At 38.7% G+C, this 72,089-nt stretch overlaps 2 protein-coding genes across 2 annotated transcripts; both read right to left on the reverse strand.

Annotated features, from left to right (window-relative positions):
• Positions 1–20,126: 20,126 nt before the first annotated feature.
• On the reverse strand, positions 20,127–51,435 carry WDR49 (WD repeat domain 49; the record flags this gene model as incomplete). The annotated part of the gene is given in 15 exon segments (XM_009585990.1): positions 20,127–20,225; positions 23,460–23,467; positions 24,176–24,314; positions 28,941–29,081; positions 30,704–30,801; positions 35,718–35,826; positions 38,505–38,509; positions 38,930–39,000; positions 39,002–39,097; positions 46,310–46,476; positions 46,479–46,542; positions 47,148–47,287; positions 47,924–48,021; positions 48,139–48,237; positions 51,323–51,435. Coding segments are annotated over 15 exon segments (1,447 nt in total), but the record flags the coding sequence as incomplete, so codon positions are not given.
• A 14,190-nt stretch (positions 51,436–65,625) lies between these two features.
• Positions 65,626–71,821, reverse strand: PDCD10 (programmed cell death 10). Its single transcript, XM_009585989.1, has 7 exons — positions 71,599–71,821; positions 70,899–70,952; positions 69,426–69,543; positions 68,662–68,788; positions 68,203–68,281; positions 67,804–67,886; positions 65,626–66,106 (listed from the first exon to the last, which is right to left on the reverse strand). The coding sequence occupies exons 1-7, from the start codon at positions 71,692–71,694 to the stop codon at positions 66,025–66,027; spliced, it is 639 nt and encodes a 212-aa protein (XP_009584284.1). The 5' UTR covers positions 71,695–71,821; the 3' UTR covers positions 65,626–66,024.
• Between the last annotated feature and the right edge of the window lie 268 nt (positions 71,822–72,089).

The following is a 72,089-nucleotide window of genomic DNA, read 5'->3' on the forward strand; positions in this document are numbered from 1 at the left end:
CAAGTTATCCCATTATCCACTGCTAACACTAACCTTTGGTTAGTGCTCGGGACCCAGAGACCTACAGGACTTCCTTGTGACATTTAATTTTTCAGAAAAGCTCTATCTATGCCCACCCTGTAGATATGTGCAGTTGTAGATGTGTGCATCGCTTCCTGGCTATTCCAGGTGTTTATGTGTCTGCCAATAAGCAATAACTCCACCAGGTATTTATGTGTCTGCCAATAAGCAATAACTCCCATGCTATTCCCTCAAAGGATACCTAGAGTACATGGCAAGATAATAATTTTTTAATCAATCATATTTTTTCAGTATATTTGCTTCAAGTCTAGCCCTTCCAATTTTGGTGGCTAGACCATTATTTATAATTGATGCTCCTTTAGGGGAAAAAACTGTCCTTACAGAAAGCTGGCACTTCAGGAAGAAGCACTCTGTTTATGATCCAAACCAAGCTTTAATAAGTGCAAACTATTATCTGTTTGAAATTTATGCACTCTAAGCGGTATTTCATTTGGAAAATTTGCATTTGTCCCATATGTATTCAACCTAGGAGGCACAAAATAACTTCCGCAGTTTTTTTCTTGACTATATAATCTGTCTGGCAGTAATTTTCCTTCATCATCCTGGTTACAGTACAGTTTTCAAGATTTTACCCTGACAGGCAATTTGTGTTGGGAGCCTGTGGAAACACATATGGATTTTTTGATCCTGAGAAGGAACCATAGTTTGCATAATGTGTATCAGTCTAAAAATATGTCCTAATACTCTCTTCTTTGAAACAAATTTGGATTTGTTTTCTGTTTGACCAAACATATTTTGGTGAAAAAGTAGAAATAAATTATTACCTGTTTTAACAAAATAATTCCAAAGACCATAATATTTTGGTGAAAAAGTAGAAATAAATTGTTATCTGTTTTAACAAAATAATTCCAAAGACCATGCAAACTGGAGCCAGCTTAGGCTTTCTTACCTGGCAGTAAACGAGCACTTCAGAATAAAAAGTGACATCAGCATCAGGAAAAAAATACTATTTTTAGAAGACGTTTACACAAACCTTACCTTTAAAAACAACCAGTAGCTAGTTAGCTACTACGGAGGAGGCTATATCATCCTAAACCCCGGTGTCTGCATCCTTCTGTCCTGTCTTTGTTGTGACAGAGCAGAGCAGTGTCCAAAGTGTAGCTGTGCCATTAGCAATAGTCGATGTGTATTCTGGACCTTATTTGAAGCATCGTTTTGTAGCATTTAAACATGTTCTTTCCTGCAGGGAAACCATGTTGTTAGTAGCCAGGTAAATACGGTTCTTCGTCTCACATATTCTATGATAATCCGTTACTGAAAGGCATTGTACATGGGATACTTACGTGTTATCTTTAAAGAATGTAAAAGTAATACATTATTCTAGATAATGTCCCAATCATTGTTACAAGACTCAAGACTACTTTTAATTACAAAGTTTCCGCTAGGAAAAATGGAGGACTTTCCTTTTAGTTTATATGTAAGATAATTTTCTGCAGAAAAATTGGCATTCAACTTCCAAAACTTAAATGATTCATACTGACTTTGTGAGCTTTGGATCAAGTACTTAAGCTGGAAAAGTATCAAGAGCCTGTTTTGTATGAGGTATGGACCATTAGAATTACATACATGGGAGATGAAGTAATGCAGAATTTGATGCTGGCATTCTACACATCACCATATTTATAATTAGATTATTTAAGTTTCAGCCATTTTGTGTGTCTTCTCTGGTGTTCAGTTCTATTTTTTGTTTCATTTACTTAGTTCTGATTTTCATAATCAAACGTAATTTCGTATTTTTGCAATCAACGTTCACAAATGTAGATCACACAAAATAAAGGAGTGCATGCCTAATTTCTCCCAGAGTCACTTTTCGTGAAAGTAAATGTAAAGTTTATAAGGAAAAACCAACTGAAATTCAACTAAAATCCATCTGGTGGAGTTGTGCTATAAGTTATAAACCTTCTGTGTTTCTTAAGGCTATTCCTAATGTTGCCATTATCTACCTTTGTTCTCATATTGCTCTTGACAACAAGGGAAACCAGATTTGTTAACTTTGTGGGTTTTGTCTGTTCAGTCCATATTAAAATATTTTTAAACTGTTTTTGAAACTCTGTATTTAAAGCTACAGTTAGAAAGAACACCTGAGCACAGAGGCAAGAACCTTACCAAGACTGACTTTTAGGGTTTTGTACCAACCCACGTTCCTACTTTGATTTGCAATTCCTTAAATTTGTTTCAAGCTTCAGTTTCAAACAAAATAAAAGGCTGTTTATTCCTGTTGTGGAATAATTGGAAGCAGCTTTTACTGCATCAGGACTGAGGAACTCCGAAACTCTTAAGATGTTTTTAAACAGATTTCCTCTTCAGCGTTAGGTAAGGTGCATAGGACTTAGCCCGCTCATTGGGGAGACAAAAGATGCAAAGCTGAATGATGCATGGGAAAGTAAGAAGGTCTGTTGGGTTCAGTACTGGGCAGTTTACAGATAGATGCATTTGGGCATTCCTAGTCAACTCCCTGCATCGCGTTCCCTGATCACATTTCCATACCGTAAGGCTCAGCCCTTGACATAAATGACTGTTACACAGTTTGTGGCCCTCAAGCTTGATTTGGCCAATTTTATTTCCATCCAGCCTCCTGCCATTCCCAGAGGAGATGAGTCGCTGAGTGCAGCTGCATGCCAGTCCGGAGAGGTGGGCTGTAGGGGAAAGCTGCCAACGGAGGAAAGAAGGCTTCTCTTCAGAAAAGTCAGTCTCCCCGTCCTTCCTGCGTCTGTGGTGGGCTGAGCACAACTGTGCCTACAGCAGAGACTGATAGATAGGGAGACACCGCCTCCTGTGAAGGTGAGGTTTCAGACCCAAGGTTGGAGAGCTGTGAGCTACGTTAATACTGAAAATGAAGAAGGAACAGAAAAATTTCATTCTGTTTTTTCTCAAGCTCCCTTTATTCACTTTCCACAAACATTCATGCAGTTCAAATTCCACTTTCATGAACATTTACCAGAAGGCAGTTTTAAAATCTCATAAACCAGTATTTGCAGGAAATGAACTTCAAATTTGCTCTGGAACAGCTTGTTCTTATGACCAGGCAAGAAATGGAAATAATATCATTTTACTTACCTGACCATGCACTACTAATACACTTTCAATAAAAGCAGGGTATTTTCAGTCTTCAAGAGGAGATCGCATTAGTTATTAGTTGTGAACTCTTTGCTCCATTTTGTCATACAGCAAGAACCTTGTTTTCCCTCTTCCTCCACCATTTTTGGTTGCAGATACATATATGGAATGAAAGCTACCAATCAATCAGCTGTGAAGCATGTTATACTTTTAGTCACATCAGATCCCATTTAAGATGGTCTGGAGTATTAAAGCTATTTAAATGCAGGCCAACCCCTGAACAGCATAATCCCCTTTGCTTGATAGGAGAGGGCTGGTTAAGTCTGCCCGGAGGAGAAACCTAAGCAGGGTGCACGTTCAAGGAAGACGATGGTGGAAACACACCAGTTATCCAAGGAGCTTACTTGACCCTTGTGGTCAATGAGCTGACGCTCATGCTCCGTGTTGTAAAATACTCCAGCTTTTCAGCCTGTCATTCAGTAAAAACCCTGAGATCAAAGTCTCTATTACGTGTTTGTTTTACTGTCTTAACTGTCCTTCACACTTCCCAGAACTCCAGGGCTACATTGTCATGTTCAATAATTTTTTAGCATTCTTCTTGAATAGGGATTTCCTTGCTCAGCCAGAGCTCCTTGTTTGATTAAAAACTTTGGGCTCAACCAAGCACATGCAGAAATGAACCCAAAACTGCATGGAGGAACACACATCGAAGTATCAGAGTTTACCTGACAAAAAGAGATATCGTTCACCTTGAGGAGTGCTGTGAAGAGTAGTTAATTGGTGCTTACAAATGCCTTGAAGAAAAACCACTAGTGCCTTTATTGGCCCTGCTTCACCCCAAATTCAATCAAAAGTATCAAAAAGTGGAGCCAAGTTTCAGGTTTGTTGTGAGACCAGATGAGTTTCAGGTTTCATTACCAAGTTTCAGGCAGCTCTATAATCTGCAGCCTACACATCTGAAGGTAAAGCAGGCTGATACCTACAAAGAAAAGCACTTTGCAGTAATAAATGGAAGGGATTATCTTCAGTGCTTCCAGTGAATACAGCTGCTGGATAGTGTTTTATTTGTTCACTTTGTAAGGATAAAAAAAATGAACTTGTCTTAAGCCATTCAGGTTTAAGACAGGCTTTATCTCCCTGGTTGGAGGAAAAGATTAGCACTTATTAGAGCCCAATCTTAATCATATCCATTTATAAATAGGGCTTCAAATTGTCTAAAATATTTAAACATGATGAAATGGAAAGACTTAAGACAGCTGAAGTCTTTAGAAAAAAAAAAAAAACAAAAAAAAACCAAACAAAAAACCCCCCAAAAACCTGAGGATTTATCTATGAAGATTAAAGTAGCTTTCATGGCAAAGCCCTAAAAAAATAAAAGAAAGTAAAAGACCAGATGAAGGAAAACAGCAGCCTTTCCTAGTGTCTGTACAAGGCAAATTAAGTTATAGATATATTAAAATGGCTTAAGAAATTATGAAGACTTAACCGCTTAGTTGCTGTTTCATAGCCAAAGACAACACAACCGTTCTCCTTTGTCTAATCATTTGTTTGTCTGGGTGTTTAGACAGTCTTCGCTTTTCACATAAAAGAGTGTTAAAGCATTCAGGCATATTCAAGTATTAAAAATAGATATGGCACTTTTTCCCAATCTGTAGGAAAGAGAACACATAACTTCTTGTTCATATGCGGGTATTATAGTGAAGAAGCAAGAGATTTACTCGCTGATCACAGGGTGAGGCCGGGTGGCAAGCATTGCCTTGAAGACATTCCACATTTTAGCCCCCTGAAATTTCCACCTCTGCCTAGGATCATCCTTCCCTTTTGCTCAAAAGCTTCACCATCATAAGAGAAAATGGTCTTTTATGCCCAAAACTCTGAGGAGCTTGGATATGAAAGGCCTTTTCTTGAAGGCTTTTCAGTAGAGAATTGGTGTGAAGGGCAGGATGGCAAGATAAGCGCAGTGATATCCATTGTTGAGAGGGGTCTGCGAGCATGTTTAGTACCAACAATGGCTTTTTCCAAGTGTGTGCATCGTGAGATGTAGCCATCAAGCCTGAAGATTACCATGTCAGTACTGTATTCAAACAGATGGACAGTAATTTTTTTCTGGGTAGACAGGGAATTGGCAGTTGGGTTTTTACAGAAGGATAGGCTGAATTTGGTTTACTCCTTCTCCTTCCCGGTTACTGATCTATGACAACACATTTTTAAATGCCCAAGGTTATACAGATGTGAGCCTAAACTCACCTTGCATCCATTCCTCTCTTCCTCAGACTCACAGCACTACTTTTCTTACCTGATATCCCAAGTCTCTCAATGCTGCTTTTCATGCAGCCATTTGTAAGACTGTTGCTGCTTTTCCATGACTTGCCGTTAATATAGGTCTCATAAAGGTCTTAGCTGGTTTAGCGCAGCATTTACCTAAACTGAACTGGCAGTTCTGGTGTTTGCAGTGGTTAATAACTTTTCCTTCAAATTTCACAACTGCAGCATCTCAGTTTCTCTCCGTTCTGGAATGAGAAAAAACAGGAATCAGGAGACAGTATGTCTAAGATTATTTTTGTTTACAATAACATGCACGAACTTCTTAGAAAGACTGAAACTAAGAAATCCTCAACTGAACTTTATATATTGACATTTGCTTGACATGGTTAGTGAGTGCACCTCAGTTTTGCAATTTATTTCTGTAATAGCTTTGTGGAGATTCTTCAAAGCCTTGCCAAGGTATTTCTATGTCATCATCAATATTTTCTTCAAAAATTGGATATGAAAAACAGTAAATGGGCAGTTTATACACGAATAATGATTGGCTTTAACAGCAATACCAAATTATTTCCCATAGCCCTAGTAGAAATATTTCAACTATTTCACATACATAAAAAAGTGAAAGAATAAGACACAAAAAGGAATGCAGATCACAGTCAGGTTTTACAGCCAGAATGCCAACATATCATCTTTTAAAGAACTTTCACTGGAATTGCTTACAAATATGAGGAAATATTGCTTATTTAGCATGTCTGTAGGGAAGAGAGAGAGATGCTTCTCTAGAGAAGAAGGTTTTTAATGTAATCATTAAAATAATTCCATCTAGCAAAAGTTTGCAGTTTTGCTTTTGCTAGGCTCTGCAAGACTGCAGTCTTGCCAACTTTTGCTAGACTTTTACTGTTCATTTGTTCCAGTTCCTATATATTTAGTAGACTATGTGCCAAATGTGATAAAGATGGTTTGGTCTGCTTGTATTAAAATCCCTTTGTTGCTAAACCACTGCAATGGCATATTGACACAAGAAAAATCAAAAGCTCAGATCCTGTTTTTCTGGGCTTGTAGGGATATCAGCTCTTAGAAGCATGTGTCATATTGCTATCATTTCTAACTCACTGAATAACTTTTAACAAGCTGTGCAGAAAGCACTGTGATCAACAGACAAATGTTGCTGGAGTCATTGACATTGAAATCGGTGCTAGGTGAGTCAGAAAAGGTGATGGAGCAAAACTGATTTGCGCATTGTCAGTCTTTGTCATGTTAAGAAAAAGAACTTGCCTGATTCCTGTGTTTAAGTTGCTGGGAAACTTTCCATTATAAAAGATCTTTGCAACTTTTCCAGTCCTGTAATTAATTCTTGAATTGTTTGCAGCAGCCCTTCAGAATTCAGAAAGTCGAGAGAAACGCACAAGTTTGCAAGATGTAAACTTTGAAAAGATTTCTCTCCTCCAACAATTTAATAACAGCTCCCTTTAGGCACATAGCTCCTCGGGCGGTATCTGTATCTCTGGATAAGCTATCTACCTGCAGTGCACAATGGATGGGAGAGGAAGGCACCTCAGGAAGCTGATCTAAAGCAATGATTGTGCAAATTCTTTCTTTCTATGCGAGAATTTCTTTCTTGTTCTCATTTTAAGAACTACAAGTGTAAATATATCCACCTCTAAAATACTCTGCTCCATGTCCCTCCAAAAAAGGGGGAAACTTTGTCCCCTGGTATCTCAATCAAAGAGGTCTCAAATGAACATTTTTGACCTCCCAGCACACCCTCCTTTCCATAATTAGCAATTTAGGTAAAAACATCCTTGGCTTTCCTATTAGCGAGTGGTTTTTCCCCAGTCTCCTTCAGGCTCTGTTTCTGTGCTTTGTTCCGAACTGTCATTGTTGGCTTCTTTTTAAGTGACCACCTTTATTTTTTTTCTAATTGTGCCTGCTTTGATAATGAATAAGAGATTAAGCCTATGAACTTCAAAAAGAGATGGTTTTTAGATCCCAGTTATGTTAGGCAATTGTGAACAGCAAGCTAATCAGACTGGGACACCTCTGAGCAGAAACTGAACTGTGATGCTTAGGGAACTTTAGTATCAATATCAGTGATCTATTTTCTGTGATCATATTTTACATTATGATTTTGGACTTGGGTATCTCAGTTCTGCCTGAATACTGCTAGCGATGCCAAAGGTCTTTACTAGAGAGATTTCTTGCTGTGTTTTTCACAGAAAACTATTTACAAAATACCATAATTGAATGTAATCATTGTAAACACTGGTACCCTACAAATGAGCCCTCTCTCCAAGTAAAATCCTAGTAAAGCCCACAAAAAAGTATTTACTATCTCATAACTGCATAAGGGGGTGGCTGCTATAATATAGGGGGTGGCTGCTAGCTACATCTGTGTTAAAATTACAACCTTGGTCATGGCCTCACCAGAATTTTAGACAAAGTAATTAGCATATGTTAGATATTTGGCTATAAACAAAGATGTCTTTATAGTGTAAATTTTGTAGTCTAGTTATTGGATCATTACCAAGAAAAGACAAGACGGAATATCTATCAGGAAATAGCTGACAATTCGACAAATAAAGAATAAAAAGATTCAAGTTGTGTCTAAAAAAATTCAACAAATAAACAAGCAAGCACAAAACAGCTGTTGTATTAAGAAAAAAAGAAGAAAAAAAGGGGAAAAAAAAAAGCTTCACTGTAGAAGAGCTTCACTGGAGTCCTTTTTTGTCCCAAAAAGCAATAGAAATTAATCATCTCTGCTGACATGCCAGAGTTACGGACTAAAACATTAGTCCTGGAAGTAAATACAAGTGAAGATCTGGCTGTTAGAAAATTCATGTAAAAATGATTCTAGGAGAGGAGTGAGATCAGACATTTTCTTCCAATTCCAGCAAGCTGACAAAAGAAAGAATTAGGTATCAAGTCACAGTGTGCATGAATTAATCAATATGGATTTCAAATACATCTTCGTGATAGTTGTATTAAGATGAACAGACAATTACTGCATGGGCAAAGAACAAGCTGCTAGAGAAACAGAACTTTTATTCTGAAATTCAAGTTTTCTCATCTTTTTAACACTTAATGAATAAAACCAGTACTTAACTATTAATAATTAGATTGTAATTTCAGAAAATTACATCTTTCTATCTTTATATGATTATTCCATATCTCTTCTACTATGTAATCTAACAGGCTTTTTCAGCATTCCCCAAAAAAGCATGAAACCTACATGTTCAAAGGAAAGGAAAAATTACTTAATGCTAATCATTGCTGTGAACTTTGGGTTTTCATCAACTAGGAAATGTCCTTGGCATTAGAAAATACCACAGTGAAATGTAATGTCACAGAACATTAACAATTCTATTTTCCTTACCAATTAAGCGGACCTTACCTGCCTTTATTATTTATTTCAACAAGAAAAATCTAAACATATAATGTGTATTATAGTTAAACTACTATTGCACATCTCCCAAGCTGATGTAAAGTTTACTGCTTTTCTGCAACGTGTTGGGGCTTATTCAGCTTTTGTTCGGTAGCGAACTACTACTTAAGGTACAATTACTGATACTACATTCTTCATATAGTTCCTGGCTTTCATGGAGACCCACACAGTTCTCTAAATGCCTATCGTTATGTGAGACTCTCCATAATTCATTTCTGAAGACACTCCAATAAAAATACCGATTGTGTAATCATTAAAATCAGGAATTTCTCTTCTTTTTACAGCATCCATTCGCATCTCCTACAAATGATCTGTCTTTGATTCGAACCCATAATTTAAGAAGTATCTTAGTTTTCACATTTTAAATCCAACACAGGTCATAAAACAGCAGATTTTTTTTTTCATTAAAGTTATATTGTTAAAAATGGTAATGTGAAAGAATGCGGGGAGTTTCCTGTCTCCCCCTCAGCACCCATTTGCTGATTGCCATCATATGGTGCTGTAATAAAGTTGCAATAATGCTGCCTTATAGTAGTGAAATAAAGAAATGAAATGTGATTACTATTCCCCAGTTCAGCAGCACCAAACACTACTACAGTAGTACTAAGGGACTTGGACTGACTCTGGATGAAGAACAAGGAAAGCTGGGATGAGGAATTAGGATTCTTTCTGAAAAATATTCCAATATAAGTACTTGTTTGTTTTAATGCTTAATTTTATTCAGAGACAGTGAAAAATCTTAGCAGAAGGACTGCTGTGAGAAGGAAGAGTAGCTGAAGATCAGTTAAATCTGATATAATAAAGAAAAAAAACCTAATAGACTTCTGCTATATTCTAATACGGGAGCCTATGATTTGTTCTTGTATAAGAATAAGTCATTTCTCCACTGAATGAAGAAATAACTTTTATTTTTCCCTTTTTTAAATCAGCCACCCAAGATACATCTTTGGGTCATGAAGATCAGTCTGCATTTCTCCCTTGTAAGTTGGAAGTATGGTCGAGTCAGAATCTGCCACCACAGGCTGCTGTCCCATCGCTCTTGTTGTGTAGTTCATTGTGCAGCGAAGAATAGTGACACAGCTTAGTAAAATACTTTGTTACATCACAAGTTAAAGGCAACTGAACAATTACAAGGAAGAAAATCTGCCTCAGTCTTTATACGGATGCTGTGTAATATGCATTTTCTTTAAGGACTTAGGACAAATAATCATTGATAGTAATTGGCTTGAAATAGCAGGTGGTTTTAACTTCTTCCACTCAAGACATGGCATTTCATTTTAAAACTTATGCACAGGGCATATTGTAACTATATTCTGTTTTAACTGTAGTTATTACTTCCCCTGCAAGCATTTGGCAAATGGAAGACTTAAAATGGCCCATTTAAGCCACGATGGATATGGTCAAGAACAGTGGTTTACAACTGAAAATGTGCTAGTTAAGAATTAAAATGTGATACTGGCAAACTCCATCATAAAAATAAAGTCAAGTTATCTCCACTTCCCTATTAGCATCCTTGCTAGATGTAGTAAATCACTTTTTCTGTGTTAAAACAAGTTCACCAGCAGCTTAAGGACCAGAAAACTGGAGCAGAAATTAATTTAAACGCAAAATTAACATTCCCGAAGTGTAACACAAAAGCAGTGCCAACTGCCAGGGCCCGGCAGTCCGGGCTTTACTGGTGCTGTGCAGTGAAGGACTAGTCACGGTCTTTGCTCCCAGTCTGCAATATTCAGAAGTCCAGCAAGCAGGGTTCTCGGTATGCACAGAGCAGGGGTTCTTGTCTTCACTGGCATGGGTGGCAATGAGTCCAGGAGGAACTGGATCTTCTGCTTACCAAAACCCATGGAAAAATTCCCATTAAATTCTGAGAAGCAAGATGAGAGCTTGATACCATGGACATTCTCATAATTTCTTTATGTTAAGCCTTTGATTTTTATATAGTGAAAAACAACAAAAGATAATGGAAAGAAATACAATACCAAAAATATATTACTTAACTGAAGACTTATTTCTACCTCTTCCTCCTGAATTTCAGTAAGCCAGTCTCAAATCAGCTGAGACTGTAATACCTTTTTTCTACCATTTCTACAGCTATACATTATGCAGAAGTGTTAAGAGTAAACTGAACTCTTTCTCTTTTGTGGCTGTTGCAAAATCTGATAGTTCTCATGATTGTCAGAAAAGTGGCTAGAATAAAGGCAAAAGGTTATGTCTAGTAATTGGTAAGTGATTAAAGCAATAATTAGTATTTGATATATGTGGAGAATGCCGCTTATATTAAAATACAGTTCTCATTCTCAGGGAAAAATGCCGCATTGATACCTCAGTCACAGAGAACTCTTTCTTACTCAAGCTGCTTATGAGCAGCCTCTGTGCTGACACTGTTTCACTCTCCTGGGCAGTGGAACTCACCAGAACAAGCCTTACCAGACCAAAGTTTGCACTCAGAATGATTTTTTTTTTTTTTAATTATTTGCCCAGACAAAGAGTTGTAAAAAAATTTGCAAACATTTCCTATGAAAAAATCACAACGGTATCAGCCATTATCTTTTAAATAAAAACAGGTACCATGTGGAGTCTGTCTACAGAAGTCTGTCGCTCCTATCAGAAGAAAAGATTTCTTTGCTTCTGTGAGCAGAAGCATTGATACATGTGAATATAATTTGTGTTCATGGCAAGAATTTGTGATACATGGCAGTACGTATCCTTTTAAAGTAGATTATTGTTTTTGCGTTAGTAACACACCATCCTTCAGAGTTTAAAACCCTTTAGAATCAAAATTTCCCTGCTAAGAGTCAAATTTCAGGTTGCAGTAATGGCCAGGTCTGTCTTTAGAAGTCATTTACAAGACAGGGACTTTTTGCTTGGTGAGTTCCCAATATCACAACTCTTTAAGCTTTAGAAAATATCGTTCTGTAGAACAGTATTAAGAAATGCTTCTGACGGCCGAGAATCTAAAGAAGATCACCGATGTTTTAAGAGCAGCTTAGCAGCTTTCCTGTCCTTTAAAGATTAGCCGTTCATGTGAACAGGCTACGGTGGTGCTGACTTCCAGTTCTACTGAGCAAAGTCTTGAATCTGTCACGGATCACAAATTCATTGTAAAACAAACATTTAGGACATAGGGGAAAGTGGACAATAACTGGCAAAAAATGATTCTGCAAAAGCTGTAGAGAATTTACCATCTGTTTTGTTTTCTATCCAGGTACTTCTGGGCTCTGAACAAGCTTTTGTGCCTTGGAAATTCACCAGTTTTATAGCCGTCTGAAAAAATTCCTCGTTGCTATGGCAATACCATTCTTTCACGATGAATCCTTCTTGAAGGTAGAAGACATTGGCAAGATTAAATGTAAATCTTTTTTTTTTTTTTTTGGTGGTGTGACAGACAAAAGTGGCTGGAACCGGGAGAATTCCTCACCCCCAAAACAAACGTTCCTAATATCATCTTCATTTGAACAACATAAAGCAGCTGTGTAATAGCGTTGTTAGCCCTCCACAAAACGCATCCATAATGCCCTGAAACTCGTGGTACGGTACCGCCGATGCCGCTTTGTGAATGAGGTGCAATATTCTCAATGTTGCCTTTATGCCTGGAGGTCTGTTTTAATGAAACAGAGCGTTGAGAGAGATCAATAACGATCTCCCCTTCCAAACAGCCCATTAGTGCGATCTTTGTAAAGGTGATAGGTAAGGAAATTAGATGTCTGTGAAAACTGGCAACATCCTTGTCAGGTTCACACAAAAGAGGATGCCTTGTCATTTTATGGCAAACCACAGCAGGTGGAAGCTACCCGCAGATACAGGCAAAGTAATGAAAGCTGAAGAGTCTGTGAAAAGAATTTGATAGCAAAGCTCTCTTCTTTTTTTCTCTCTTTTTTTTCTCTCTTTTTTCCTCTTTTTTTCCCCCTTTTTTCCCCTTTTTTTCTCCCTCTTTTTTTCTCCCTCTTTTTTCCTCCCTCTTTTTTTCTCCCTCTTCTAAAAATCTCCCTCTTTTTTTAATCTCCCTCTTTTTTTTTCTCCCTCTTTTTTTTATCTCCCTCTTTTTTTTTTTCTTTTTTATGCGCTGTCTGCCTGCATACCAACACACCTCCAGCTAAAAGTACCCCAAATCTGATGCTCAAGATGAGCAGCACAACAGAAAGACAGACATGGTAACACTTCATATCCTGCCCCTGACTCAGAGCCCTCCTATAAATACAGTCTGATGGCTACTGAAGCTGCTATCGACCCTGCTTGTGTAGAGTGGAAAATAAAATGAAGCCACCCCTTCAGCATTAAGACCTAATCTGTCCTTCTGCAACTCAGACATGTGCAGTGATTTACGACCAAATTCATTCCGCCCCTAAAATGCACTTAACATCACAAACAGGCTCAGGGACTACTCAAAAAAATTAAAACACAGCTCAGCATAAGCATAGCAAATCTGTCTGTTAACCTTATGAGTTTCTTCAAAAGGTAATACCGAATAAAATTAATTTCAAAACCAAAACATGAAAAAAAGCAATTTAAAGATAGCGTACCAATGAGATCTTTTGGTTCTCTAATAAATTGATGCCAGGAGCTGAAAATATAAAGTGTTTGATTGCTTTTCGGTGTGGGTAGCATGTTAGAGATGCAGGTGATTTTTTTAAGTCACTTGTGTGCTTTGACTGTCGGTATTGAGCGAACTCATATTTTGAAATCTTCAACTTATTGATTACATATTTGATTCTAATTTTTATTTTTGAAGCCTGAATCAACGGCAGTTCCAAAGCGTCTCCACTGATGTCACTAGCATTACAGCTAAACTGCTTTATGCCAGTCAATCAGGAGTTCAGTTTATTACAGCCTATTTTTTCCCCTCTTAAGTTCCATACTCATCTTACTCTATTCTTCTGATGTTGTCATTTTTACAGCCTTTGCAGGATATGACATTCATTTAGTGTTGCGGCTACCTACTGTCAGTGCTCTGTTCGTACCATGTTGTATCAACAGGCAGCCTGAAAAGAGACCTTTCTGCCAGTGACTGACTGCAGGACACTTGGCAGCAGTCAGAGAGATGGTGTTTAATGCAACTTGTCTGTTTAAGTATTTCTAATGGTGGGGGGAACAAATTGTAATAGCTAGTAATCACCCGCCTGAATGAATAGACTTGCATCGTAGACCTTTGGTCTATGAATACATGATAAAAGCCAGGTTATCCCTTGGTAAGTTAATATTTGTGAGAGTCTAGAAAAGGCTCTGGTAGGAAACTGTTTCAAAGCAGCGTTAAATATGCTGCAGACTTTTATTCTAAGCGCAAATCAGTACTGTACTTATTAAGATTGTATTAGAATGATAAAAAGTAATTAAAATAGACTTATTGCCTTTCTAAGTTTCGAGATGCAAATACTCCTGCTTTTAAAAACAGGAATTCATCTTTTCCATACAGGTTGCACACATTTAAAAAGTATTATCAAAAACTGTAGAATTGCCTTTTGAAGTATTTTTTTAATCTTTCAGCGTCTGTCTTACTTTTCTGAAACAAGACAGTTGAAAATGCTCATTAGGGAACGTTAAGAAGAGAATGGAGCTACAGCCAATTTCTGACAAAGGAGCAGAGTTTGACACCAGAAATCTCTTGAGATAGTACTGAATGTTTCATTCCCCCAGTAATTTTAGCGAGGAGCTCATGGGTAAAGTTTGTACACACCGTAACCCTGGATGTCAGATAATAACTGCACATGTAGCCATAACCCCTTCATCGGGACCGAGTCCTTTGTTTGAGATGTTCTGGGTAGCTACGGCTTCCCTGTGCAAGCTGGAGCTGAACAAATGCAGCACAGCGGTCAAGGACTAAGGTCTCCAGCCATCACCTGCCCGGTCCCACCGTCAGCAAGGCTGTAGCTGAAGGGTGCCTGCAGAGCACCAAACACATTTGTACTATGCGTCAGGAAAACCTCACCTAAGGATTTGATTTTGCCTGTATTGAAGCCAATGGCAAAAATTCTGACTTCCAAGACGTAGGATCAAGCTTTAGACGACGTGTATTTGATTCCAGGTGCTTTTTCATTTGTTTAACAGTGCATTCAGCAGAAGTGTCTCTGAAGTCAAGGATGATTGTTTTGACTGCTTTTAAATGAATCCATTTCTTTTAGAGTTATTTGCTACATTGATTTGTGGTTGTTACCATGTGAAAAATAGTTTAAAAACCCAATTTACTCCAATTTACACCAGTAGCAGGAAATCTATACCTTTGTTACACAGTACAGACAACAGGAGATCAGGAGATACTCACCATCATCTCATAGCTTGTTTTAAGTGCTTATCCCTCTAAGCCCCACTGCCCCATTTCAGGAACCAGCGTGGAACCAAGAAGGGCGAAGAGCTTGATGAAGATCCACCGCCAGCTGCACAGCGCTCGGCATCGCAGGGAAGGAGTTGGTCTCCGAGCCAGGGACATCGCAATAACAGTGAAAGCAGAGCTTTGCAATTAAGCCCTTGTCATTATAGCACAGTTTACTGCACTTTTTCCCCTCCGAATGATTGAAACCAATTCAATTATTGAAATCAGGAAAGTGGCTTATCTTCAGAGTAGTACACTTGTCTGAGAAAATTAGATAAAACAGTACTGACTTTTCTGACGTTTTATTGCTCAGTGTCTTTAGCTCACGTGTAAGGAACTTGTCTACATCTTTCTGGAGCGTTCTCTCTGACCTGTAACAGGACTTCGTGTATATCAGCCCCTAAAGTAAACTTCTGCGTCTGAATGGATGTCAGATCTAACCATGCAAAAATCCATATAAGTGAAAGTTACAATTCCTATTTATGGCTTTCTTACAAGTATCACTTGGCTTAAGGTGACATATTTCTTTAAATGCCCCACTCACGGACACAATGAAAATTGTTTCACAACTTATAAGAGAGGGTTTCTTCCCTCCTGAGAAACAAGTTCAATGATTGACTTGTTTGCCCAATTTCAGCAGCAAATGCTACATACACAAATGTTGTATCACTCTTACACACAATACCAAGTCCGTACATTATTTTAATTATTGTGGAAATAGTTGCAAGTAGAGAGTGGTTCTCGTGGCAAATATGAACCTGGAATTTCAATTGTTTCATGCCTTCCTCCAGAATTAAGTTGACTAAAGGTACTGGTATAAATCTGACCTTAAGTAACACTTAAATACTAAGAATTTTTTCACTGAAGCTTGGAAGCCCAAGTCAAACTTTCCTTTAGAAACGCTAGTTTCAGATGTTGACTCAGAAGTACACTTCAAAAGGATCACCAACACCCACACACCCTTTTCCTCCATTCAAAGAACCGCCACAACATATTAATTTTCTTTTATGGGAATCTTACTTATTACTGGACAGGTGCTATATAAAGAAATAGGATCTCTCTAATGTGTTAACTTAGAGTATAAACTTCAATCACATTAAGGAGCTAAAGGCAGGGATTTTAAAAGCATCTCACTTCAGCTCTTTTGAGAATCCTGCACCAAACCCATAATTCTGTTTCTCACCTGCACTGTCCTAAAGGCATCATCTGAAAAGGAATAAAACCAATGGGAGTCTTCCCATTTACTTTAATGGACTTTGGATCAGTGCCCAAACATGTTACGTTTCAGAGATAAATATATATTTAATTCAGTCAAGTTTTCCAAAACAGCTTCTGTTGCGATCGATAGCGAACTTACTGGTCTTCTGGGAAAAGAGATGATGCCCACGCTTACCGCTCTGCTGTATTGCTGAAAGCTAAGCAAAAGTAACCTGGATTTAGGCAGTGGTAATACCAAATACAATTTAAAATATTTAGCTTTCTTATGTTAATAGCTGTCACTAGCTGTTCATGCAACACTGCCTCATGTGAATAACCATCACTAATACATTAACTGTTCCCAAAAGCCATTTAAAGGATTAACGTGTACAACTACCTGGAAAACAGTATCACACCTCCCCACCATTCGATTTTAAAGTAGGTTTCCCTTGAAAAATAAAGACCAAAACAAGGACACAGCTAAGGTTATCACGAAAACCAATGTGATAAAAGCACCAAGGCCAACCACAGGCGTGCGCCAGCTTTGCACCGAGAGGCTGCCGCCCTGAACCCAGCAGTGTTAGCTGGGCTGCCGGGTCTGCCTCCGGTGAGAAATTAATGGAGGGAACAACATTTCGGTTTAATGGGATGACGAGATCTTAAGAAATACTCACTTCTATCCCAATTTACCTGACATTTGTGTTTACCTTGCAACCACTTCTGAAGCAGAGTTCAGAGCTTTGTATTTGAAACCAATATATTACACAGGGTTCGTGATGATCTTGTCCTGCGTGGCTCCACGAGGAATTGCTCTGTCCCGTGTCCCTTTCCTTTATTCCTATAGGAAAGGAAATCACAAGGAACTTCTGTGATCCTCCTTAGTCAGCACAGGGGCTGCAGCTCAGCCCAGCCTTTACCCGGGGCACACTGTGCAAATGCAAAAAATTCCTCAATCTATCACCAGCTGAACAGGCGTACCTGAACAAAACGGCTTTAGCCTAAAAGCAATCTAGTCTAAACCAGAGAAATATTGTGACATTAAAAGCGCTGGAAATATATGATAGAACATCTAGAAAGCTTTTAATCTGGATGAGTCTGAGATAAGGCTATTGTCACTTATGGGAGTCATCACAAGTGCGTTTCAACTCAGTAATGTATTATCCAGTCTGTGTCTGCTGTATCTATACCAAAAACATTATTTGTGGCCGTTTTACAAACATTCATTGTCCGACTGTGTATTTCAAATTCGAGCTAGCTCAAGCTTTAAAGGAAGAGAATGCCATAAATAATGTTTTAGAAACTTCTGAGATTGACCAAAAAAGCTTTTCTGTAGATAAAGGTGACGCAAGTTTAAAGTCCAATATATTGCCATCTCCTAGGACTAGAAGCAGGTGTTGTGGGAGGGCAGGAATCTTCTTTGTTCAAGAGTATACAGATTTAATTTCAAGAAATAATCAAGCCTAAGTCACTGGTACAGCAAAGCTGTCGCCCAACTGCACCTCAGACCTGCCTAGCTCTGATCTGGGGCAGATGCGCAACAATTGCTTTCCATTTCGGGGAGGCAAGGAAGGGCATCGCTACAGCAGATCAATTCTTAAAAATTGGCCTCTGCTTGAAACTCCTCAGGTTTGAAATTAAGTTTAACTGATATGAAGAAGAAAACATTTCGTGTGAGCATCAAGCAGTCAAAAGGGAAAGTACCCTCTGCTCCCGCTGTGCTGGCAGATACATCTTTCTGTCACCCTTCATAATAATCATCTCTCTGCCTTTTCACACCCTCTAACCGTACAGTGGCCAGCCAAAGCTTATCTGCTTCTACCCCCCAGTTAAGACCCTCCTGTTGATCTTTGCCATACTGTTTACAAACCTGCCTGCACACTCGTGTAAGAACTGCTTGTTTCATTTCACTATGCCATTTGATTATTTTAATTATCTAACTTAGGATTAGAGTTTCTCAGAGCAAGGATAATTTTTCACCGCTTAGAAAGCATCAAGCATCTAGTATGCCTGTAATTGAGGTCCTGAAGTCATTAAGGCAATAATACAGGAGACCTGTAAAAAATTGTCAGAGAAAACACAGATAGAAGGTATGAGATACAGTTCTGGTAAAAAAAAATACAACAAAAATTTAAAGTTCTATTCTTCAAGTCTTTGGCTTAATTACTTAACCCTCCTCAGCTTGCTTTACTTTGTGACCTTGTCCACTGATTCTTATATCCGTGCGACTAGGTACTAAAATGGCTCTGAATTAATTAACACATATTTGATATTACCCATTATCGTGTTACTATGCAACTATACTCTTGTAGGAGGAGATTTTTTTTTACTTTAAAATTTACATGATACTGGAAAAAACAAGTTTTGACCTTGTAAATGACTATGCACTTGAGACTTATTTTTTTAAAAGCATATGTAAACCTGAATAGTCCTACTGAATTCAGTGTGACTAACGTCTCAAATCTTTGCAGGATTTGGTCTGGCAAATTACACATGCAAATTATTCCACAACAGGATATTTTGCAGATTGACTTAAACTTGAGGATGAGCCAAAATACTAACATTATTTTAGTAAGATATGTAAATTGGTTTGAATGAAGTCCACTTAATAGTGAGAAAATATTTTTCCAATAGAAATTATAAGACAAACACTCAACCATATACTGCACAGAGCAGTATTTCCTGAGCAGATGCTGCATCTGAGTTTGGAAACCAGCTCGTTGTTTTCTTCCTATAATCTGACCTTGCTCCTTAATGAATAGCAAAACTCCCGGTGGAGAATGAATTAGGGCTTGAGTTTTTAGAAAAAGTACCTCTTAAAACATTTCCGTCAGTTTAGGCAAGCAATTGAATAGTCAATTACTTTCCCCAAATTTATCCAGAACAGGTGTTAAGCTAGAAAATGTAGGAAATTAGGTTGTCTATAGAGGTTTCTTGCCCTTCAGATTCGAAAAGGAGATTAGAGTAAAACAACGTCAGAATATTGGGGGGTTTTTTCATATCCAAAGAAACACGAAATATTTTTTTCATTTTTAAGTCCAAGGGAAAAAGAGCCATGATTGTCATGATTAATGTTTTGGCACCACCTAATCCAATCAAGCATCCAGCTCAGCTGCTAATTGTCATTTGCATATGGCTTCACAGATACAAAGGGATGTCTGGTAGAAGTGTGAGATCAAGTTCGGGGTCAGTACTTACTTAATCTGAATTAATGAGTATCAGACCTTGGGGACGCACATACTTGCTGCAAACATCAGATTATTCTCTGGCCTCTCACTTGCATTCCTCTTTTTAGGGTTAGAACATGAAACTCAGAGAAAACCTTAAATTTGGGAGAAGGTAATTAACTGACAAATAACTTGACTGGACCCAAACTATTTGGTGTAAATCAGATCTGGATTTGATTAGTCTCAGTTTTAAAGCACTCCAAGAACATCCGAATGCCTAGAAACTTCAGCTGGACTTCAGTCAGAAAAACGATTCAAAACAGACAAAAAAAGCATAAAAATAACCTCATTGATTTCAGCTACTTTGATGAAAAACACAGGACAAGCTAGAGAAATGGGATCCTAGTTAAGACCTAAGAGCTGTGTAAGGACAAGATCCCAAGTAATGGCTGAAAGTGTTGCCCCTAAGAAAAAACGGAGTGCATTGTAAAAACTAATAGCATGTAGCAAAGGCAGTTTCACTCTGTAGATGGTGTTCATTATACACACCTTCATTTGTAAGAGGAGGTTTATTTTTCTTCCAGCTTTGCTTGCTTCTTATTTCTTTTTATCTTGCCTTCACTGCACACTCGCTCACAGAGTTGCCTTGCTTTTTGTTCATGATCATGAATTTCTTGTGGGAATGGGCTCTTCTCATCAAATACAACTTTCAAGGCTACAAAACAGGAATGAATTCCACATCAAAATCAGTTAGACGTTTGGTGAGGTACACTGCGAAAATCAGGCTGCTGGAAGAGGAAAAAAATAGAAGAGGCATACCTCAAGCACTATACTTCACAGAGAACAACACTGAATTTTCTGCTTCCAGTTCTGCTGACAAGTTTAGCTTTTTGGTAATTTTTCTCCCAGTTAGGGAACCAAGGCTTGTGCAGCCCTGAGGACTGCGCTGTATCCATCTCTCCCTTGCACTCTTTGAGTTTATTGGCCAGGTCTAACAAACCTGATGGAAGAGTGAAGATGTCAGAGGACTTAAATCCTGCAAAACAGGAGAACAGATGGACTGGATGGAGGAGAAAAAGCCTTTCCCTTGGAGAGGTACGGCAGGGTAACTTTGGTGCCAGTAAAAGAGCAGGGGAGGACAGCCCTTCTTTGGAGATGCCCCCATTCCTGGGAAGTCCTCAGCCAGAGCCAGCACCTTGTTGGGCACTGAAGTCAAACCCAGTCAATCCCAAGGGAGAAATCCCTGGGAATGTGCCTTCACTGGTGCTTTTGCAACTGCTTACTATATTTTATTTCTTCCCCACTTAAATCACTGTATTAAAACTAGCTGGAGATCCTGAATCAACCAAAGGGAGAGGCCCCCCTCCCTGTACGTGCTGCCCGTACCAAAACCCTTCCAGTGTCGAGTAGAACTTTGCTTTTTACTTCTTCACAGAGGTTCTGTGAAAAAGTAAATCCCCTGCTCGGCTCAGGGAGACTAGACTGGCTTTTTTTTTTTTCCCTCTTTTTTTTCCTTCTCCAAATCTCCATTCTTTTAATTTATTATAACTTCTATCCTGACATTAAGGACTCAAAAAAAAAATCAAATTATTTTCTATTGAAACAAGAGCATTTAAACTGTTCGCTGAACGTCTGCATGACTGAGCAGGTTTACCCTGCAACCATTTATTTACATGTACACAGCAGGCTGATCTTCAGGGATTCCTCCAGTCCCAGATTAAGGACAAGATTCTTTCTTCTCATGTGCGTATATCTCTCCCACTAAAGTCAGACTAGTTCATGAATAAGAATTAAATGATATTCAGTGAGCTGTTACTATGACACCTGATAGTATCTCATTTGAGCAGTGTAGGCTGGAAGTCTGTACTACTTTCTTTGGGAAAGAGGCCTGAGGAATTAACTTGTTAAGAATTTCATATGCTCGTATATTGTTAACAAGATGATGAGCATTAGCTCATCAGAACATGGATGAGCTGCAGAGATCAAAATTGCTGCAACCATTTAAGCTGAAAGTTCACTTGCGTTTAACAAGCTATGAATCCAGGAGGCACAGACAGAATTTTATTCCCAAGTGATTGTTAACACTGTAGATAGCATTAAAAAAAAAACCAAAATCAAAGGTACACAATACTCACTGAGCCCTGCTCATTACTGCTTGGGCAGGAAACGATACCCTTTGTGCAGGAAACCAAGAAGCAAAAAATTCAAGACAAGTTTTTGTCCAAACTGTGCAATCTTACCTTACAGCTATAATTACAGGTACTTAGCTCTCGGGAAAGCTACAGGAGTTTATCTATTGATTTCCGTAAGCTTAGGATGAAACTTGCAGTGACTTAAAGGATTAGAATTTTAAAGATGTAAGCTGCATTTCTGGCTTCAATTAATTAAAAGATACATTAAGCTCAAAAAAAAAAAAAAAAGCTGATTAATACATTACCAGGGTTTAATACTTAATTGGTATTTCAGATATAAGAAAGCAATTTAAACACACACTTATATGTGAACAGTTTTGACTAGGAATTGTTAAAGTTAGCTGCAAAAAGAATCTGATACCAATTTACCGATACCCTGATCCAAAAGGCAGTAGAGTGCTGCTCTTGGTTTTAATGAGGGATGGTTCAAAGCCTCAAACAACAAATCCGTTCACAGTGCCTATGCCTACAGCACAGCCATTACAGGAAAAATTCTTAATAATCAGTGTGCTTGAGGTATAACTGTGCCCACAATACATTAAAAATACTCAGTGGCACAAATTGGACCGACGTGACAGAGATTTGTTTTAACAATCCAGCTGTTCCCTCTGTACAGTGGTCACTGAGAAGCCAAGTCCACTTAGAAATAAAATACAGATTTACTAACAGCTGTGCCTATGTAGTTTGATAATGGTGGTATTCACACATAGCAATTACACTTCATTCAAGTTTTGCTTTTAAAATTGCACTGCCCACGCTATTTTTATGGCATTATCTCTCATTTATCGCTCATTTTGAGCAACTCACAGGGATGCGGGAAGTGCAAGACTTATTCTTTTGCTTGACGAGGATGAGCTTTGGATAGTTAAAGCTCAAATAGTGGGAAAGTTCTGAAATGCTGGAATTGTTTATATTAAAAGCACAGTATTTTAGACCTTGCCTTTCACAGGAAAAGCAGAGAGAGGTGGGGAGAGACAGGGAGTGAGAGACAACGCTCGTGAAATCCTTACTGAGAAATAACATCCCTTGGTCAGATGAAAACAGGCACCTGATTAAAAAACCTGAAACTCATAAGACAATTAATTCAGCTTCAAAGTATTTAATTTAAAGATTGCACATTTGGCCTTGCTGAGTCAGCTGCAAAGTGTCTAACACAATTTGGTTCTTTCACCTCATTTCTTTCCCCAAGCTTAGCTATTGACCTTTGCTATCCATCTCACCGAAAGCTGATAGTGTCTCACAGAAGAGCACCAAATACTGACCTTCGAATAGCTGATACTCCTATCTACAAACTACGATCAATTGAATGCTGTAGCGTGCATGGTTATAAGTGTCACGTATCCTTCATCCCATAGTCAGATTGGTAGCTATTATGTTTTGAGACGAGGTTTTCTAAAGGATGGGGAGAAACTGCAAAGCCAATTGCAAAGCCGTCAGAAAAGCTCATCAAGAATGCAAAGACACTAATGAATGCACAAGTCAGCTTCTTTAATGAATCAAATTAAGCAGTTATACAAACTTTGCCAAGAGCCAGCTTGGCTTGAACAGTGAAAGGTGTCTCTGAACCAAGTCGACACCTAGATAGCAAATACCTGTTTTAAGGAGGCTGATACTGCTGGCATTTTATTGGGACTTTGTTTGTTTAGTAGGAACACCTGAAGCAGAACATTGTGTCTGAAGGTGCTTGGTAAAGACAGAGTACAGAAGCAATTGGGTTTTTCCAGCCTTCTTTTTAGTACTATGTTGACTTTCAAAACATTTCCAACTTTGTTCCGTTTCATCAAAAATTTATTTTAATGGCCAATTAAGCCATCGCCAGGCACTTACACATTCAGCATTGGAAATGAGGAGTTGTCTGATGCTGCTGGGTTTTGACTGTAACTACACCAAGGAGAAAATTATTTCTTAAGTTAGCTGAAGCAGCCTCTTGCCCAGCTTTCATTCTCCCATCTTCAGTTGTTTGACAGTTGAATGAAGCTTATGTTTTCCAAATGGACTGCGGGAAGTCTCTCATCTCATTAAACATCATACCTGGGCAGAAGTCATCTGGTACAATATCCAAATATTATTTCCTTCTCATACTCTTGGATGTATTTTTTAAAAATCTGTTCACAAATTAAAATCCTTTTTCTTCTGTCAAACAAATTCAGAAGTTATTATTTTAGACTCATTTTTTCAATTAACCTGTAAAGCCTGAGCCAGTGCCTGATGAAAGAAGTTCTGGTTTTTCCAGTCAAATTCAGTGGGTTATGGAACATGCCCTTACAAAGTAAGAAGTTGTTGAGATAGGATTATATGTCTTACTACTTACTTGAAGCCTCAAATCAGCTGCTAAGCAATAAATCTTGGAGTTTTCTATTACCTTCATCTCATTTTAGCACAGATGGTAAAATCTAGTGACCTTTATTTTTTGCCTTTCTGTGCTGAGAGCTGGAATAATGAGAAAATAATGAAGGTCTACTTATTTTCCAACAGGCTAGGAAGACTCAGATTTTCAGAGCTCCACTCCTCTGTCTTTTCCCTAAAGTATTTCTCAGGCAGAAGAACAAAGTCAGGCTCATTCGTGCCATCAATCTCTTTAAGGGCTCCAATATTCAATGACTTAAGCACACCTTAAAAATCCAGGTTTACTGAAAAACCAAATGCAATTGTGCTTCTATGATGAGTTAACTTTTCCCATCTAATCTTCATAATATTACTCTACCAGGCAGACAATATAGTTACAGGCAAAAAATGTTCAGGACCTCTAAACAGATGTGTAGGATAAAAACATGATTATTTTTTGCTCCTTAAGACACAGTTAATTCTTTACTATCTTTTATCGGGGGAAAAAGTTATCTTTCTTTCCTAAAACCAGCTTCCACTTCAGTTAGAAAGCCCAAACTCTGCCTGCTCTAGATGGGATCCTTCCTAAATGAGATGAACACAGCTGGTACAGTAAGTGCTGAGAAATTGGGCCAGCCTCTTGAGGATAACTAATAGTGCTAATTACTACTTCGTTTTGTGAAAACAAGTCTGTACCAAGAAAAATGCACGTGCTATGTTTCATTTGTTGCTGAAATATTAAGATGTCATTTGAAACAGTGATACTAGGAGAGCCAGTTGGGCCCATATCAAAAGCAAAAATGTCTGTGGCACAGCTGTAATAAATCTGTACCTGGCTGCAAGTCACATCACTCACGGGCTCCCCAAGCACAGCAAACTGAATGCAAGCATCTCCCTCAAGGTCAGGCTCACAGGAGGAATCTGTACCTATTGATCTGGGGAGCAGCTATCCACCGTTTGCTTGCCAATGTCGACATTTAGATGTTACACACGCTGTGAGCTTCCATCTTTTTCTTAGCTATAGAACTGAGATTCATCCGTGTTTGAAAAGCATTTGGGGGGGGGATATTTTTTTATATACGTACATTTTATATATTTATTTTAAGATATTTATATAGTTATATATGTATATATGTATATAAATATGACATGAAGCAGACCTTTAGGGAAGAACACAGAATAAAAGTTTTATTGCCTGCCAGCTATGTAGCAAGCTTTAAGCAGCCACAAGAACACTTAAGTAGCGCTCTGCTTTTAGATAGATACCTTTTATAACATGGCTGAAGAAAGAGGTTTGAAACTATAGCTGTCCTTCAGTGGGAAGGTTCTTATTCTTTTGTTTTATCCATTCTGAAAAGACAAATTAAAAACCAACCCCAGAATATTCTCAGAATGTGCTTATACATACGTGTAACTAGGGAAACTATGTCAAAATAGCAGTTGACCACTTCACTGCTTCATGTTGTTTTAGCATTTGAAAGTTTCTTTCTTCCGTGAATTTTTCCCAGAAAAATGAAACACTTTTTGGCTAAAGTATAAACAGAAAATCCAGAGAGTAACATGTACTCTCTGCTCACCCTGAGATGGCCCCCCTTTTCAGGAATAGCCGCTGTTTCCACAATAGGATGAAGGGATGGGACATACAAATGTGTTTGCAATTCTGTGCACTTCTGTCTCAGCGAGCATAAGCAACAGAACTAGTTCTAGTAATTTATGGTCAGATCAAAAGCCCTTTAAATCCAAGAGGAGGTTTCTTCACAATTTTGGAGGGCTTCAGATCAGGGAGATAGCTATTTGCAAATCACATGTGAAACAACCCACTCGTCGTGCAAATACAAGCTAGATGTTCAGCAAGTGAGCCAGAAATTCACTGGCTCACTTGCTAAAGTGAGCTCCTAATCATCTTTTTTTAATGAAGTTTGAATTATGTAAAAATTAACTGATCTAGAGGTTTATACATTACCATAAACGTCTCCAAAAAAGAACATAGTCTCAGAAATGCCTCACATCACTGCAGAATTGGAAACTAGGACATGTTGGTGTGATCCCAAAGCAATTTTTACTAAAAGCACTATTTCTGAGGAATCTGGCTCTAACAAAAGAGAGAATCCCTCATAAGGCCACTTTCTAGTAAAATATCTACAAGAACACGCAAAAGCCAGTTTCTTTTTCATGTGCTTGTAAAAATGTACCAAAAGTGGAACAACTTGATCTATTTATCTTTAGGCACTTCTAAAACTCAGACAAAACCCCCTCTGCCGTCCCCTCCCTAAAGAGGTCTCCCCAGGCACCCGTTGGGCTGGGAGGTGGAAGAAGGGGCTGGCACCTCTCCCTGTTGGTTACACGGTTGGGAAGAGGCAAAAAATGGCAATGCCTCGGAAGAATGCAGACCCACAAAATGGCACTTATTTAGCAGTTTGCTATTTTGTTATCAGAATATTAAAAACGACGGTGTTGGGTCCAGTTCAGGTCTGGTTTCTAACTGCTTCATAGAGTGAAATCTAGGGGGAATGCTCTTGTCGTGGTTTAACCCGGCAGGCAGCCAAATACCACGCAGCCGCTCACTCACTCCCCGCCCCCCCCGCCGTGGGACGGGGAGAGGAGAGGGTAAGAGTGAGAAAAACTCGTGAGTTGAGATAAAGACAGTTTAATAAAACAGAAAAGGGAGAATAATAATGATAAACTATACAAAATAAGTGATGCACAATGCAATTGCTCACCACCCGCGCTGACCGATAACCAGGTAGCGATCGGTACTTCCTGGATCACGCCTACCATTCATATACTGAGCATGACGTCACATGGTATGGAATACCCCATTGGCCAGCTGGGCTGGCTGTCCTGATGATGTTCCCTCCCACTTTGTGTACCTAGCTCAGTCAGTAGGCATGGGAGCTGTCCTTGGACTAGGAGGGCACTTAGCAACGACTGAAAACATCAGTGTGTTATCAACATTCTCCTCGTACTAAATCCAAAACACAGCACTAGCAAGAAATTTAACCCTATCCGAGCCAAAACCAGGACAGCTCTGAAATTAGAGTCTAGATTTAAAGTATATTAAAAATGTTTTTCACTCGGTGTTCTTTTTATCTGCTGTTCAGTCTTTAACAAATACTTTATCCCATATAGAAATAACCCCACATATAACAAAATTACCTTCAATTTTAATTCATTTTGATGATTCAGACGGTATTGCTAAGATTAAATTTGTGAATGCTATCTAAAAAGTATTTTCATCCTGTAAACGTTTCAAGATTTTATGTTCAGAAAATTTAATGCAAGGACGTATTTTAGTACAATTGCGTTTTACTCTGCTTGTATTTTGTATAGTCCATGCTACAGAAGGCTATTGAAGAATGAAATGCTTAAAAGCATACCAAAGCAATAAAGATTAATACGTATTGTCAGCAGGACTAAATATTATCTTTCGTAATAGCATCTAACAAGCCACCCATCATTTTTGAGAAAATAGAGTGTATAAATGTAATCATAAAGCCATGTACACTATATAAGCAAACAGGCATGACACTACACCATCCCCTTACATTTCAAGGAGACACTTTCTAGCACATAGGCAAGATGCACTCAGCACCTGACATCTAGGCGATGCCGGAAAATTCCATTTGCTCTTTGCACATCGCATGAATCCATGTTCCTAACTGGAGGATGGGGAAAGCAAAGCATGAAAAACTTGATACAAGCACATGAATTTACTTAAAATATAATTTCTGTTACGTTAACAAAGAAATGGTTCAAATTGGAGACAATTTCAATGTTTTATTTTAACATAAAATCTTGAAGTCTTCCAACATTTTCCAGAAAATTGGGTCTGAAGTGTCCTATATTTTTTGGCTTTTTGTCCAATTTTGACATAATAGGTTAAAGCGTACCGCTGCATAAATCCACTTGTTATAAGTTACTTACAAGTAAAATTACTATTTATCCTCCGTAACAAAATTAGGAGATTCCTCTTCAAGAAAAGGAGTTGCTTTTCTTTGTGTCTTCATCCTCATCAGCCTTTTTTCTTGTATTTCTTTTTGGTAACACCCTTCCTGTGAAAGGCAAGATTTTCAATTTGCTGATTTGCTTCCTGAAAGTATGGAGCAGAGAGTTGCTTGAAGCTTGAATGATTTCTTGTAGTCTTCAAATAGGCACTCTCCTATGTATAAATATATCATTTGTCATCCTTTTCCCGAAAGAAAAAAAAAAAAGAGAGAAAGAAAGCAAGCACATCTCTCCCTTGAGACATCCGTAGAGCTATAGTACTTCTTTCTACCATGGCAGTTCTTAAAAGTGCTGTTTTTAAAAGCCAGAATAACTACCGTACCACAGCTACTTTTTATTTGTATTTCATATGTCTACCCAAGTACTGTCTAAAGAGGGAAAAGTTGTTCCTAAGATATTCCAGCCTTCCACAGAAAGAGCTGGTGCAGCTGAACAGAAGGAGTGGGCTGGGAACCTTCCGAGGGGGACGCAGACAGCAGTCCTGGTCGGAACAGAAAACACCCGGCTATCTGAATACAGGCAGGAGGAGCCTGAAAGCTTCCCGAGAACCATTGCTCACTGCCTGTGGTCCTGGCCCTGGAGGGTCGATATGGAAAAGTCCCCTTCTGCTAGTCTCTTGTTGTGGTGGGTGGGAGGGGGAAATAGTTTTTCTTTAGCTGCCTGGTTGAACGTGAGAGTCAGTAAAAGGGCTCCCGTGGACTTCACTCGATAGCTTAGACCTGACGTTTGAAGCTTTGCTCCATTTTTCCCTTTGCTAAAAACAAAACAAACAACAACAAAAAAAGCCACAAGTAAAACCCAATCCCTTTGCACTTGTCCTCTCGAATTAGAGAACAAAAAAGATACAGTGGACTGATTTCCTTCCGCTCTACCTATAGATGCCATACTTTCCTGCCATACCTCCTGACCTGTTAGGAGATGCTGACTCACTGTATCAGAAGCCATGATCATGGATCCAACTCCAGCAGGAGCATCACGCCCTGCCATCAGCTGCCTCCCCAGGGTACTGCAAAGCTTCCGCAGGAAACACGGCTTCTTCCACGCTCCTCCTAACACACGTGTGGCCAAATAGGCAGGCTGAACAATTCTGCATTGAAGCAGCCTCTGCTGTGCACGAACTCATCGTTCCAGTCACTTTTTAAATATTGAATGGGACAAATCTGCAAATAAATTTCATCCACATGAAATACGTATTGCAAGTTGGTTGCTAGAAGCATTCATTTCCCTGAGCAATGCAAAATGCAAAAGAGTTACAGCACAAAAAATGCTCTTTCAGAAATTTAAGCTTTATTTTCTATTCATGAATACTGTAATACAAAGTAAATCTCTGTGTAAACAGTTTTCTTTATAGGAGTGAAAGTAACTGGTGAAACTGCATATAGATGCAGGAGAAAAAAAAAAAAAATCAATAGCCCTATGAACAGATTTCTTCAAACATAGTAAATAAATCCGCAGCTTTTCAAATCTTTTTGTAGACGTGATGCAGATTCAAAGAATGCCCAGTAAAACCAACAGAGAATATATTTTACATTCTCAAGATAGAAAACAGCTGAAGACACCAGTACAAAACCAAAATGTGCTGTGACGTATGTCCTATGCAACCTCACTGACTTTAGAGCAATTTCATGGGCTATAAATCTGTACATATTATGATTCTACGTTTGTGGCCAGGCTGGATTTAGACTATTTAAATTCCCTGTCAGTATCAGTTATGATCAAACCATTTCGCATAAAAAGTGAAATGGATCCATAACAAGACTTAATGTTTTGTTGTTTGAAAAACTATTCCAACATGCAATTAAAAACTCCAAGGTCTCTGAACTGGGTTTTTTTTTTAGTAAGAGAAAATTAAAGACTCTTACATACTTAATAAATCAGGGCCATTAATAACCCTCCTTTTCCCTAAAACTCATTTAATTCATTATAGACAAATTGAGCCAAGCCAGTGTACAGAAAATACTTTAAAACACCTGTCAATGAAATATCCCTTCTAACATCTAGGAAGAAAAGCCTCATAATAGCTTGCTGAAATCGGTGTGTCATTAAAATCGCCTGCAGACGTTGTGTGCCTTCTAGAAGTCCTTCTTTAAGCACAACCACGTTGCTGTTTTAGTCACTGCGTATCTACAAGAGATATTCCCAGCTTTTATCAAGGAGCTTGTGTTTGTAAATAAGCATTACAAAAACTCACAGCTAATTTTCTCATTTTTGTATTTAACTGCTTTATGAATCCCAATCTCTTTTGAAGAGAACTTGCACAATTGTACAATTTTATTATAATGAGCTAAATTCTGCCATCCTTCATCATGATAAAGAGAATCATATCCCGGAGATTAATCACTGAATTTCAGTAGGACCATTCATTGACTAATGATCAAACTCAACAAACAAGGCGGCAGATGGTGGCCATATGAGATTCCTAGTGCCTTCTTTAATGAGCACAAAACACAGTCTCTACCTCATTTGCACATCCCAGCCACTACATCAATGAGTTGTCTACACACGAGCAGCTGTCTAAACAGAAAAAGCGTTGCCTAATTACAGGGCCAGATCCTTAGCTAACATCGATTGTTCTTGCTCCTTTTAGATCAGCAGAGATGGAGAATTTAGATCACCTAAATATTGGGTTTATGACTTCTGGAGAGGGTCTGTGGGATTGCAGGATCATCACCTTTTCCAGGGAGCCCCAGGGCTGCAACAACCAGCTCCCCAGCAGCGTTGGCAATAACTCTACACCAGCTTACCCAGGATACCGGCATCAGCAGCGGGCTGAAGAATAGACCCCTAAAAGCTCAATAAGCTTATTGTTCCTTTGACATATCAGCGACATTCACAGTGTTGCAAGCCCTCCTCATCTAAAATATTTAGCTCCTTAGAAGCAGTCAAACAGATATGCATCCTAGCTGGCATATACACGCAGTAAATCACTAATTTATTTCTTACAGCCCTCCTGGGTGCTGTGTGTGTTGAGACAACTGCATTCCTAGAAATGGGCATAAATATCTCTATTTATTTTCCCACCATACTGACTGGGGAGTTGGGGAGAAGGAGCCAGAATAGGAATCATATAGAGAAAATGGCTTGACAGATTCTCTCAGTACACTTCCTTCAGTGGAGTACTCGACATTATTTCTCGTCTACTGTGCTACAGTTTAGTGTGGGCCATAATTACAGATTTCCAACTGGCATAATGATTATTATATATTAGATGTTAGTCTGTAAAGACTGTCAAACAAATGAAATTGTCAGGTTTTGAGTAGCCTTCAGGGTAGGGCTCTGGAAGACTCAGTTTCATGAGCAGTTAGACTTACAATGAAATTGTCAGGTTTTGAGTAGCCTCCAGGGTAGGGCTCTGCAAGACTCAGTTTCATGAGCAGTTAGACTTATTTATAGTCTAGAACTAAACAAGGCAGAAATTAAGGGAATGCTCCTTGCTGAAGGTAATGGTATGAAAATGCTGAGGTAGGTCTGTGACAGTAGCCACAAGCAATAGCCTTGAGAATATATGGAAAGTGTGGAGGTGAACAGAGTGAGCACCACCTCAAGGCTGCCTTTTGTCACTCTGACAGGATAAAGTCGTAAATAATCCCCCCCCACCAAGTCAACACTCAATTATCAGTAATTTAGTAGCACCCGGGATATTGTATGTACAGGAAAATATAGCATGTCACCTCCAGTTCTCAACAAAATCACTTGGCTAAGTTGCTTTTTCTCCTGATTTGGATTGCAGAGGCTTTGAAGGATTGAAGTGCAGACATTTAAGGTAGACATTTTCCATACTGCTATTCCAAACAACTCTTCCAACATAGCTCCCCGGACTAAACAACACTAACTTTAAATGAATCAGCCAATCTTGAGCCAAACTTACAGGGGGAAAAAAAAAAAAATCTTACCAAACCTAATACATACATGTGCTGTATGAAAGTTCACCTTAAAAAGGGTGACAGAACTTGCATTCCTATATGGGTGGAACGCTGGTCACTGGGGGGCAAAAAAAAAAACAAAAGGAAAAAAAAGTGCTTTTTATAAAGATCAGACTATTAAAATACTGGTAAAGGTCTCCTAAGAAAGTGAGAAATGGGGCTTAAGGCTTTTGCTGTTCTGTATATCACTGTATATCACCCCCGCCTTGGAAGGGAAGAGGTTTCATGTCAGGTTCTCATCTGGGAAGAAGAGCAGTGTATCACCTAAGGGCGATGCAGAGTTGTGGCGTGAACGCGAAGCTCTTGCATTACAAGGTTCACGGTTGGGAACATCTCAGAAATGCCCAGTGCTGACTGCCTGTAGACTTTGAACTAGTTTCCTGCCCGGATTGATTCCTTCAGTCTTTGAGACGGGAGGATGGGAGAAACGGGGAGGAGTGAGGCATTTCTCACTGCCCCTATTAGGCCAGTAATAAGGTACATTCTCAAGGGCTTTCAGTTCCTGGCACAAGCTTTGGCTCGTGTCTTCCCTCAGTGCCTGTGTAATTGCCAGTTCTATTAGCAAAAATTGAACTTGCAATCTTCAGTATCAAAAAGCATCTAAATTAAAGGCTGAAATGTTTTACCTGCTATCTCTGCTACAATGAGCTGCTAAGGAACACGTGCCAACTAAGCCAGTGAGTTATTTAAAGAGCTAAAAACATACTGATTCAAAATGAAATCAATGAGGAGTAAAGATTACATATAGCACTGCATTTGAAATCTTTTTTTAAATTCTTTGTGTGTACATTGTACTTTCAAGCAATATTTACTGCACAAAAAATGTTATTTTGATGCCTGTACAATGATACGAACCCAACTATCCTTTCAGTCCCTACACACCTCTGGGGGGAAAAAAAAAATACTTATCTTTGAAAAAAAACTTGTCCACGGTACACAAGCTCAATATAAACATACATTTGTCCTTGACTCTCGAAATGATCCGATTTGGTCACGTCTGGTAAGTCATACAGCTTGGCCACCAGCCAGCGCCTGGGTCCTCCCGCGCGGGGATAGAGCCAGCCTCGTGTGATAACGAGGGCACGTTCTGGCTGATCTACGAGGCAATAAACATTCTGCTATCTGTAACGAGAGTACGTGGCAGTAAAATGCAGTACGGAGGGTATGATACTGATATCGACCCCCCTTTCCCTTCTTCAGCTTGAGCAGAAAATTGCTTCACGCTGTTCAGGTGGAAGGCTGTAATTACCCTCATAAAAGATGCACAAATAAACCAGTCACAAAGAAATTAATCTAGTCACGCCTTACTACTACAGAGAAGTGTTTTATCAGTATTGTCTTAAACATGATTATTATTTCTAATAGGTTGAACCGAATTTTGAACTGAGTTGCCATAAAAACGCTGTCTGCTGACAAATCAAAGGATAAAACAGTAACTGCCACAAATACTGTTTCCCCACCCGCGCTGAACACTGCCCCAGCCTGCAGCAGTACCAGCCTTACGGGATATATGAGATCATCAGCAGACACATCAGTGATATTATTTATATTGTAGCTACAGTGACCCAAATATATACAAAACCATATGAGTATCTCATAACGTTACCTACAAAGTGCAATGACATCCTAACCTCAAACGATATTCAGATCTACAACATGGGTCCATAGGTCTTACCACCCGAAGAAGTGGTGTCGATGCTTTTCCAACGAACAGAGCTTAAGAAGATGTCAGCACTTGCACGGAATTGTATGAAAGCCAAGGAAATTTCAGTTAAGCACTGCACTGATACAATCCTTGCCATTTCTGTTTATCTGTTGATTGGAAAGAAACAAATTGAACCAGACGGTAAAATCTGTATCTCCCCAAGGGACTGCAATAGCAGGATTATATAGGATACACGTGGACATGGCAAAGTTACAATCAGGGAAAACAGATAGCTGTCTTTACCTATGGTAATTTAAGATGACTTTTACCAATAAAAACAGGAGATAGAAATAATCAGCAACAATAATCTTTTCTTTAATTTTAGCATTTGTTTTTAGGAAGGAAAAAAGGCAAATCAGTCCAGTGATCCCAGCTGAAAAATGATAGGCTCAATAGCCTGGTAGGAAGAAAAATAGACTGATCTTCACCAAAATAGAGGCCTTTCAGTCCTTTCTAATGTGCAGATTACAAACAGAATTCAGTCCGTCTGCAACAATATTTTCCATAGTACAGCAACGTTTTATTGTCTGTAGATTAACATTGACTTCCTACTCACCATGCCAAATAAAACTTAACTTTATTTAAAAGAATCAAAGCCATATCTACAATTGGAAAAAGCAACAACTCATTGAAAGGACAGTGTAGAAAATAAAACAAACTCCGTCACTCTGGTTAGAGCCTTGAGTGCCCGTCCGAGAACACAGATGAGTTGTTCTCAAGCAGAAGCCACCAGGACGTTGGCCTTTTAGCGCACCGTGAAGCCCGGGGGGACTGACTGGCTCCAGAAAGCTCAGGCAGAATCTCAGTACTCGAATGGTTCCAGAAAGCGTCCTGACAGCTAATAGGGATGCATTTCATCTTGTTGTTAGTCACCTGTATTTTGACTGTATCTAAACCAGTTCCCCAGTCTCCTACTATGGTCAATGGCTCTTCAGAGAGCAGTTCATCCCACCCACGTAAGAACATAGTCGGCCTATGCTGATTGGAGACAAAAAAAAAAAAAAAGAAAAAAAAAATCAAGACAAGCATTTAGATGATTGAATTTGGGTGAGGTGAAGTTTAGACCCAGGTCTCAATTGAAAACAATGTAATAATGAATATTATTCTCGGTTCATTGCAAGCAGCACAGATTCAGAGGTTCAGAGGGAGTTTTAGCTACTTATGAGCCATGATTATTTTGCAGGCATGTGTGAACAGCAACAGTATGTTCCCACCTTGCAGCTGGGAGGTATTACATAGAAGCTGCAAGTACTATAAATACACAACACAAAATATAGAGAGAGGTAGCATGCACCCCTGGTACTAAAAGGCATTTTTCCCCATTTCCAGCGCATTGCCGATACATTATATCGAGCATGCTTTTGGCCATAACTGGGTATTTTCCTTGCTGAATTTATATTCTAAAAGGCACATAAAGATATTTGTCTTGAAAGTTTCAAAGGAGACAAAAGCAATTTATCCCTCCATTCCTCATCTCAAAGTGAACAACTGCTGCGTAAGTCATCTCTTCAGATAAAGCAACATCTGTATTCTTTGAAATTCTAAGTTTACAATTGAAATGTTTGCAAATTATGTCTCAATATTTTTCATAATAATGGTATAAAAATTTAGCAGAAAAGTGCTTTTTATAATTTCAGTTCTTCGATGACCTTGAACCATTTTAAGGTGCACTTTCTTCTCTACTATAAAGCAAAGAGAACAAAGCCTTGGGAAGCCAATATTGCGGCAATCCTATGCTGTACGCACCAATCTTACAATAGCCTGAATATGGACAGACCCATGGCTTGAAACAGGATTTGTTGTGCAGAACTGGTGCCTTAGTTTGCAAGAGTTATGGGACGGCATTTCTTCAGCTGTGCTGCAACTTTTAAAGCAATATTCAGTGACGTGCAGCCAGACCTAAATCTTCTTCCTGCACTGAGTTGCCAACCAGCCAGTGAGTTAGTAAGCTTTGAGAAAATTAGACTTTGATAGATTTTTATCTTAAAAAAACTGAAGCAAATGATACATTTCAACAATATATCTTTTCCTGCTTTTTCTTGTAACATGTATGGTACCTGTCCCAACATGTAACCGTTATCATCCTCTTCAGTATCAGGATCTGGGAGATGTCAACTGCTCTGTTCTTTCCAACACTAAGTTTATGATGACAGTGAAATCAAACTTCTAATTAAGAAAAAAAACCACTTAGTATAGGCAAAGCAGAAAAATGCTTTAGTAATTTCAGAGTCAATAAAGCACTGAAGGAATACAGCAAAAACAAATACGATACAGGCAAAAAAAATAGGTGACAGGAATTACTAAGTCACATACTACTATGACTAAGTCACATACCTCCCATTATGGATTTTCTTCCGTCAAGACACAGAAGAAAGGAGCACAGATAGTATCCCCCATTTTATGGGCAGAGGAAACAGACAAAAATTAAATTTCATGTTGCAGGTCATGAAGTCAGACAGTAAGAGAACTGTGAGGCCAGATATGAACCAACGATATGATAGAAGATGTAAATTTTATCCAAATCCCCATGCTTCTGTTTGCACAATTCAATGCTTTGAAGGAAACTCCTCTCTCTTTCAGGTAATCCTATGCGTATTCAGCAATTCTGACATCTCCAGAATAGGACAGACTTACCGCTCTCAGGCAGAAGCATCTATTTCGTGTGCAATAAAACTAATGTTCTGGGACGTATGAGATTCAGCATGTGTTACATAGATTGCTCTGGCTATGCGCACTGTCTGGGATTGCAGGGTACTGTCAGCTTGGCTTACGAGTTAGAATACTAACCAATGGTATAGTAATTAGTACTCTGCTACCTAAGCAGCGGCATTGATAGGTCCCTGGGGCCTCTATCCCCTTCCAGAGGGCTGTAGACACCCCTCCAACCTAACGCCTCCCTGTTTTCTCCATCACTGCTCATAGGGCTTTAGAGATACCTACCTGTCGCCATTGGGTAGGCTAAGGACTAAGGGAAAATTCAGGTCAGTGATATGCCCCCTCCTAGATCAATGCTCATCTGTGCTCGAACACGCTCACATTCTATGCAATGATTTTTTTTTTTTTTTTCACGTATAACTGAGTTTTCCCTGCACTAGCCCAACACCATGCTAAAACCCAATAAAATAGGGTCTGTACGTTGCCACGCACCAATATGTGCTTTTCCTAGGCTGATATTCATTAATTTACAGTCTGGCTTCTACAGATTAAAATAGCTTTTCAAAAGATGCAATTTTGGGAAATATTGGTAGTACGTCTCATTTTAAATGTAATATAATTCATGCAGCCATAATTTATATTGACAGTAATTTCAGATAAGATGTATTCGCCATTAAAGCTGGAATGCATTTCACCTATTAGCATTCCAGCTATGCATATTTCATAGCAGGAATCTATTTCAAAGGTGTTGCATTTGTTTTATGTAAGTGAGATTCAGGGAGGCTTCATCTTCAAGTTTTATTTACAAGACAGAAAAACTGAAATAAGGAATTCCCTTGCTATATCATCCCTACTGGAAACACTTGACCTCAGCTCCAAGACACTAATTTAAAACTCTTATTAAAATTTGGACTTCCCCTAGTTTGTTCTTTTAAGAGCACCACCGTTGCAGCTGCTTTTTTCTTATTATAACTATTTAAAATAGGGCTATGGTTTTGTAATGCTACTTTTTAAAAGTCACAATGGAATACAGGTATAATACATAGAAGACCTAATAGACCTAAAGTTCCAAGACAGAACTTTTGTATTTAGACAAGTCCTAATGTCCCTTTAAGACAAGCCTCTTTTCCAGGAAATGCATATTATTATTACTATTTATTAGGGCTTCCCACTTCTCTGAAGTAACCTTCCTCTGAGAGCACTTCTTATTAGACAAAGCCAAGAGTGTAATTCACATTAACCTCGGCATCAGCATTCCGGATAATGGGGAGAGATAGAAGGGCATTAGCTTGATCTTTGTTACAAGACTGAGATCAAGGCAGCAAGAAAAAAACATTTAAAAGAATTTGCCATTATATAGAGAAGTTTCTGCCTGTGAGGTACCCCCAGATACCAGAAATACTTTGAACCGGTACATTCAATTTTGACTGCCCTGTTTCCTACAGCTACACGGCATACACCCAACTTTCAGTGAGTTTGTGTAGACTTAAGTCAGTCCTTTTGTCCAGTCCCCTGGATAAGCCAGATATACAATGTTTTTGGAACCAAATCTAATGACTTTCTAAAGCATCGCCAGAAAAGTTAAGCAACAGCACGGTCTAGCGAGCAAGCACCACGCTGGGAACCACAAGACTGATTCCTTGGCCAGCTCAGCTGCTGAACTTGTGCATTACTTTTATTAAGCTAGCACGCTTTCCACTACCACCCTTTGCTCTGCAGCACTGTGAACTCTCTGCATATAGATTTTCTGCTAGCATCTGCTTTTATATATGATGTGTTTTATTATAGAGCTAGTAAATGAAATTGGCTGTGTCAGAGCTGGCCCCCTCTGAAGAACTCAGTTTGGTCAGTAAGTCAGAGTTTAGTGTGTGTTCAGGTTAAAAATTAACAGTGCTATATACTGGCCAGTTCTTTGTGAAGCTGGTATTTTCACCTGGAGCATATATGGCAAGGTCCAAGACTAAAGCTTCCTTCACGTGGTGGTTTGCAACATGGCCAAATGTTTGAGAACATTACAAACCTGTTTAATTGTTACCGCTTTTTAACACACCAATATCTGAATACACACTGCCAGTGTAGAAACTAGCAGGTTACGACCTTTACCAGCATAGCTCCCATTTCAAAATCTTGATCTGGCAGTGACAAATGTATTAACCAGTGGATGACACATCTCTCTAACTGATGAGTACTCCAACTAAATGTCCTGCTTTGGTTTTCAAGAGTCTTATACTACGTAGGGCATGGCATGTTATAAGGACTGCTAGAAAGCTGCACTAAAGGGCAGCAACAACCACTGAGCTCAGATCCTTGTGTGGTTTCTGATGCAGCCTCTCTCATTTAGCTGACGGGGAATAATTGAGTAAGAAAAGCAGGATTTCTGCCATATGTTGCACAGTCCTTGAAGCAAGGATTATATGTCATGGTTTATGTGTATAGGGTTTTAAACGAGCAATGAAATCAAACTCCATTTTCCTAACAGCGTTATGGCTTCAACATCTTTCTTAGCAAGGCAGCGGAAAACAATACACTGTTGTTTTGACATTTTGTATTTGGGTAAAACTGCGAGAGAAGCCAATACCTTGAGAGGCTAAAGGAGAAGGACGATCTTTCCTACACCTTTATGGTTCCACTTGTGCTCCCGGTTAAAAGCCTTGTCTCACTCGCATCCAGTGCCACAGTGCTAAAACACAGCATCCCCATGACAACCAGTAAACGGTTTGATTTTCTGCCCACTGTCAGTCAGCGAGAAGATAACAGTAGATCCTGTGTTTGAGCTAATTACCTAGGGGAAAGCAGAAGCTGTGATGAAATATAAAGTCTTGCTATATACGTCTTTGTTACAATAATGTCATTCATACGTGCTCTGAACTTACAAAACACTAAAATCTGAAATGCAAGTCACAGAGCAGTTGGCATTGATTTACATTTCTTTCCCCCCTTTTCAATTCATTAAAAAGATTTCTGATCCCACGCTATTAAAGCTCCCGGGAAGACAGCTGAGTCGCTCCTTGGGAGTCGTCAGCAGGGGTGAAGCAGAGCATCACAGAAATACAGCCACACGCCACTCGCAGTCTGGGAAACACGTCTAACAGAAGCTCCTTGGTGGTTAGGTTTGCTTCTCTCAGATGACCGACACCTTGAGTAAAGAATCACCAGCCCCTGGAAAGTGAAGTTCAGGGAGACCGAGAAGACAGCAGCTGCATTTAGAATTCATCGGTAAGATCAGATTTAAAAGTTAGGAGAAAGTTCATTTAAAATCCACCACGATTGTGTCTTTTCTGTGTTGTGGTCAGTGAACATGAACTTGCTGAAAGATGACAGACTCCTACTACCATTTGCTGTAAACTTACATCGGAGTCATGTCTGATCACCTGACTTCAATCCAAAGTCAAGAAATCATATTGCGATGCATCAGAAAGGGTCATTTCTAATTGTACTTTCACAGTTATAGCCCTATTTTTATAAAATAAAACTGTGTCAGGCACTTGATACTTAAGAGGCATCCTAGTGAGTCTTCTACAAGGCAGCTCATGACAGAGCCACTGCTTGTGTAAAGATGCTTCGTACTCGCTCAGGGTTATTTTCATCTCACGAGTAAAACACACCGCGCTGTCCATTGCAAAAATAACTCAGGAGTTTTTCCTGGAAGTAAATCCATAAAACCTTCCAAATTCTTTTCACAAACGTTTCTCACTCTTTCTCTGAACTTTTAAAAGACAAGACCCTGTATTTCTTCCTAATGCAATCCAAACCTAAGGCAATATCTTGGTTCTTGCAGCCAATGCATACAACTAAACTGGAGAAACTTTATATCATAAACTAATGTTTGATCTTAACACTTAAGGCCATAAATATAATATAATCTATTCTACCAATAACTGCTCAAAACCATCAAAAATATTTTCTTGTATACTTGTAAAAAAAGTCATTGAAACGAGGCAGTGTGAAGCTGCCCTTTAGAAGGTCTTATTTAATTACTTAATTTGAGAAGCAATATACTTCATACTTACCACATTACAGAGACTGCTTCTGCCCTTCAAAACATCTCAAGCAGTGCAAAAACTAAACTCTGATTATAAGCAAAATTCCTTTTAACATGAGATTTGGTATTTTCTTACACATTCTAAGCTCTCTGACGATTACTGAAGGACACTGAGAGGGTAGAGGTTGCTCAGAAAGGAAAGGAGGGGGGAGAAAAGAGACTATCTCATATATTAAGAAACTATGCACTTTCTCAACAATACGCTGGAAAAGTTAAAGGGAAAAACAGATCATGTGAACTATCATGACTCACCACAGATCACTAATTCCAGAAGGTTTTAAACATACATGCATATATATATATATATATATATAATGCTTTATGAGCAACTAGCAGAAACAAGAGCACTGAACAGAACAGTCACACAAGCATGAACGGACAAAAATTAAAAAAAAAAAATTAAAAATAATTCAAAAATAATTCCAAGGCACACTACAGTGAGAAGCGACTTGCCAGAGTCAAAGATAAGAGTAATAAGAGGAAAACCAGGGAAAAATGTTGGTTCATTAGAGAGAGTAAGATTTTGGCAATGCCAAGAAGGCCAAAGTGTTCGATGGATTATTTAATTAGTCTTATTAAAGATGTCAAGCAGGTGGCTAATACCAATGACAGAAGGGTAAGAGCTCTCCCTGAAATAGGTCAGGTCATAATCGGATGTTTTCAAAATCTGAGCAGTGAACCTCAAAATCTTAACAATTCTCATTGAGGAATCATGGAAAAAAGCGCGGTAGCAGGAAAACTGGAAAAGGCAATTGTTTTCCCTGTCTGCTAGAAGAGGGAGAAAAGAGATGAGAAAAGAAAAACATGACAGCATTACTTCCATCCCGGAAAAAAAATAATCAGGAATAATATAACCATATCACTGGTAAGCAGCAAAGGGTAAGAAGAGGTGAGCAGTGGCCATCACTCACCGTCAAGAACGAGGCATATCTCATTGCCTTTCACAGCAACATAACAGAAAGCAGCAGTTAATTTCATATATCTTGATTTTAGGCAGGCATTCTCCTAATTAATTGTCAGGATGAAACTATTATAGGAGAGAAGCAAAGCAGGTGGATAGTCGTCGTGATTTACTGCCGAAGTGGGAGGTCGTGCTACGTCACGGTGTGCCAGCAGGTGGGCAGAGGTCTGGCTCCCTTCATTGACTTCATTTGCCGTCTGGATGATGGAAAGGATCTGGTGACACGGATCTGAGAGGTGCTCCCTGCCAGTGGAGACAGAATTGGAAAGCATGATAAATTTTAGCTGTTATTCTTTTACAAAACCCAGAAGTTCAGGATATATTTACGTATCTGCAAGACTTGTGAAGTATTAGAACTGGTAAGGCTTCCCCCGCAACACCAGTCCGGTGCTGGAGAGAGATCCAGAAAAGATATGGATCAAGGAGAGCCACAAGGCATAGGTATGTGATTATTTTAGCATAGAGAGAACTGAGGAAAGATGTGATAGCAATCTCCAATGACCTGAAGGCTGTTGCAGTGTGAGAAAGGACCAGGTCCGTGACCATGGGAGGACAGGCAAGCATTGGGGACCTCAGATTGCAGGAAGGAACATCTAGCTGGACATTAGAAAAAGCTTTTTAAAAGCTTTTTTCTTTTTTCAGGAGAACATAGGTCTAGAATAAATTATTTGAGGAATTAATGAAGACTCCATTACCAGAAGTTTTTAATGTTAGAACAAGTTTTAATGGCACAGGGCTGCCTCCCGAGACCCCACTTCTCCTCTGTGGCAGCACCCAGCAGGCAGAGGCTTATGATCAACTCATCCAAGGTAATTTAAACACGGAGCATGAGAGAGAAGTTCACATCTAGCGATAAAGGAATGGTGAAAAATATTAAAAACAGATAAATTAAAAGAACGGACATCAAAAAATGTAAGCTCTGTTGCTGACTATGTCACGATTGTCAGATAAAAGGCACAACAGACCCAGAAATCGTGGTTGTACCCCAATATGAAAGAAAGGTGGGGAAATTGGTTTAGAACTGGACAGTTATGATTACAGCTCCAGACAACTTCTAGAAACTAAAGTTTCATTATTGCTGTTGTGAGATTTGATTACCAAAGCAGTAAAATTCAAGATTTACTTGACCTAACAAGCATTTCATAGCAAAGTTAGCAGACCGGTTACTTCTCTGAAGGCTTTCCTATTCAAACTTACCCATGGCCAGTGTGGGAGCCGTTCAGGACATGATCACCTGGAATGGCGGCGCTAGCATTAAATTTAGCATTAAATTCTATGCCTCGCTTCCTAGCTTTTGCAAAGACCAGTTTTCTGGCTGAGAGATTATAAGAAGTTTTTCCCCCTCCTTTTAAACGATTTCAAATAGGTATTTTTATTAATACATTTATTGGTAATTATAGACAATTTTCTGTGTATACTGCATAGTTAAATCTTGCCTTTTAAACCAGGCAGAGAGTATCCTAACTGAGTAACTCAGTTTTTGCAGTACATGCCGGTGGAAACGGAGCACATTGCCCCGCTTTGGCCGACCCTCCGCGCGTGGTGGCACTGTTCCGGTATGATAAGAAAGTAACTTCTAGATAATACAATTCTGTACCTATCAATGGGTGATACTGAACATGCCAAATTCAGCAGACATACTTACTGGAAGACAGATGCTGCTCATTTCAAGAAAATCAGCATCTAAAATTGAATGAGCAGAAGACTAAATAGCAGAGGGGAAAAGAAAACACAGGGCAGGGGATATCAAAGGCCCATACACCAGTGTGATTGACGGTGTGCATTTACAGCCCAGAAAATGCAAGTGTCACAGGTACCTGCCCTAGATGTACCTATCATCTTCATATCCAAGCATGGCTCCAGATGCTAAAAGGCAAAACTAGCTTTAATAATAAAAAACACAAGCCACAGGGCAAGAAATTAGGTTTAAATCTAGACACTAACTACTCTAAATATCTAAGGGAAATAAATCTGTAATCTAGATCACATCCATTTATAGATACGAGACAGATTTGCTCTATGGAAGAGGCTGATTCATCTAAATAGACTACCAGACTTGTATTTTAAGCTTTTCTGAGATGATTCTGTTCTCCTTCACATGGGTACTACTTTATTATAAGCTTTCTTGAAGAAATGTTTAATTTCAGAAAAGTGAACTAAAAATGCAACATTTCGTGTCAAATCCATGGTGCTCATTGCAGCCAGAATTAGCTGTGGTATTTAAGCATCTCTTCCCAAATCACCACGCAGCAACATCTTACCTTGTTTCTCTGAGCCTCTCCAATAGTTATGGGAAATGCAGAAATAAGAGAGACATTGATAAGTGGTACACAGCAAGCAAAAAGATTCCTAACAACCAATAACCACCATTTTTTCCCAACTTCAAATAGGGAATTTTTCAAATTTTAAATTTAGGCTTAATTTCACAAGTGAATACTTTTGACAGAAAGCCCAGACTATTCGAGCAGAAGGTGTTTCCATTTGGCAAGGGCAAGATTTTTTCCATGAGTTTTGTCCGCAGCGATATTTTAGAATCCTGAAGTAAAAAGTACCCTTTCTCCCATTCACAGACATCAACTTCTCCATTACTCCTGTTTTAAGCATGACAAATGTGCAGTAAGAGGGCCAAAGAAGCGTATAGTCTGAAGAGATTGAGATGAAGAACCGCCAGCCAGCCCAGCACTGACACAGGTCTCCAAGTCAAGGGCTGCTCAGCGCTGCCGCGTTGGTATCGCCTTCTCGGCAGCATTTCGTATCACAGATTGCTGTCTGTGTTTGGGTATTTAACTTTTCAGGGTTACATCAGAACAAATTGGTCATCCAAATTCATGCACATGTCTAACTTTTGAATATCACTACTAAAAAATCCTTATAGATGTTTTTGTCCCCAAAATAAAAGCATCCAGTGATGCTGCTGTCTTAAGGGAATTAGTCATCCTTTCCTTTTGAGTCCAATTTTGTGGCTCACAGAGCCTTCAATTTCAACAGCTAAACTGAAAACATATGTACCTTGAAAACAGTGTTCCTCTTGCTAAGTAACACTTTATTAATAACAAAATTAATTTTATACTTAATATTCCAAATCCCTTTGAAGTCTTAAACAGAAACCATACAGGAATTGGTCCATTGCCCAGGGAGCTTCTGCTACTGCCACGATAAATGCATACGTATCTGTTAAGGCATTAGAGTAGTAAAGGAAGAACCCTTAGTCAATTATAAATGGGAGAGGATTTGCACTGGCAAAATACAACAGTCGTAGCTGAAAACCAGGTAGGATACCAGTGCTAAAGACTCAGCTTTTTCTCTAACTTCTTCAGCCATTGCACGGAGTGAGGCTTACCTTCCACAGCTGAAAGTCATGCCCTTCAGTAGCCCATTTACCCCAACATCAAGACCAAGCCCTGTATCTCCTCCTGATCTGCTCCAACACTGGCTGAGTTTGTATACGTGTTCCTGGAAGGTCTCGCAGAAGGTTGCTATTACCTCACCTGGCTCTAAGCCTGCACCACTGTTGGTCTGTTACGGCACGATGCATCTATACTGAGCTCGAGACAACCAATTTTCTGCTTACATGCTGGCAAGTGGCATTTTGATTCAGTTTCCCAAGACAGGAAAAAACTCTCAAATACTGATCTCGCCTTCGGAGCCTGATCCACATCCAAACTACGCTTGAAGAGGATAGATTTCAAGTGCACCAAAGCTATTTGGGAAGGACAATTCAGCCTACAACTTACCAGCATAAGCTCCAATGATTCTAAAAGCTGTTTTAGCACCGAGTGATGGCTGACAAAAAAATTTTAAAGGGGTAATTGCTAACCATACAGGCTCCTATGAAGAGATTGCATTCGCGTCCCCATTAACGAAACAGCAAAGTAACTTCTTGTAAATAGAGTTTAAAATAATCTTAACTTCTCTTACAGCTTTAGGAGACGTGTTTAAGAAACATTTGTTGCTTTAACCTGAAAACACTCTGTCCGGAGGGAGAGGATTCTGAATTGTGCTTTCAGACAGGTGGGCACAGATGGATGGCTTTGACAGCAAACTAGATCACTGGCTGCTTTTCTTTGGGTTTTTTTTTTATCCTTTTCTTTTTTAATCAGATTGTAGCACTGCTGCCATGCTCTAAACATTCATTTGCACCAAACAAAGTGATGCAAGAAGTGACAATACCCCATATCAGAACCCAGTGTGCGCTAAGGTTTGCAGCTCAAGCAGCAGATAAAAGATGCTGTCTGGGCTGAGCTCTAGAAAACATTATCAGAGGCGTTCCCCCGTATAGCAACCGTGGCTCTTCATTGAGATGCAGGTAGTGCTTCGATACCAAAGACTGCAGTGCATCATTAAAGTACTGTGAAGACAAACAACACTCACGCTGCATACCAAGTGGTATTACATTTAACTGAATCATTTTAGTATGAACATATCCAGGTCTGCCACTGTCAGCCACTTGTGTAAAACGCGCCGGCAGAAATGGATCTGCACTAATTACATTTCATGCATATTTCAGAATTAACCTCAGGGATACGGAAAGGTGGCAATAAAGAGGAATTTTATAACCAAGTTCATCTGCAATTGGCAGCCCCAGGAAGACTAGCTTTCCTCAGAGATAACCCTAGAACATCTCAGATTAGGAGTTTTATTTCTATTACGGTTGTTTCACTGAAGCACAGGACACATGAAGATTTTGTATCTCTTTGAAACACCGAACTTTTATCAGAAACTAAACGGCTTTCAAATATGAAAGGCTGGAGGACTTCAGCTAGTGTGCCAGTGCCACTAAAATTTAGGAGAAGCAGACTACCCGTATTTCTCTCCAGGGAATGTCACAAAACATCACAATTAAGCTACATCAGTATGAGATAATTTCCTTTCCAAAGTAAAGGGCTGTTTCTTTTCATTCCTCTGAACTTTCTGAAATCTCTTCCAAGGACACACTTTCAAGCTTTTTTTCAGGGAAATGCAGAAAGGTCGGTTTGCCTTTTTTCCTTTACCTGCTTCAAGACTGAATTGCACAGGACACAACTAACAGCTTTCCCGCTGCCTCTGACCCTTCTCCTAGTTTCCTGCTCCATTTCCAATATCATCGGTTCATTATTAAATGAGATAAAAGGGCATCTCTGAGCTTCATTAAAATAGAGAGAAGAATGGGATTTCAGATCTCTGGGAACAAGCCAGCAATCTTCTGGATGCGCAGCTGATGCTGAATGCCCCAGATCCTCAACACCTGTGAACATAACAGAGAAATCACCAATTATCTCCAGTTTTTGCTTCAGAATGGGATTCAGAAATGAGTAACTCGCACTGCAGAAGGTCTGCCTTGCTTATTATTTTCCTCATTTACCACTAAACACATTTTGGTTTGCTTTTTATAAAGAGTTGTCAACCACCATTTTCCATTATTATTTGTTTTGTACGTATTTGGTTTGTATTCATTGCATAAATACACAATATATTCCAGTCATATCCTGTTCCTACTCCGGCACGTTATATTTTGTGGCTTTCACATTCCTTTACAAAAGATTGTACATTTGTTGCCTGGAGCTGCGCAGAGGGTTGCGACTCGCGGTACGCGTGGTGGTGGCAGGGCAGTGGGGGCACCCGAAACAAAACACTAGTGCACGGTCGCCCGCGGTTGCAGGGGAGCCATCTCCATGATCCCAGTTAGCCCTTCTAGTCATCTATTAAGACACAGTCTTTGTCTAGACAGGCTTATGCACTGCACATTCAAAGGGGCAAAAAAAAAAAAAAGCAAAGAGGTGATTTATCCAAGGTCAGAAAGTAGATAAAGGGCACAGTTTGTGATCAGTCCTGTTTCTGATCTCAACACACTGTCTCAGCTAATGAATCACGCTCATTTTCTTTTCCACAGTCTGTGCCTTTCTCATTTGATGTGTCTGCACTGAAACTTATTTGTTTTATAATCAGGCGGATGAGAGGAAGCAAAGCCATTATGTCTAAAGCCTCTTGCTCTTGCACAGAGAAAGAAATCAGAGTTATCAGAGAAAGAGTTGAAACATCAGCATTGGCAGACCTACGTTTTGCAAGGGTCTCCAAAGATCTGGAAATATTATACAGGAGCTCTGCAGGCAATAAGCCCGGTTAGGAAGCGATACGGTAAAAATCTCCTGCGGAATCATACAGGGGCTGATGCAAGAGACTAGCAGCTTAGACGGAAATATCACGGTCTCTTGTGCACATAAATGAATAGGCAATTTCTAAACCAGTATTTACTTGGTATGTTGTAAAGGGCTTGTAATAAGTCTATGGCAGTAATTGCTACAGATCATAGGAAATTGCCCCTTCTGCAGGGACAACAGGGGGTCGCATTCCTGAAAACACACAGCTGGAAGATATCAATAACTAAATGCAGACAAGTAATCGACACACAGACTCCGCCACACAGGGTACGCCATGCATTTTTCCCTGGATCCCTTTCTGCAAGAGGCCATCCAGGAGAGGCAGAGATTTTACGTAATCTCTGGACTGATCCCATTTCTCAGAAAATGAGTGGATGACATCCTTGATATATTATCTTAAAATCTAAACATTTATTATAGTGGTAATCATACATAATGTTTTTTCTTTTAATTCCACTCTGCAATTACCTGAAATTTCACTAAACTTATTTTCCAAACTTCTCTCTTTGCAAGCTGATTTGTCTTTTGAAATCACAGCCAGCATTTCACTGATGCGATAATTCGCTCTGATGGGTAATATGCATACAGGTAAAAGAAATATTGGTACAATACGCAATCATAGCCATCATCATAAATCATGGTAAATTAGTAGAAAGAATTAATTTTAAAATTTTTAGCAAAACAAAAAAAAGAGTTGAGAGTGGAAAGCAAGAGCATAAACTCCTTGGGCAATTCTGAAACACAAAGTTGTAAATGAGACTCTCTCTCTCTCCACACCAGCACTAGTGTATTAGTAACACTGGTTGCACTTGAAATAAAGGCATTTAATGAAGAACTATATGCAATTATGGGGGGGAAAAAAAAAAAAAAAAATCAAGAAATTGATCCATACAGAACTAGGCACGTAGTTAAGAAAGATATTGAACTTCACCTGCAGGCTGATACCAAGACCACTAAAGAAGCTCCTCACATTACGATGAACTGCATTTAGTTCGAACAAGTCCCAGAGATGTTGGATCCTGCAAGGTCCCCAGCGCTCATGCTTCAAGATTGCTCACGTGCTGAAGTGTTTGTGGAGACCCGCTGAGGTTCTTAGCATGTATTAGATGACTCTATAGAGAGCAAGGGCATGTACTTGACAATGTGCTGGATAATGTACATTTAATTCTGTGAGGTATTCAGTGGCATCAACCCTTATGGGCTCAAAGTTGTAGGAGACCTTCTGTTTCAGAATGGAACGGAATCCACTGTGGTGAAACACACTGCACTGCCATGTAGTATATATAGCTTATATAGTTAGGGTCCATATAGAAAGAGTGAATGACTGTGAACCACTACTTCTAAACCATTGCTGTTTCTTTCTAAACACAGTTCTGAAGTGATTTCTCTTAAATGACCTCACCTCGATTTTGTCCATGCTATTAGGCTAGTTATTCTTCACTCAAAGCAAAACAGGTGTCTAATGTTTACAATATACACTAATTATTCTCCCACAAATACACGGTTACTCTACAGTATGACGACAGGATCAAAATGCATAACTACCTGAGAAATCCCCATGTTATTTCTTCTAGTTAAAACCCAAATGCATTTTTAATTTTTGCTCTGCAGTCCACACAGAAAGACGAATGAGGAAGTTTAAAAGCCTGACTGTTGCTCGAGGACTCGAATCCGCGAGGTTGTAAGTGGCATTTATGAGAGGTTGTGTTTCACGCGCTTGGTAATTTGCAGTTTGTTACAAAGACACAAACTTGTTTCTGACTAAGTTGTATTGTAAGTCGTACTCCTCAGAGAACATCTGACTAAAAGGTGATGTTAAAGTAATTTCCATAACATCAAACTATGCGACAAATTAAAAACTTCAGAGAGGAGAAAACTGGGGAAAAGGAGCAGGCCGAGATGGAATGAATTTCTCTATGGTAGTGCTCAAAAGGGGGAAAACTCAGATATTGCTCTGAAAACTGCAGTGCTAAATCTGTTTTAAGAAGCACAGCATTTGATTTTCAGCTGTTTGACAGTGACTGACTTCATTCTTCGAAATCATTTTTCAGCAGTGTCCAGATACTCGGCAAAGCGTTCTCCAAGGAGCAGACTCCTGCCAGGCACACACCAGCATAGCCTCCGGGGCTTGGGAGTTTCACTGCACCGGGATCTGGCCCCTAAAGTTATCTTATAGTAAGAAAGATGAAAAACAATTCTCACATCCTAAGTAAAGGACCGAATCTGCATGTACTCCGGCAATCATAACTGCTCACTGCAATAACGCGACGTTCTGAGGGGAAAGATCATCTGATTATTCAAGAAAAAAGTGTGCAGCCTTCCTCTCAAGAAGAACTAGCTGCTCATTCAAACAAGGCAATTAGAGCAGTGACGAAAGTAACTGGTACCTGCCAAACACACACCTAACGCGAGGAGGGAAAATAAAAAGGTTCTGTCAACCTTGAAATATCAAATCAGGACATTTATCAAGGTGGTTGCACAACTACAGCACGGAGATCCCATCTTATTAACAATCCCTACCTGGCAGGTCTTTACTTTTTAGTATCACTGCTGTGGCAATTTTCCTTAATGAGACAGAAAGGGGCTTTCTTAGGAGAGATTGAAAGACCTAAATGTGTGCAACTCGGGTATGTGACAAATAAGGGGGTGACAAAGTGTGGGAGTCATTGAAGGCAGCCAACGCAAACACAAAAAACTGTTTAGTGAAGTACAATTATTATAAATGTGAGGAATGGTATGCAGCTAGGATGAGGGTAATTTATCCTGAATATTAGAAAAAGCCCTAACAGTGAGACTGAATTCATGTTCTGTGCTATCAAGGGAATGGACTAAATGAGATGAGAGGGTTTTTTCCTCCTGTAATTTCCATCATCTTATGATTCAGTGATATATTTCCTTCCTACCTTTGCATTTCATTCAGGTCATGTGTAGGTACAGTACTAGAACAAACCTCCTCAGCCGGTGGGTCGAAACCTGTGATGCTGTGAGCAATATATTAGAAAGCCTTTCCAGAAATTTAATAACCTCTCACTCAAATGCAGTAATGCCAGTTGGGTATTTTCCTACTGTTTGATAGTTTGTATTTTCTTCTTACAGTTCCCACTGGACAGCTGTACTAAAACTAGCTGCCCTAATGATAATTGCATACCTAAATCATTCAAGGCCAATTTATATATGTTCTTATGCCAGTACTGTCCTTTCGCCTGACTACATTTTTTCCACCCTAAAATATATATATGAATGCCATCACCACCTCCCTCAGCCTAGAAAGACTTACCAAAAAACTCTAGGTTTACAAAAAACCAAACGCTCTCTGCAAAAGATTATGACGAGAAGAATGAGGAGTCTGTCTTCCCATTTACTCAATGAGACGTTTTTCATTTTAAACTGAATTAAAAGTTATTATAGAATTTTTATCAAAACATAATTATGACATTATGTTTAAGGTGCTAATGAGTGTCCAAACCTTAGTATCTCCATATGTTAGAATGACTTCATGCTGATCATAAGCTTTATATCAAAGCTCGTACGTAGCAGTGCTCCTGTACAAGCACTCCAGTACAGCCTGTACTGAGAAAAGTTCTTGCTGGAATTTGGGTTACAGAAGCAAATCTGTTTACTTGCAAAAACAACAGCTATAGAAGAGCCAGCACAAAAAAAAAAGCATTCAATAACTTACATATCCCTCTAACAAAATGGATTATACAGAAACTTCCATGAATCAGCTACTGGTTATTGTTGCTACCAACTGGTAGTAGCATCTGCTCTAATCTCTTCTCAGTTGACCCCTTTCATCCTGACTCTAAAAGGGCAAGAAAATAACTACAGTATGTCTTCTGTTACTCACAGATCTAAAATTGTATTTACCAAGGAGCCAAAACAGCTTTATTCGGAGTTGTATCCGTGCCACCAGTTCTTAAAGATCCCAAAATATCTGGATTGTTATCATCATTATATAATAATATATAACAATAACCCATCTGTAGTTTTTAATTATCAGCACAAAATAAAACACATTCAAATAATAATTCTTGTCAGCCTTGTCTTTAAATAGAGAGCTCTGAAGTTGACACAAAAGTGTTCAGACTCAGACGACCAGCCCTGATCTCACCATAAATATTGAAAGGCTGTGCCAACATGCAATAATGATGCAGTAAGATCACTATTCGGAGGGGGGAAAAAAAAAAAAAAAAAAGAGGCACATATATATTTTGAACTTGAGACAGAATTGATAGTTCTGGAGACTTCCCTGACATTCAGGGATGAGTTTATTCCACTGTAAGGGATGAAGCATACATGCCACCACTTGCTATAATCTACAACTGTAATGGCAAGAGTGAATTTCATACATACTATTTAGCTCAAAAAAAAAGGTAATTCCAATACTTTTCAGTTCCCTGGGGAATATACAGTGGTATTGCCTTCTCTGTGGGCCAGTCACTCTGCTGAAACTCTGAAAGGTGTAAATTAACTCCAGTTCTAATGAGGGGGTATTTTTTTTGAGCTTTGGACACCTGAGACCACAAGCATATTTCAGATGATCTATTGAATAGCTGTCAGATGGTAACGATTTTTGGTTGCTGGGCTCAACCTGATCTGGTGAAATTGGCTGGAAGCTTCTGTATCTTGTCAGTAATCTCCTGAGCAATTACCCTACAGCCCACATTTTACCCTGATTTCTTCAGTTGTTCTTTACTAGCAAGAAGTATTTACTTACTTTGGGCAGGGGGTAAGGGGAGGGTGTGAAGAATAATGTTAGGAATACAATCCCATCTCTTCATGACAAATTCCTGTCTATGCTAGTAAGTGCTGACTCTTTCATTTTTACGTTAAATAAAAAGATGAGAAATAAAGTGAAATTCAGCTTCATAACACTTGTGTAGAAAAATCACAACTAATTCTTGTATCAATTCTATTAATATTTTCTTATTGCTATTTCTGCTAGTCTCTGTTTTACATTATCATGATAGTCTAGACTGCAAATGATATATTTAAAGAATAACTTATTTCACCCATGGGAATGAGGATCTCTGCTTTATGAAATGTAAATATACCCTGGTTTTCTAAGGTGCTAAGCAATCCACACTAAATGCTTTGCCAGCAGGACAGTAAGAGCAGAGACAGAATAACTCACGTTGTGTCTTGGTGGCTGAAACCTGAAGTCAAAAGGAAAGAAAACAAAACCATTTTTCTCATAACGATGTATAAGAAGTTTTCAAGCTGAATCATGAGTTTTCTTCTACTAGAAATGTTTTAATTCAGACTTTAAAAAAAAATGCCTAAAAATTAAATTTTTAAGTGTAACATTTTTTAAAATGAGTAAAACTTCCTTTTGCACGTGTTGAGCTAAGTAATCTTGATTTTTTTTTTAATAAATAATATCCCCCCCATATACACACTTTTATTTCACTAGTTAAATACAAACTTTGATCCATTTTTACAGCTAGTTTCAATCAGTCCAAAGTGGCACTTTTTATTCCAAAAGAATTTGTGGTCGAAGAAGCTCACTTAGCTTTACACGAGAATGGAGCTTTGGTACATCTATTCAATATATCATCACACGCTCCAGGTCACAACCCCCTTCCAAGCAATTTACAATTTATAAGACCTTTATAGAACTATAAAGGGAACTGCCGTTGTCTTACACCCCTGTAGTATATCATATACACATACACAATGCGTTTACACTATCCAGGTACTTCAGCACTTACGCCGATAGGACAACCAGCGCTATCTCTAGGTGGCTGCAGCTGGATTATTCCATTAGAAAGTCAGAAAAGCCCAAACATCCTCCCTGGCATACACATGCACACCAAAAATAAATAAAAAAGAAACTACAGTATTCAAGGAAGGGGAGAAGTGAATTCCTGGCCTCAACCAGTGACCACCAAAAGCATGTGATGGGTTCAGTGCAAATATTTGTGTGGAAAGCAGTCACTCAATAGCCTTTAACCCTCTTCCCTTACATATAGATAAGCCTCAGGTATTTATAGACTTGTATTTATAGACTTTATCTAATTTCCTGCCCCCAGAAACTCTCCACTCTGTTACACAATCTCTTCCAAGAACTCAAATTCCATCTAAAGCCATTTAGGTTCTTTTTCCTCATAACGTGTTTGGAAGAACACACAACATCTTCCTTAAATAAGGAGGAACCCCCACTTTTAGTAGCTAACCCAACTGTAGTCATCATATAGTCTTAATAATTCGATCATACAATCATATCAGCTTTTAGCTTAAGGAATTCTCTTTCTATCCATCTCAAATATTTAAGTAGAGATTCATAATCTCTCTTCTGAACTTGATTAGATTTTGAACAAGCCAAACCCTTAATCCCTCTTCACGAAAAGATTAATCAATTCCCTTGATCTTCTTAACCGCAATTCTCTGGTTCCGTTTCCATTCAAGGCAATCTTTGTGAACAGAGGTAGCCAGAACCATATGTGCACTTTTCCAAGTCATCTTACCATTGTCCATGATAATTATAAAGTACTTCTAAAAGTGTTGGGGATGCTTCATCTACTCTGTTTCAGGAGAATAATCATGGGATGCTTTCTCATGGCTCTCTCACTGGTGACCACAATCGTTCTTCAATCAAGATATACCCCTGTAACCAATCTGCCTAGACTCACAGAGATATTAAAAAAAAAAAAAATCTGCCTCTCTGCCAGCATGGGACTCTCAGAACGTCATCTTCAGGTCTGCAGATCGTCAGGCTGCTTAGAATGTTACTCTGTAGTAAAGAGAAAAAAAAAGTAATTGTTAGTTACTACATGCATAGTATATCAAGAAAGTATTAGGGCAATGATTTCCCAAGATATGCACCACAGTTTCATTTTTTTATTTTCAATAGACACAGTATTAAAGCCTCAGTTAGGCAAAACCAAAGAACTTGGCATACTGTAAGCATGTATTTAACCACAAAGAGATTATGTGCCAAAACATCTTCAGAATTGGGTCCATAAGTCTAACCTACAAGAGGGCTTAATGTAAAAACATTTTCTTTATCCCTTCTGACTCCATTATCTTCCTCTCACTTTCCTCTTTTTCCATTTCCATTTGGTCAACTTGTCTCAGTTACCAAATGTGATTTATAAATGAATTTGTACAGCCAAATTGCTGCTATCTCCTGTGAGTAGCCTCTGAAGCAAAAGATTGGCTGTTAGAACAATATATCTAATTTGCCCCGCTCTCCCCTGTTTTCACCCTGGTATCAGCATGCAACGCTAACCAAGGATTAGGAAGAGGTAGTGTATGACCCGGTTACAGCTTGAAGTCAAAGGTCAGCCTGTTCCCCACTGCCACCACCTTACATCAAGGGATTGGGTTTTTTAATACTGTTTTGAACTCCAAGCTCTTTCACCCCTAGTTTGTCTTGTCTCTCTGCACAAAACGAAGCATAACATGACCCCCCTCTGAACTGACAACTTTCAGTATTACAACACAATAAATAATGCTGTATTTCTGGAATAAGTTTGAAATAGAGACATAGGAATAATTTTTCATAAAGATTAAGAGCTCCTACTGTATTCTTAAAATCGAAAAGATGCTAAAGAAAACATTTTGTTCAAGCTCTCAATCTCTAGAAAAAAGATGATAGAATCATAGAATCATTAAGGTTGGAAAAGACCTCTAAGATCATCGAGTCCAACCATCAACCCAACACCACCATGCCCACTAAACCATGTCCCTAAGCGCCTCATTCTACACGTCTTTTAAATACTTGCAGGGATGGTGACTCTACCACTTCCCTGGGCAGCCTGTTCCAAGGCCTGACCACTCTTTCAGTAAAGAAGTTTTTCCTAATGTCCCGTCTAAACCTCCCTTGGCGCAACTTGAGGCCATTTCCTCTCGTCCTATCGCTGGTTACTTGGGAGAAGAGACCAACCCCCACCTCGCTACAACCTCCTTTCAGGTAGTTGTAGAGCGCGATGAGGTCTCCCCTCAGCCTCCTCTTCTCCAGGCTAAACAGCCCCAGTTCCCTCAGCCGCTCCTCATCAGACTTGTGCTCCAGGCCCTTCACCAGCTTCGTTGCCCTTCTCTGGACACGCTCCAGCACTTCCAGATGAAGCTCAGAAATTCCATGACATAAATACAACCTATTTAACCATATAGGGAGGGTGGGTAAGACCCCCTTTTTGGTTCCCATTCCTCTCTTCAGCAAAAGGGAGCTGGCACATTATACAGCCCCAGAAGCCTTGCACCTGGAATAAAGCAGACAGCCAGCATTGTCTTGGAGGAAGACATGTGTTAGGGTACTTACTGATGCCACCTCTTGAAGCCAGGAGAGGAGAGCAGCAGCAATAGGCGGCTGCAAGATGTCCACATAACATCACGGCCCCTTGCACCTAGAATAAAGCAGACATCTCAGCCAGCATTGTCTTGGAGGAAGACATGTGTTAGGGTACTTACTGATGCCACCTCTTGAAGCCAGGAGAGGAGAGCAGCAGCAATAGGTGGCTGCAAGATGTCCACATAACATCACGGCCCACAGAGCAGCACAGAGCTGCAGGGAACCCTAGATCAGTTCCACCTGGCACCTCCGCAGGTACTGCGGTGAGGAATGAGCAATTTCAGATACCTTAGCATTTTCCTGCTCTGGGAAGAAAACATGCAGTAGACATTTTAATGAGGTAGTAAAGATTTTCACCTTCCACACAACCGTTTTCTACAAATTATGACTATTCTCCCCAGTATTTGCTTCTCTGATTTTCTTCTGGCAATATAATCCACACAGAAAATTATCTGAGCTCTTTAGCTGAAAGATACTGACTTATTTATTTTACCTCAATGCTAAAGTATTCAGAGGATACCATCTAGCTTTTGAATGTTCCCGTACTGTAAGTGATTTGCCTTTGCTCACATTAAAATGTTTCTCATTCTAAAGACTATGCAGCACTCTAAAATGTGACAGACTCATTGGCTTGCAAATCTTTCCTTTATGCTTGGGAAATTTTATTATTATTACAGTAATGTAGCTGAGATGAGGGCCCCATTGTGTGTACTCCTTAAATAATGAACAGGGACCTGAGGCACGGGGAAATTAAACAAGTTGATGGAGGTCAGGCAAAGGTTAGGATTGCTGGAACTACAGCCACCGTTTGAGACAAGGCCACCCTTTTTCTCTGCCAGTCTTTGCTGTGGTGTCAAACTGCACTGAAACTAGAGACAAAACAACCGATCCACATCTTTTAAGAAAAAGGGACCACTTATGCCAGCCATACAGCAGAAATACGAGAAAAACGAGACAAATGCACACACTAGTCCAGTAGAGACTAGATAGGCATGGCCCCACATCCCTGTTCTTCCAGGCTCTGCCCCAGCTATTACTTTATCGTGCCAGAATAAGTATGAATTCAAGCTGCCCAGTAAGGAAGCTGGCTGGCAATTCACAGCAGACATTTCCATTGGTGGATCTGACTTCATTCATTTAAAATGGGAAATAAATCTTGTGGTGTCACAAATTTGCTGGCAGTATCAAGAAAAAACATGTTTGATTTTTGTAATTGAGAAGGGTTAAGAATGGGGACTACTTATTCAGTGGGTGGTTAAAAGATATTAAAGGGATTTTACATTTATTTTTAAAGTGCAAATCTGATGGCAATTCTGACTTGGGTATTGAATACTGTAGCACAAAGAAGGGATTTTTCACAATAAGCAAACTGGCCTTCTAACAACAGTGATCCATTGAAAAAGGAAACTGAATCCTCTCTGCACCTGCAAGTGATACTGGGATTTGATTTTCCTCTTCAACTTTGGAGTTACCCATTGAGCGATATTCTACACATTGAGAAAAAGTTGATATACTTTGGATATAGAGTTATATAGTGTTTGCAAAACAAAGATATAGCTTTACTAACTACAGGCCAACCAACACTATGTCTAAGCTAGGTTGTGAGGAAGCAAGAGCAGGAGTTACAATCACGCTAAAGCCAGTGCAGATTTCCCCACACACCAACACTTTCCTACAGAAACAGGCTTCCAACTCTGCCACATCTGGAAATCTTTTAATACTGACAAAGGCAGCTCGCAGGAATAATGTTCCAGAGTCACACTTTTTGTAAGGAAAATTTCAATCCTTATTTTAATACTTAATTACGGAATTTCAAACATTGTCTTTCTAGTTTTCAAGTTCCATTCCTGATAGCATGAGTTCTTTTGTCCAACTTTGAGTTCTTTCACCAAGATGCTTCAGCAGAAAAGCAGCCTTTTACTGCAGAAACTGAAAGACAAAGAATTTTACACGTATCATCTGTGAGAGATGTAGATTGCGTGTCGCGTTTCTGAACTCTAATAGCTCAGGAATGAAATTCATACAAAATTATCTCTTTGTTTCTGTTGCTAATTCAGCTACAAAAACCTGAGAACCCCAGCAGCTTTAGCAATTCCTTTGCTTCTCGGGAAGATCGTTTCAGCAAAGCAGCGACAGTCTTGCAATGGATCCTAAACCACCCAAAACATGTAAAGTCCCACACATTAAACTATGCTAATACACCACAGTCTACAACGCGTATACCGTATAGTTAGACTCTACCAACAGTACAGTAAAAGGCAATTAGAAGAGAAGCAATGCCATCCCAACAACCAGTAAGCGTATACAGTATATATAAATAAAATCTTATCCAGTTTCCACTGTGGTGAGTAGCCACACATTCATGAATTTAGATGGAAACATCTTTAGACATTATTTAAAGGTATAACAAACTTGGAATCATCATCCCCCCCCGCAAAAAAAAAAAACAAACACCAAACAACAAAACCCCACAAGACTAACACTCACCACTTTGGATAATTTTCAGAGGTCAAGAAAACAAATGTAAAGGCCAAGTTTTTCATTCATTTCTACCACATTGTTCCCCTCCAAATAGCTTTTTGGAAATACAGAAGTGACGAGAAGTTTTGCCTGCAAGGCACACAAGTAGCAGAAGGTACAGGTTTTGAATTAGCTTTTAACAAGTCAGAAAACCCACAAAGCTGCCAACTCCTCAAATTTAGTTCCGGGTACTTGATTCAGAGAGACCGACTATCTAGAGATGAACAGAAGCAACAGTAGTTTGCAGCTGGACCATTCCCCTAGGAAAATCCATTTACTTTAGGCATTTTTGATGATGAACTTTTCCACTTGTTCCTAAAATTAGGCTCAAAGGACAGTGACTAATAGCTTGGAGAAGAACCGAAATTGGAGCTTGCAGTCTGAACACACAAAATGAAGCCCAATGACTGCTACTATGAAAATAAATGGCAGTGTGTAGGTGTACCTTGTACAAATGAACTCCATCCATTTTAAGCAGCCTCAAAGGCTACAGGAAGAGTCTGGAAACAAATAAAAAGTCTGTGCTGAAAGTTATGCCCCTGAGCTAAGGCTGTTGCCTTCACAGAACTGCTACAGGCAGAGCGGGGACGCAAGTGGACTCTCTGGGCCACCTGCCCTCAACCCTAGACCCAGAGACCACAAGTGCTTGTTCTAAACTCAAGAGCTATACCGAGACACAAATTTGTGGCCTGTAGAAATAAATAAAGATTTTGTACCAAAATAATTAAAGAGTCGGGAAGGTTTGCACCTGATTCTTCTTACATTTTAGAATTGCAATTTATATAAAACGTGGAGGAAGGCGCGGTAACTGCTCATTGACTGTTTCAAGAATTGGGTAAACAAAGCAGTATCGGCTCAGATTGGGGGGGCTGTTGGTTTTCTCTCCCGTAAAGACAGCATGAGAACACCGAGCCTGTCCCGCTGGGCTCAGCGTCCTTGCAGGTGAAACACTGCTACAAGGTTAGACATCACACTTGACACCTCAGTAAATGAGAACTGGCCAAATGGCAGGTTTGATCTCCAATTATTCCAGTGCATCAGCCTTGCTGTTTAATTTGGGTCCAACAGACACGATTACAACAAGTTTTTTTGCACCTCAGCTGTATTTTTCTTATGCATTACTCTGCTAATGCAAGTTGCTTCTGTATATTGGCAGAGAATTACAGAAGCATTATTGCATGTTCATGAGAAAAAGCTCCAAACAGAAAGAGGTCAACAGGTTGAACTTCACTTACTTTAGCATCGTCAGCAGTTGTTATTGCTTGTGTTTCATGATATAAAGGTCTCTTCTTACGCTGGAAGGAAGAAAAACCCCACATACTTAGCTTTTGTGTCTTGGTAATGCGGACATTCATTTTCTCTTTGAAAAGAGCATCTCAGTTCTCATTCAGGTTTTTCTGACAGAAAATATCGACTTGCGCAAGGTTTTACTCTTAAACGTTTGCTTTGGTTTTGATACTTAAAACCGTGTAAAAAATGCAAGTAAAACTCAGCTCCAATTATATTTTCCTTTGCCCCTTAAACTTCGTAATTCTTATCAAATAGACATAGATAGGATTTTCCCCCCCACTATCCGCAGCAACCAAGGCTCTTTGTGAGGCTTCAGAGGAACCTGCGTTAAATTTGACTTTGACAAGACTCTGATCAGCAGCACGGCTCCCTAAATACGGGTGTTAGGTTAACCGATCACAGTTTGTCTACAGCTGTAGTGTCACATGCACGGGAATTGTACTTAGATACAGCTATTGCAGAGACTGTCTAGATTCACAGGAAGCCTACAGCTAGGATTGAGTTTTGCTTCTTAACCTTCATAGGCAGTATTTATTATCCTTACAGCATTACATCCTTGATAGGAATTTCTGATCTCCCATTCCAAACCACTTAAGAAAATTGTTTGTCATTCATTAAGCAGATGAAGAAAACCACACAAAATTATTAATACCACATGGCTATGCAAACAGCAGTGAAAAATGGTTACCACATTTTCCTCGATAAGCAAGGCAAAATTCTTCCAATTAACATTTTAATTAGAAAATTCACTTACCATGAAAGTGTCCTGCATTTTCTTAAAGGTTGTAACTCAGTCTGCTTTCAAATTCCACCACAACATTTTTCACTGTGGCTCTATAAGAGTTCAGATACCCAGCAGCAAAAAGGGAGTTTAAGTGAATTCTACTTGTAGCTCATATTTGATTCTCTTTATTTTAAAACTTCAGGCATTCAGGCTTCTATTTCACCCATCACTCATCCTTGGAGACTAATGCAGCTTTGGGGAAAAAAGCAATTACCTACTGTGAAAAGTGTAATAGTTACAATTACAAAATAATAAAATGTCAAAGACATCTAATTTAGATATAGGGTTTTAAACTTTTTAGTTCAGTGAAATACCACAAAATATTCTCTAAAATTATTATATCCATCAGGTACAATGACCCCTTTGACTGTGGTACCAAATGCAAATTCACAAACATTTACACAGCAGATCTGAGTGTGCATTAGAAATCAGCAACTGAAAATCTATTTTGCTTACCTTGTCACCAGCAATGTGTTACTTAGTGCCGTAATTCCCTTTCCTTCTTCAATACACTTCGTAAGTAGGAGTAGGGTCCCTAGGGTAAAAAGAGCTTAACATCCACCACAACGCTCAGTCTTTTGCTTCCCTTCTTCTTGGTGCTCACAAGTGTCACAGTCCCTGACAGTCCTCACAAAAACAACTGAACTTCCTTCGACGGCCTTCTCCTGAATCTTTAATAGCAAGAAACAAATTCCAAATGAATAGCAATAGCAAAGTCTACCCAGAGACAAACTTTTAACCGGAATTTTCTGACCAAACTAATCTTTACCCAACAATGCACTTTTTCTGGAACAGTAGACTCCGAAATTGCAAATTCTCACTGCATATGCTGCCAGGTAAAGTCTTACTGATCTTAACACAGTTTGACCTGTGATAAAAAGCACTGCAGGGTGGCAGAAAAGGGGAGGAGATTAAACCCTTTATCCTATAACTGTATACTCTGATAGTGTTCAGGTATCGTTATCACAGTCTGAGCTTTTTATGAGTGCAATGCAGGCACAAACAATTCTTGCACCTCAGATGTTCCCAAGCTGCACTCCTCATCCTTACAACGGCCATTAAAATGCCATATACTTGCACAGTTCTTGCAAAAAGAGTTATGAAGACGACATGCAATAATGCTAAATTAGAGAAGAGAATCACATGTGATCATCTAGGAATGAATCCTGGTGTAAATGCCTAACGAAGAGCTTTTCTCCCCCACACTACCCGAGTCCTTGGCATGACAATGCGCTGCCTGCAGACCCTGCAGCACGTTCTGCCTCCTGAGCTGTTACAGCAGCCGCATCTGAGTGACAGCGAAGGAGGAAAAGGCACAAATTAAGAAGTTATGGAGAAGATGCTCGTGCCATCCAGTAAGACAATTGCTATGCGTTGTACCTAGTCAGAAGCATTTTGCGTGGTCTCAGAAATCACGCACTATGTCTACAAAATCATAACCAAGCTGTGAGGCAGGAGAGTGATAGAGAAGCTAAGGGACATCACCTCCACAGAAATCTCTAGACAAACCAAACCCCCATCCTCCACCTTGGAGACACCATCTCCAATGAATTTTGTTGCAAAATTCAAGTTTGTATTACAAGCATGAGGAAAAAATTATCATCTCAGCCTCAAAGGAGTAAATTTAGCATTGCCTGTACCTCTACCCTTTTAGAGAGGACCAAAACCTTGGGATTGTGTATCTTTAAAAAGTGAAGCCCAAGATGGTATGCAATTCATCCTGAGACTAAGTGAAAAAGAAGGAAAAAGAACAATTGGTTGTGGACAAGGTTAGTGAATTCTCCATCATAAATTAAATTTATGCAGCATATTAAACTTCAATATTTGAAGGTGCTTTTTTTTCTTTCAGACTGTTTTAAAATGACATCTAACAAGAGGAATGAGGACAAAGCAGCTGGCTTTAAAATAGAACTTGACAGATTTATGACCAACATTATATAGTACTTTTTAACTTCTACAACAGAAAGCCAAACTTGATGACCCAGGAGCATCTTTTCAGTCCTACTTTTTAGCACTAAGGTTGCTGCTGGGAAGTGGTTCTGTTCCTGAAGCACATTTCCTGCTAGTCTCTTGAAAGCAACATCTGCCCAGAAGAGTACGAGGAAAACCAAAACAGTGGAGCGAAAAATGACAAAGTGAACAAATGCACTGAATCATTATGCAAAGCTAGAGGAGTTCCCACAGCTCACAAGCAGAAACTGCCTGCAAAACCTCTTCCAGAGGGCACTGGTTAGTCCTGTGGGAAGATGAGCCAGACCGAGCATGGCAAAGCAATATTCTCAAGCAGAACAGCTAGTGCCTCCTCCAAAGGTAAGTGATAATCCCTGCTGTGCCAAATGTGGTTGTGAGTATCTCACACATTAAGTCACATTTATTTTATCTCCCCTTCATACTGGAATAATCTAAAACTTTGATTTGTGGGAAGCTTGTCTAGATAACTTTTTCGTTCCCCACGCAATTCAGAGAAGCACACACAGTTTCTTTGTAAAATAAAGAGATCAGATAACACCTGCAGAATCAGTAAGGCATGTCTTCCCTTGACATACAGTGAAAGATCTGAAAAGAACATTAAGAAGGAACATTTCAGCGGTAATCTAGATGAGATTATATGAAGAGATAATGCTTAATCAAGACTGATACTATCTCATTTTACTGTCTGGATAAATAAAAATTCTGACACCAGAACACTGTGAAACTTCATACTTACCACTTTACGTCAACTCAAGATAGAGCTTAAATTGAGCTGGGCACCTGGCACATCTTACAGACTTTTAAACAAAACTTTTTATTGGTATTAAAACAAGAAGCTTCTAAACAGAAATAAGTCAATCTAAGCTTTTCTTCATTTCTTTATAGGCTGAGAAAGATCAAAACAAGTGATTAAGACATTTCCTTGCTTCAGTAACAAATATACAAAGTTTTATTTTATTAGATTGGTTTTGTGTTTGTTAACATTATTGTATCAATTATAACCCACATTCACAGCAGAAATTTTCTAACAGCATTTTGCAACGCTAACTGCTGTATTAGGAATCCTTAAGAGAAATTTATCTTTAGCTACTCAGGTAACTTGAATAATAAAGTGCAAAACCACAATAAAATTTGACAGACATATGCCCCAGCTCATATTCAGTGGAAAATAAAGTTTGTAAGACCACTAGATATGGATTCACTGCACACAATAGAAAAGTGTCACCTGAAGACATCAGTTTTCAAATTTTCCCATTACCAGACATTGATTACAATGAATCGTTTTCCACTATTTTTAAGGGTAACAAAAAGAAATCACAAGAAGGTTACAAATAAAACAAAACATATTGGCCAGACTACCTAAAGCCTAGCCCTATACTTGGTACCTTTTACCCAATAAAGGTTTTAAGAAGAACTGATGAACAGGAACAGTTCATGTCTTCATAGCCTCTTTGATCTTTAACTTCACGGAATCAATTAGCAGGACCTAACACAGCATCTTGTTTGGGACCCAAGTCATAAACTTTTTTATTTTTTTTAATACACCTGCAGACATAAACATAATTCAACTAATAAGGATTGCCAACACTAGCTACTGTCTCTCTCAACCCAAGAAGATAGAAAAATCTCATAATTTTAGTGGAATTAAGTCCAATTCACAAAGTATAACCCAAGCTTTCATGTCTCTCCTTACAGTCACTGGTGCAGTCTCCCCAAGTACCAACCACTCCTTTCAAGACAAATGAAGTATCAGAAGCTCTGGGTGCCTTTCCCTTTCTTCTACCTAATTAGTTTTCATTAAGCCCTTTGGTGCTACGCCGTAAGTTAACATCATCTGCAAGGAAGACTACTCAACCTTTTTACTCACAGGCTTCAAAAATGCAAATTAAATATTACTCTAAATTAGTCAGGCTGCCTCCTTTGTAACTGCTAACATTGCTTCCCTTCTACCACTTTCCAAGAAATAAGTTTAGCATGCTAAGGTTTAATAAATAACAAAAAGTTTTAACTATAAATTGTTTATCCCTTTGTCATGTTACTAAGCTCAATTTGCTAGTAAACACAAAACACCACTGTCAAAACAGAAAACAGCCTGAACAGCAAGCTTTAAGGACCATGTCCTGTTTATAGCTTTATGTAACCAAGAAATTCACAACATACATTCCAAGAACTCATTTTTACATAATACTCTCCTTCACATTGTTATCTTTCACTACAATCAGTACTTTCATCAAGGAAACATTTCCATGCACAGATATACAGCAGAACATCCAGTGCTATTTTGGAGGGCTGCAGATATCATTTTCTCCTTTTAGATTATTTAAGCAGATAACCAAATTCAAAGACCCAGCTGTTGAACTCTAGATAAGGCACTTGCCCCAAATGAGCAATACGGCACCAGGCCAGTGTGCAAGAAAAGTCTGGCTGTACCCTTTCTTCATCATTTATACCTAAACAAGGAATAGTTCTGTAGCAATTGTGCTCTTTCAGTCTGAAGTGATCCTCCTGCAACAGCTTGTGCAGCTTTATAAACTGCTTCACATTCTTCCCTAAACTTACTAGTTATGGCCATGTAAATATTTTGAAGACTTGTAGAAGTTTATTCTATAACAATTCTATTTCAAAACAAACTCAAGGTGCACTTCAAAGGGGCATGCAAGATATTCATTACAACAACTTGTGAAATATTGCCATGAAATCACAAGGATAATACTTGAATCTGTCCATCAGCAGTTCTTAACCATCCACACAGACAAGTTTTTTCAATCGAGGTCTCACATGATTTCAGTCCCTGAAAAAAATAGTTGCCTTATGGCATGCATAGTATCACTATTGCTACCTGGAAGAGTTCTATCTTCTCTCCTCCTCCCTCCCAAAAGGTACCAATATAAAACCCACTTATCTTAATATTTTAAATTCACCCTTTGCTGCATAGTCAGCTGCATATATTTAAAGTAATCCTCTGCTCAAAACCTTGGAGTATGCTAGGAGTAAAACCTGTTAACTTACCACTAACAGAAGTTAAGAAAGAAGTGAGATACAGTTTCTATCAAAAGCAAAAGCACATCTCACTTCTGGAGTTCTTTATTATTTTGTCAAAGACATTTTAATAGAATTATTCTGGTATTCTGGTCTGGTATTAGATCACAGCCAAAATCTCAGCTTTAAGGAAAAAACCTCATTTTATACTGTTTTGAACTGCCAGTAGCTTTAAGCACCCAAATAATTTTAATTTTTCCATTTAATGAATGTTCTGCAGTTTTAGAAAGATGAGTTATGCATTTTTGTTCACATACAAAAAGACAGTCTAACAGATGTAAACTATTTATTGAATATTTGCCACCAATATTGTTAAATACATAATCTTGCAGTTTTCCGCTTTCAAGTTAAAATGTCAGAAACAGAACACCAAATATTTACAATTCTTATAAGGAATGTTACATAATGACACATTAAGGCGTAAATTCTTTTGGCTTATAATTCTGAAAAGAATGATAATAGCAAAAAGTGATGCAAAATCTTCATTGTGAGATTATGATTAAGCTACAATGTTTTACAAAAATATGGTGTAAGATGGCAATAATCCCATTCAAAATCCTGCATTAGGCCCCTCAAGAGGGGCTGATAATTTATACAGTCAAAACTTTAAAATTTACATATAAAGGTACCCTATCCACCATTGAAAAGTACAACTCTCAACATATACAGTTTTCAGGCCACAGTTTTGAAGGTCTGGAGTATCAAGTTGGTTTGATGAATTAGTCGGTTGGCACTTATGAACACATTTATTGCCCTGTTAAAAGAGAAAGATACTGCTTCAGACTTTTTTAGAAACATGTCATTCAATAAATACAGCATTAAGTTTGGGCAACTAAATATATTGGCATCTAAGCTCTGCAAATTGGAAGCATATTGATGTTCTACCATATCGTGATCTACCTGAAACTTACTGCTGGCAAACAGATAGTTTTTCTAGTGTTAGCTATGCAAATAAGTCTATGTTTATTGGCAGAACTTAAAGACTTTGGCTCTCAATCATCATTGACACCTCAATCATTTAATTCTGGCGTTTTAGCTAACGAAGAAAGAGTGGAGCAGATGATCATTAAACGCCTGTTCTTTTCAAAGCTGAACATTGCATCCCCCAGTAATTTCAGAACTCGCAACTTTTTCCTCAAGAAATACTAAGCATGCACGCATATAGAAGCAACATACTATTTTAGTTATCTTTTTGTTAAGAAAGAGGTGTGGGGTCACTGAGTTTTTCAGCTCAGTAATGACATCTGTGAGCATGACTTTTGTTTAGTGCTGTTACCTTCTGGTGGGAGCAGGGTATCTTATTCAATATGCAGTTCAGACAGATTTAAGTTACTTCTGATTCCACAAGCATACGAAATACAAGCCTTACCTGGGATTTCTTGCAATATTGGTAACACTTAACACACTTTAAGCTTATGCCCACAATACACAGCACAGCATTCACTTCACATAGGTCTCTTTCAGTATGGTTGGGGTACATGCACAACACATACAACTCTTAAAAAGTCAAATAGTTTTCTAATCAACTAAGACTGTTTAGACCTAGTTCATGTGAAAACTTACCTACACATCTCTTCAGTAATCATAAAGCTACCAAGGTCTAAATTTCCTCATTTTGGTATCATAACCAAATTTAGCCCCAATTTCGGTAAGAGGAGGAAAAAAAAAAAGAATGCTTTGATAGGAGCAAGGTAGTATTCACAGCTGGTCTCAAAACTTCTCTCTCCTTTAGTAATGCACCATCCCCTGAGTGCTTTTAGTCTTTGCCAAGCTCAACAAGACCAGACATGAAAGTTAGTTCTCATCTTTAAAACAGTGGCACACAGAACACTTTGGCACTGTCAAAACCTGAGCGGGATACACTCATCATCTGAAACAGTCACGACAGTGAAATATATAAGAATAGTGACTTCAAAACCCAAGGTGAAGACCTGAAAAAAGCCTCGGTTTGAAGGCTAAAATGTTCAAATACAAAAAGATTAATCAGCTGAGTAATTCCAAATACTGTGAAGCACTATAAGGAGCTATGAAGAAAGGCCAAGAAAAATGTAAATCAAAGAAAACACTACACAAATGTTTAGTGTTTGCAAATGATATTTCAAATAGGTAGACTAATTTTTTCAATAAAGCATTCATAACATTTTTGTCCTTGTATATACACTGAAAAAACCCCACAAGGCCATGAAATTTAACTTCACATATTCAAATTCAAAGCTAATACTGCACATGGGTGTTGTATGGTGGTGCATTTAACAGACTTCCCTTTCCTCAAAGGCATTACAAAAGGAATAAAAGTATTTTAAAGCAGCCATGATGGTCTGAGGACACAGGTGAGGAAAAAAATTAGGCAAGTCCTGAATAAAGTAGCTTATGCCCAAAACCTTGTCTTATTTTCCCGCTAGTCAACAAGACCTTTCATTACGTAAAATGTTACTACAAAAACATACTTACTTTCCATCTTTAAAATAGGTTTTCAGAGTATCACTGAAACTTTTGGAGTATTTTACAAACTCTTTCTTTTGGTGCTCAAGTGCCTAAGAAACAAAAAGACCAGGAACAGAGTCTTAGTTCACATATTGTTTAGTACAGTCAGAATCTTGATGTTAAAGTGAGAAGAAGATTGGCTAACACTATGTACGTATAGGAATTTTGATTTTTTTAGAAGACATGCAGAAAAATCACCCTCTTCCTATAAAACTGCTGAGACCTACCACACAACAATCCTTTAACAATGTTGTTGAAGTATTATGTCATTGACCAGTTAAGCTCTCCTATTCATCCTTTTATCAAAAGGATGTGTTTCTTCCCTTACTATTAAAAATATTGTATAAAAAGAGTTATTGCACATACCCGCCGGTTCTGGTATTGGTATTTCTTGAAGACATTATTTACTGTGTCGAGAAGTTCCTTTATTGCACTCGCGATGTCCCTATTTGGCAATAAAAAGATAGTTGTAATATCCTTAAGCTATCCTATTTAAATGTTGGAATTTAATCCCCTTCTAGTAGTCAAATACTTCTTAAAACAGTCTCTACAGAATAAGTGTCAGGCAGGATATAGGGAGACCAAATGCAAAGAGCTAGACCAGTGACACGAGAATTCAAACTAGGAATCAGCAAGTGAAGTTCGGTTTAGTAATGGGGCTCTCGTTAAAAATCCTCAACCCTGTCCGCTCATTTATAAGCGAGGATCAGGCTCCTTTACAGTGGGAAGAGTGTTGCTAGCATCTTCTACAGCATTTGAACATTCAAATTTAAATACAAAGTTCGACCCCTCAATCTGCAGAAAAATACATAATACAGTACTTACTTGATTGTCTGAAGAAACCTCACTCTGTCATTGATCTCATCAGGAATCTTACTAAGAATCTGTTTAAGTGCTCGTGCCTTTTCATTAAGATCTTGGAATTCTGGTTCTGGTCTTTCAATCATATACTCTAACAAGAACAACATATTCAAAAGTACCATTAGTTTTCCCTCAAGTCTCTAGTGACAGCTAAAAACCACTACTTCACAAAATGCAGCAGTATTGCCACGTTATGTTTGAAGGTGAACAGCACAAAAATAGCCATGACCAGAAAACTGCAGTGAATACACTCTGCATCAACAGAAACACAGTGCAACAATAATCTTTATTACTGCAAGTTGGAAAAAGAGCCCATCTTACTTTATTTAAGCGAGACACTGAAGACACTACACTAATCAAATACAGTATTAAAGTAACTTAAAGCCTACTGTATGCTCCCCTTCTCTGACAGTATAACTACTGCTTTTAATTTGGAGAAAAGGAAGGTGAGTATTATACTCCATATATGCTTTTTTTCTGGTTGTTAGCATTGCAAAAGGTAAACTATGCATCCACATAAACATTCATTTTCTTTCTCTCTCTTATTAGTCAGGTATGTTTTTTAGGGAGATTTAACTTCTCCAAAAGAGGCATTCAGAAAATATACCATCCTGAAAAAAAATCTATTAAGAAACAAATAACTTCTAAATAGGCATAGAGAAATGCACGTTCTTAGTTAATAGTGTAATTAAAAATACACTTATCCAACACAAGAGATAAAATATTACCTTCTACATCATCAGCTGCCATACGCAGAAGAGACTCTGTGAAGTTCACATCCACGCTTTTTTTCTCCAGAATTTTCATAATGATATCCTGTGTAAGACCTGGATTTTCTTTTTCAGCCTGCATGGCAAAGAAAATTTTTATTCTTAAATATGCAAGGCCTGAATATTGCAAGCACAAAGGCAGATTTTCATGTAACTTCCTTCACACACTGCAGGAGTTTGCTAGAAATTTTAAAAGTCTAATGGCTTTAGACTAGCAGATTACACTGAAAACCGTTCTTCCACTACAACATCCATTCTTCTTGGATTAATCAGTGATTTTGTATAAACAACTTTTCCAATATGCCTTTCCACTCATTTCATTTTGAGTAAGAAAGTTTTTCATGAAATTCAATATTCTGTTATATTTTCATAAACACTAAACCTTGAGACAAAGATTGTATCCACTGGGATTTAATTCACTCAAACACAGGTGCTACTCCCCCATCTTCCACATGACAGTCTATAAATGTGCTTCTTGTGAATCACATCATATGCTCAAACATCATCTTGGAATTGCTTTTTCAGAAAAAAAAACATTTGATTGATGACATATCTAAGTAAAGCTAAGCTAGACTTCCTTTGGAGGTATTCACATTACCTGTGCTGCTGTCAAAAAATTATGCTGTGTTGAATAAGAACGAGGGTGTGCGGTTTTTTAGCTAGCACTACCATTTCTACCAATATCTCCATTTTTACATTATTTGCATTCAGCTTAGCTCCTTACCGCCAGTCGTAAAAACATTTAACTTATACGAGCTCTAGTTGAGACCTAAGACTGTCTAGGTACACTTAGATTTAAGTGTAGAAACAGGGAAGTATTGCTTAGTTGCACAGCTCACATGTTAAGATATGTCATGCCTACAATTATTTTTGTTTAAAGAATTTCAAAAGATCACCACTTCAGTAAAGCAGTATAAAGGAATATCTGTATTTTCATTCTTTAGGAATATAACAGAAAAGTTAGAAGTTAACAGTTTCCATTTACTGCTGGATGCAAATACAAACATTGAACTTATCCTCATCCACAAAAAAATCCCATTACCATTCACTTTGTAAACCATTTTCAAAGTCTGCTACATGCCTGTTTCTCATGAGCACCTATTCTACATAATCTTGTCATACTTAGACTAAGTTTATTATCTTATTACCTTCACTGACCTCATTTAAGCTTTTGTACTACATGGACAAGACAAGATTCTGTTTGTTTAAAATTGCTCAATATGCTTGTATCATTCAGATTTCTACTCATAACATTTGCAGACATCTCAAACTTACAGTCCATGCAATTGTCCACTTTATTTTTAGACTGTTGGATCAAGGATGCAGTCTTCAAATACAAAGACACAAGAAAACAAGACAGCTCACTTTTTAGCTTCATCGTATATGGTTTATCTTTTAAACAATCATTCTTCGATACAAGTTACTTCTCACCTTAATAAAAGCTGCTCTCAGTGTCTGTGCTGCAGATAGATTTACTCTTTCTAGCTGCAATAAAAGTTTAGAATTATTAGCAATTCTAATGTTATCAGAACAAAACAAGTCAAGTACTCATGCCTTGCCTTATATAGCATAATGAAAAAGGAAATTGACAGAAGCATTCAAATTACTGGTCTCATTTGAAGGAGAGATACTATAAAGTCTGATCCCAAAGGAAAGACCTTCCCCCCAATATAAAAACATTAAAATCAAACATGTCACTGGACATATTTTGCATTTATCCAGCCTATAGCAGAAATCTGATAGAAGCTTTTAAGAACATCTTGACCATCTCTGATACTCGCAGAAAAACAAATATCCTATTAAATTATAGCCATTAGCAGTAAAATTAAAATATATCAAGCTGTTCACAGGAACATGTTCAACTGAACATTACTTCCTGCCTTAGAAATGCAGGACCTAGCATTTTTGTGAAAATCCTCTGTAAAAGGTAAGAAAAAAGATCAGGGCCAAGACAACTAGCAATCTTTGACGAGCATGAAATTGTATTTATGGAAAGAAGGGTAAAACAACGCATAGAAAGAAGATGGTATTAGACACAAAGCTTTCCCAATGAAGATGAGCAACCTGTTACTGTGATCATACTTCCCAATGTAAAGGGGATTATTACATTCAAAAGCAAAATGTAGCTTACCTCATTAAAGACAGGGTACATAACAGCATAAAGAGGCATGGAAACCATAGAAGTGGTCTCTGCTTCATTCTTCATCTCTTCCATTGTCATCCTCATTCAAAGACCCACTTCTCAAGGAAAACACTATAGAAGCAAAGAACTCCGCATTCACTGGAACGTTTCTTCTTTTTCCTCGTTGTGCAAGAATACTTGAAGAACTCGAAAAATATATTGTCCTTAGGTCGTGCGAGGAAAAAAAAAAAACAAAAAACCACAATTATGAATGCTCAGGACTGACAGGTTCTAAAAATGAAAAGGCACAGAACAACATTAGTTCGTTACTGCCTAGAAACTAGGAATTACTTATGACATGAGTTCAGTAAATATGGAATGACTACGTCCTGTAACTTCAAAATCCTAAGTGAAATCTGTTACGCGAACAGATATTTTGAAGAATAAGGTACTACCAAAAATGTTTTATTTCAAGTTCTTATAGAATTAATTTTCCTGAA

Source organism: Fulmarus glacialis, unplaced genomic scaffold, assembly GCF_000690835.1.
Source record: "Fulmarus glacialis isolate BGI_N327 unplaced genomic scaffold, ASM69083v1 scaffold6229, whole genome shotgun sequence".
In the NCBI taxonomy this organism is placed as follows: domain Eukaryota; kingdom Metazoa; phylum Chordata; class Aves; order Procellariiformes; family Procellariidae; genus Fulmarus; species Fulmarus glacialis.

Excerpts from the sequence above, each read along its gene's own strand:
- PDCD10 (XM_009585989.1), bottom strand. The coding sequence starts at position 71,694 with ATGAGGATGACAATGGAAGAGATGAAGAATGAAGCAGAGACCACTTCT. Across the intron at positions 70,953-71,598 it reads TGTACCCTGTCTTTAATGAG|CTAGAAAGAGTAAATCTATC; the intron begins GTAAGCTACATT and ends CTTTTATTGCAG. Across the intron at positions 68,789-69,425 it reads GGCAGCTGATGATGTAGAAG|AGTATATGATTGAAAGACCA; the intron begins GTAATATTTTAT and ends TGTTCTTGTTAG.